At 47.3% G+C, this 71,419-nt stretch overlaps 6 protein-coding genes and 1 non-coding gene across 8 annotated transcripts in view; all 7 read right to left on the bottom strand.

Moving 5' to 3' along the window:
- LOC135805239 (E3 ubiquitin-protein ligase ZNF598-like) overlaps positions 1–3,108 on the bottom strand; it is a 7,933-nt gene extending 4,825 nt beyond the window's left edge. Inside the window, exons 1-2 of the mRNA XM_065319250.1 lie at positions 2,615–3,108; positions 53–873 (exon numbers count right to left, since the gene is read on the bottom strand). Of these exons, the coding sequence (XP_065175322.1) occupies positions 53–873; positions 2,615–2,761 (968 nt within the window). The 5' untranslated portion in view covers positions 2,762–3,108. The remainder of the gene's footprint in view (positions 1–52; positions 874–2,614) is intronic.
- A 2,910-nt stretch (positions 3,109–6,018) lies between these two features.
- LOC135805241 (diacylglycerol lipase-alpha-like) lies at positions 6,019–20,537 on the bottom strand. The gene is made up of 14 exons (XM_065319252.1): positions 20,146–20,537; positions 17,014–17,450; positions 15,146–15,423; positions 14,744–14,827; positions 13,970–14,094; positions 12,586–12,739; positions 12,116–12,199; positions 11,817–11,885; positions 11,338–11,448; positions 10,639–10,766; positions 9,806–9,874; positions 8,681–8,753; positions 7,451–7,812; positions 6,019–7,094 (listed from the first exon to the last, which is right to left on the bottom strand). Exons 1-14 carry the CDS (start codon positions 20,307–20,309, stop codon positions 6,911–6,913), a joined length of 2,322 nt encoding a protein of 773 aa, XP_065175324.1. The 5' UTR covers positions 20,310–20,537; the 3' UTR covers positions 6,019–6,910.
- A 1,527-nt stretch (positions 20,538–22,064) lies between these two features.
- LOC135805242 (diacylglycerol lipase-beta-like) lies at positions 22,065–39,092 on the bottom strand. The gene is made up of 13 exons (XM_065319254.1): positions 38,787–39,092; positions 36,336–36,766; positions 35,552–35,967; positions 34,997–35,080; positions 33,770–33,894; positions 31,447–31,582; positions 31,057–31,140; positions 30,716–30,790; positions 29,446–29,666; positions 28,595–28,663; positions 27,131–27,203; positions 23,569–23,915; positions 22,065–23,325 (listed from the first exon to the last, which is right to left on the bottom strand). Exons 1-13 carry the CDS (start codon positions 38,879–38,881, stop codon positions 23,145–23,147), a joined length of 2,337 nt encoding a protein of 778 aa, XP_065175326.1. The 5' UTR covers positions 38,882–39,092; the 3' UTR covers positions 22,065–23,144.
- Positions 32,675–32,836, bottom strand: LOC135807793 (U1 spliceosomal RNA). The gene has a single exon (XR_010552049.1). It is a non-coding gene; the product is annotated as a U1 spliceosomal RNA (small nuclear RNA).
- Positions 39,093–39,940: 848 nt separating the features above from the next.
- Positions 39,941–45,191, bottom strand: LOC135805243 (ras-related C3 botulinum toxin substrate 1-like). Its single transcript, XM_065319255.1, has 6 exons — positions 44,555–45,191; positions 44,265–44,336; positions 42,341–42,411; positions 41,791–41,837; positions 41,485–41,547; positions 39,941–41,210 (listed from the first exon to the last, which is right to left on the bottom strand). The coding sequence occupies exons 1-6, from the start codon at positions 44,587–44,589 to the stop codon at positions 40,920–40,922; spliced, it is 579 nt and encodes a 192-aa protein (XP_065175327.1). The 5' UTR covers positions 44,590–45,191; the 3' UTR covers positions 39,941–40,919.
- A 4,971-nt stretch (positions 45,192–50,162) lies between these two features.
- On the bottom strand, positions 50,163–60,088 carry LOC135805244 (UBX domain-containing protein 7-like). The gene is made up of 9 exons (XM_065319256.1): positions 59,534–60,088; positions 58,028–58,089; positions 57,757–57,825; positions 56,830–56,945; positions 56,181–56,327; positions 55,497–55,587; positions 53,598–53,794; positions 52,645–53,346; positions 50,163–51,222 (listed from the first exon to the last, which is right to left on the bottom strand). Exons 1-9 carry the CDS (start codon positions 59,812–59,814, stop codon positions 51,061–51,063), a joined length of 1,827 nt encoding a protein of 608 aa, XP_065175328.1. The 5' UTR covers positions 59,815–60,088; the 3' UTR covers positions 50,163–51,060.
- An 11,031-nt stretch (positions 60,089–71,119) lies between these two features.
- LOC135805245 (mitogen-activated protein kinase kinase kinase 7-like) overlaps positions 71,120–71,419 on the bottom strand; it is a 22,578-nt gene continuing 22,278 nt past the window's right edge. For both annotated transcript variants that reach the window (XM_065319258.1, XM_065319257.1), the window contains exon 16: positions 71,120–71,419. This exon is cut by the window's right edge and continues 1,050 nt beyond it. The gene's annotated coding sequence lies outside the window, so the exon portion shown is untranslated.

A 71,419-nucleotide genomic window follows, 5' to 3' on the forward strand; every position in this document is an offset into this window, starting at 1 on the left:
ACACACACACACACATACACACAGACACGCACACACACACAGATGACATTACCTTGCACTGCTTGCAGCAGCATGACGACCATCTTCCCTAGCTTCAGCGGCGTGCCGTCTGTGATTGCCCGGCTGTCGGCGCCCACCGCTACGGCCAGTGGCACCGTCATCGAGGCAATCAGGAGATGCACCACCGCCTGCGGTAGGGTAGGCAAACAGACTGGTCACATCAACTTGCCGCATCTGCCGAGCCTCACTGCGACTCTTTGCGCCGCTGTGCTCCTTGGCATTGTGGGCCTGCAGGTCCAGCTTGTTGGCAAAGACGTTGGTGAATTTAGCACTGGCACAGTGGTCCAAGGTGCACAAGTAATGCGCCTCCGCAAAGTGATCGCGTACACCTTCGTAGTCCGCAAAGTAGAGCTGCTTGTTCTGCCGCTCGCATATGTGGCACCAGAAGTGCTTTCTACGCAAATGCTCGTACAGTGTGTCTTGGTCGAAGTAGCGCTGGCAGCAGAAGCCGCACTCGGGATGTCCACGATGACTCGTACCAGACTCTTCATCATCACCATCACCAACACGCCTGTGGCGGGCTAGGCTTGCGCGACTGTAGAAGCGTCTCTCCTCTGGATACAGCATGAGATTGTCCTCGCAGATGTCGCAGCTGAACTGCTCATGCTCGCGGCGCATGTGATCCTTCAGCACAGCGAACGACGGGTCTGGCTGACGCCTATCACCACACACATTACATCTCGCCTCGAACAGCACACTGAAATTACTACGCAGCGAGCGATCTTCAAACCTGATACCCAGATCACGGTTGCCAGGAAGGGAGTTCAGGTCTTTAAAGCTGGAAAAGTCCCGGCCGCTCTTGGTCGCCACAACCTTAAAAATGAAGGAAAACAGCAAAAAAACCGGCGTAACATCAGCCATTGCCTCAACATGACCAAGCAGAAGTATAAGAATGGGTGGATGGATAAGAAAGATGTGTCCCAGTAGGCCAGTACCAAAAACTGTTCTCCTGTTCACGTGGGTCTACTGCGCTAGCTGCATATCTGTTGCTAGAGGAATACGTAGCTGAAACAAACAGATATGATGCATAGGACTAGAGATGCATCCTCGCAGGATTTTGAAATTGGATATGGCCATTATGGGGAAATGATCGGTCCTGTGGCCGACTTGGGGCCGCACCACCCCTCAAGAGCTGGCTCCGGGACTTTTTTAGGTTGCACATCTAATGTCCCTATGCAGAGACGGGTCTAGCTGCTCATAACACCAATAGAAACCAGGCACCTGACCGAGGTGTTGAACATTCCGAATTTCGAAGTTTCGACAGAAACTGGATTGAAAAGTCAAAACTCTGGGAAAGTTGAACTGAAAACTCCACGAAGTCGAAAAATTATCGCCAACTTGTTAGAAGCCGAACGCGCGCCAGCCTCGACCAGTGCCACCAGTGGGCACATGGGTGCTGTGACACAACACGTCCACGCATGTTCCGCATACAAAGTCACGGCTAGCTCCTTTGAAATTGCACAGTGCTACACCCCGTCAGAAAAGAATAGAGTTTCCACTGTTCTGCTGCAGAAGATTCAACTGCATGAATAGTCGACATGCAGTCAATTTTTTCTTCAGACTTTTCCCGTTTGTGTCTTTCCCTCAAACTAGCAAAGCTTTTTTTTTTAAATTATTTTTTATTTCGCTCCTGCTCTTGTAGCAGTTGAGCACTCTTGCGTGGGGTAGTGCCTTTGCTGTTTGCGTTATGCAGAGCTCACTGACTTGTCAGTTTGAGTACTCTGGCAAGGTACATTCGGGCCTGGTTTAAATCTGGCTTTGGAAAATTTATTTTTCATTGCTACCAGGTTCGGCCTCATTTCCTCTGTGCTACGCTGACGAGTCCACAAAGGACGAAACAGTTCTGTCCGCAGATTGAGTTATATTATATGTCTAAATTTAATTTAGGTTACACCCAAAGGCACTGGAGTATGCGGAGTATTGGAAGGGATACTCCAGTCGTCTAATTCTAATTTAGCTACACTTGAAACCAAGAGTACATAAACCAGAGTGTGCAACTCGGGATGGTTCCTGTGGGAGCGTAATTCGTGCACTACGTCATTTCTGTCAGCATGGTGAGCCATAGGTACGGTGAAAAGTTGCGTAACCAGTCGCGGTGGTGCAGGTCACTGAGTTTGTCCTGATTTCGGTTTTTTGATACGGATAGCCTGGTGACTTTACTTGTCGGTGGATGTACGCAGCGTACACAGTCACACAAAACACCGAAATACTGAAACTGGACGTCTAAAATCAAGCAAACTTGGCTGATTTCCGGGCTATGAAACATGAAAATTTGAGCTGTATGCAAGTCGCGGCTTGGCTGACCTCATCAGGGTGACGTAGTGCACGAACTGCGCTGTTTCAGATCAGATATGCAGAGTTGCACACTCTGGTTTATGTACTCTTGTTGAAACCCTAAGGCTAAGACCTCTGATACCAAAATTTGAGCGCACAAAGTCATTGTACTTATTTGTACCTACCGTATTAAAGGCTATAAGTCATAACGGCTTTATACAAGTAAAACATTTCTCTCATGATAAACAGGCAGGTGAAAAACTGAACGTGGAAATCCTACCTGAGGTAGGTCTTCACGACACACGGGACAGAGAGTCGACTTCGCGAGTTTCCTCAAACGTGCACTGCATCGAAGGCAGACAGGATGGTTGCATGAGCCTACGACGAACACCTCCTGACCAGTTCCACAAATTACGCAGTCCTCCATTTCCGAACAGACTCTCTTGAAAACAAGCTACATGTAGTTACAGCGTGACTTTAGTAATAGTGAACACCACTACAGACACTACACTCGCAGGAAGTTATGGCTGTTGACAGAGAGTTTTAGGGAAATCAAGAGAATATGAGCACATCGAGCAAACACTAAGTCTTATTGAGTGTGAGGTCTCTGCAAAGTTTGGCGTATTATATTATCCCACTGGATCATGGAGATTACTAGAAAAAGCAATGACTGAAACGGGCTGCTTAGGCGTGTTGATAGCAGCTCAACAAGCTCAACACTAATGCTAGCCAATGCCAAGGTCACCACCACAGACGCAAAATGTCAAAGAGACTCCCTGACATGATCTTGACTCGGGTTTGTGCATTTCCATTCCAGTTGTTCAGCGCATCATGACCATGATGACTGAACGGTTGAAAAATTGCGTATGACCTCATTGAGTCATTCTAGCCAAGCCAAAAAAGGTGCGTTCGAAATTTCGTTGAAGGCGAAACCCAAAATGCGATGACATCGACACTGCACTAGCACTAGTGCACTGAGTCTGTGCATGCCGAATACTATTACATGCATGCATGTTGTATGTCGATAATTATGTCGACATGTTACCATGGTTACTGACCTACTTCTACCGACGTAGACCTGTCGTCTGTCGACCAGTGCAGTGTCATACCAGCCTCGGGAATCGTAGATCTACATGTATGCTGCCGAATTGTTGGAGCTGTGTTGGTCGGCTGGCACGGCATGGCATGGGTAAGTGTAAAAATCACCATCTGGTGAATACATGTATACAATCATCATGATCATTATTTTTATGTCACTAAACACTTGAAGAAAAGTCTTCATCGATCAGTCCATGCATTTGCAATGGTTAGAAGAAATGTGCCACTGAACAAGAATTTTCACTTTGGGGATTCATAATGATTTCAGTACAGTCAGTAAAATGTGGGCACAAGTTCTCCTTGTCAGTTTTGTGCTAGATTGTGCACGTCTAGACTGTTCAAAATCTGGTTCAGTTGGTGGACTCGATCGCATAACTTGTACCCCCCCCCCCCATGTCAGAATCAGAACATGCGTTGCACACATATTAAACGGCTATGGTGATAAACGTGGCCGAGCACCATTGTGGTGGATAGATACGATTCGACACGACCTGAATGCAGCTGATCTCTCTGTGGACCCAACGTAGGAAGAGCTTTCCTACGGAAATCCGTAGAGAGATTTAGGTATGCAAGTTGCCCTTGCTCCCCGGCACGTACGACATACGGATTTTCATACGTAATTACGTAGAGCGAAACCTCCCTATTATTAGTGATAAACGCGGAGAGCAGGTGCATGGGCATGCATGTTCACCTGAAAGGCACGACCGTGACTTCCACACGACCACAGTACATTGTGCAATACACTGTCCCCGGGGAAAATCGCGATTCCGCGGCCGCATTTTTTCCGCGTTTTTGTTGCACTACACGTACACACAGTGCACTGTTCGGTCAGCAACGTCTCATCGTGGCGGCTTTGTTCTCAAATATGACGAGTGCTTACACCAGAGACTTGTAACTGATTGATTTCACTACATACTCACTGAAAATTGCCTCATATCAACTGCAAACTTGCCGCATATCAATAATATTCACCGCATATTTACTGCAAATTCACCGCAAATTATGCCATATTATGCCGCGTTTTTCCCCCGCGTTTTTGCGATTTTTTTCCGCGATTTTCCCCGGCGACAGAATACAGTGTCACTTGCATACACACATCTACACACATGACCATGTGGACATGGTCGCTCACGTCATGTATGCATACATGTACAGTCATGTTCATGCGATATCGTTTGTAAGGATGCATCGGATATACGGTCTGTAGTGATAAAAACGCTGAAAACAAAAACAAAAAAGGTATGTACGCTATAACCGATACAGACTACATTGTAAAAACTAAAAGGGTGGCATCGCCCTTTCTCGCAGGGGTTGGGATGTTCAGACCATATTCTGAAACTGCAGCCAGTGATTTTTCTGTCCCAGGGGAAAATCGCGGAAAAAATCCCAGAATTTTCGGTGTAATTTGCGGGTAAATATGGCATTATTTGCGGTGAATTTGCGGTATGAGACGTTGCTGACCGAACAGTGCACTGTGTGTACGTGTAGTGCAACAAAAAAGTTCAAAAACGCGGGGAAAATCGCGGAAAACGCGGTCTTTTAAAAATCGCAAAAAAACACACGGAAAAAACGCGGCCGCGGAATCGCGATTTTCCCCGGGGACAGGTTTTTAAGGATTGAGAGAACTTCAAATTCAAAGTAATCAGTCAGGGAAGAGAGCTGCCTGAAAACAGTGAAAAGCCAAAAAATGGCAACCCTACCAGGGCTCAAACCTGGGACATTGCTTGTCATGAGCAATGGACACACGTGGCATATTGCCACTCTTCGGGCAGTTCACTTACTAGTACCTGACTCTGATCACTTTGAATGGGTGCACTGCATGTTGGTGCCTTGCATGTACGGTGCTAGATATAGTGAAAACAACAACTATGCATTGTGTAACCCCTGCAAATCCTCCTCGTTTGCCATTGCTGAGGCGGGGAAAGTCAAAGGATAGGGAATCAGAAATTCGGCCGGGACAGGCTCTCTGACTCGACAAGTGAATTAAATGGCCTATAGTCACACATAAACATGGTTAAAAAGGAACAAATTGTGAAATGGAGGATGGGAGGGTTGGTCACGTCAGCTTAAATTTGACCACAATCCAGTTTTTCATTAATATTCCGAATTTGGGGCCGGCCCATAAAGCCAAACCATGGGCACACGTTTCACACCCCGAGTTGAGCTGCCGCCTCTCACACCCTGAACCCAGCTGCTCACTGCACACTTCCACCATGGTAGTATCTGTGGCGTAGTTCTCCAACGAGTGTTCGGATTTCACTGGGCACCGACCATGCGGCACAGCGCTATGAAGTGTACGAGTATGGGTTTGTGTCTCTACAAGGCCCACACTACATGTATTTCCACGGCTAGCTGCAGTGCTGATCAACATAGCTAGTCTACATTGTAACTGTTATGGGGGTACTGTTCATCTACAGCACCTGGCAAAATGTGGCAATCGATGCTAGCCACGTACACTGCGTGTGTAGCGGCCAGGAAATGTTTGCTCATTGACGCATACGCATTTTTTTTTTCTCTACAGCCGCAAAATCCGTATCTACATGCCATGCACCGCAACACAACTACACACAGCCGAACAGAGTGGTCTGAGTGGTCTATACATTGATTGTAGTGAGAATAGTTCCTGGGTCAGTGTGGAATGCATTCTTGATAATGTGAAGCTGCACAGATGACCTATGGGAGAGGAGTGTGGAATAATTGGAAACTTCTAGTTCCAATACTGATATAAGTTACTCTCAATTGCTAACCACAAATTGCGAATATGTCATTGAAAAATCCAATCCTAATCGAACGTGTAGTCCAGCGGCGTTTAATTTATGTCTGATGAGATATATCTACAGCACTCTGTTTGCAAAATATTGCTCGTATGAGAGAGAGAGAGAGAGAGAGAGAGAGAGAGAGAGAGAGAGAGAGAGAGAGAGAGAGAGAGAGAGAGAGAGAGAGAGAGAGAGAGAGAGAGAGAGAGAGAGAGACAGCTGTGGAGTGCCACCGTTCCACAAAAGTTACTGTGTGTGCTAACTTAGGTCTGTTTATAGGAGCTCATTGTAGCAATAGACTCATACGCGGAAGTGCAATAGTATGACTGGTTGCGCTGGGCTATTGCCAGCATGCCGGGCTTGGCATGATGCATATCTTATAATGTCCATACCTGAAGGACACAGCACGCTCAACTGTGGCATCTCGTGGCATCGCTCCTGCCGCTTGATATACCACTGCATTGGCAGGTCAGCAGTTTGCAGTGCCATGTACCACATACAGCCCACCATGTGACAGAGTGGCAGATACACGCATGCTGCATTGGCCATGATCAGCAGGGCATTGCCAGTACACCATGGCACTTGCCCGATGATACGATCAAGTTGCACGCTACTCCTCTGCCAGCAAGAAGCCTGGCAGCTCATGTATGGTGGTGAACCAGACAAACACTTTGGCGAGCCCTCCAGCTGCAAGATGTGAGTATTGTGCCGGCAACACACCACTAGTGCACTGCAGCCGTGCGTGTGACTATGAGTGATTTCTGGTACAACTGAAACAGTGCATCGCGCACTCTTTGCGGGACATGATCTTTGATGATTTCGGGGTTGAGAGCAATACTTGACAGGGCATCGAATGGTACCCATCGAGGCAACCAGACCGGATCTTGCTCGCCACAGCAGCAGACGCTAGACAAAGTGATCAACAGGCAACATGGATGCATTGGTAAGTATGGGGTCTATGCCAGTACTGTACTAGCGGTAGTGACCATGCCCCATGGTCATGACAAGCGGCTGTTTGTGTGGTTGTAGCAGCACTGTTACCGGCTGCATGGCCTGGTCGCCCATTCGGTACGGAATGCATAGGTTGTCTGGCCGGCATGACGGCAATGAAATGTGTGGTGCACATTGTGCATGCCCTGCTACAGCACCTGCACTCAAGCCCATCATCCACGCCATCTCTGCTCTGAAGTACTATGGCAATGATCCATACAGTCCACTAATGACTCTCAGAATTGTCCAATGCAGAAATCACATGCACTCACCTCATGTCCTCATCCTGCTGGACAAGATGCATGACACGGCCAGGCGGGTACATTGCGGGGTACTTCTCCCGGGAATATCCCCCCGGTCTTGCCTGTGCTGCCGTGCCCGCTTCTGCTGTGCTACCATAGCCGATGGTTGTTGGACTGGACGGCTGCCTGGTCAGAATGGCGGACATTTGCATGTCACGTTGCAGGACAGGTTCCCTCTCATCACCGTCATCTTCGTCCGCTTGATCGGTGCCCAGCAAGGGCGTGGAGGCGGTTGCACGCAGTGACGAGTCAGCGAAGCCAGTGTCGAATGTTTGGCAACACGGCAGGCAGGGTAATCGTGTGCTGCAGCAGGCGGTGCAGAAGATCTCGGCCTGCAAAGGAGAAAACAAGTTGAAGACGCTATGTTTTTGCTGAGGTTAGACCCTAGCCTGGGAGTTGTTCTGTCAAGTACGGGTAACGGGTATGAGTAGGGACTCAGTGATACATGCACTCTGGCATAGTGTGATTTACTCCACCTAACTGCTACGTGCTTGTTAGAGTGTAAGCAAGTTGCCTATGAATGAATTATGTACATAAAGTGAAGCAAGTTGCCTATGAATGAATTATGTACATAAAGTGAAGCTGTATGAGGCGTCCCTCAGAATTTTAACTACATGAAGTAGAAGATTCCTCTGCAACACCTACATGTATGTTGTGCAGTTACGATTATTTAGAGAAACCGCCAAACTACCCCCCCCCCCCCCGTCCCGTGCCTATGGATACTCTGTGGAAAGAAATTTCCTCGACTAATAAATAGTACATAGCAGACGCCCTGAAACCAACATTATAATTAGAAAACTCGCACAACACTATAGGCATTGAGAACACTATAGGCATTGAGAACACTATAGGCATTGAGAACACTATAGGCATTGAGAACACTATAGGCATTGAGAACACTATAGGCATTGAGAACACTATAGGCATTGAGAACACCATAGGCATTGAGAACACCATAGGCATTGAGAACACCATAGGCATTGAGAACACTATAGGCATTGAGAACACTATAGGCATTGAGAACACTATAGGCATTGAGAACACTATAGGCATTGAGAACACTATAGGCATTGAGAACACTATAGGCATTGAGAACACTATAGGCATTGAGAACACTATAGGCATTGAGCACTTTCGCAGAACCTAAGCCTACTGCCTCTGTACACTATAGTTTGGAAAGCTGCGGCTTGCAGCACCCACCTTGGACTGCTTCGTTTGTGCAAGAACGGTGTGGATTTCCCTTGCCAGGACAGCCAGTGCAGGAACTGTTAGTCTGCCAGAGACGGAGCAACGAAAGAAACACACTAGGGCGATCACTCAACCGCTTGACATGATCATCTACTACTGAAATATATGAAAGGTTTGTTCACTCAAAGCAAGGGCATATAGCCGAGCACATCAATTGGAATTTTACGAGATTCCCTGGGCATCTATGAGCATTGTGCACACACTAGTCACTAGACATGCACAGAACTGTTGCTATTTCTTTGCTGGTTTGTGGCTAGCATGTAAAGAATATCTCCTTCCAGAACGACTCGCGGTTCTGTGCATGTTCTGAGCATGCACAGTGTGACTGGATGCGGAAAGGGATTAAGTACAGTTGCAGGTGAGTTGGCTAGCCACCCGCCAATGCCTAATTGTCACCTGATGAATGCCTGTTGAGTGTGTGTGTGTGTGTGTGTGTGTGCGTGTGTGTGTGTGTGTGTGTGTGTGTGTGTGTGTGTGTGTGTGTGTGTGTGTGTGTGTGCTCTACTCGTGGATTCCAAATCCATAGCTGCCGAAGATGGCTCTCTCGGCGTGCCAATTGAACATGGTCCCTGATCTCTCGGCAGACTGCCGACTTTCTGCCGTCGCTCGTCGTTTCCATGTTGTCGGCCCCGCAAGGGGACACGTGACCGTAATGGCAGTGTTTACCAGGACCAGGACCAGGTGTGTGCATGTGCATGTGCATGGATGTGCGTGCGCGCGCGTGTGTGTGTGTGTGCGTGCGCGCGCGCGTGTGTGTGTGTGTGTGTGTGTGTGTGTGTGCATGTGTGTGTGTGTGTGTGTGTGTGTGTGCATGCGTATCACTGTACTAGTACCACAGTAAATGCATCAGAAGTTCAGAACCTTACAATGAATACCTATCAGAACCTTACAATGAATACCTATCAGAACCTTACAATGAATACCTATCAGAACCTTACAATGAATACCTATCAACACAACCAGCATACAGTGATGAGACTGATAATATCCGTTGGAAAGTCCCTCTTAACGTCTACGGTCGCTCCCCTGTATATGTCCGGCCGCATTGCTATGAGTGCAGCATTGGCTAATGCGTACCTTCCAACAATGTCGTAACCCAGTATGACAGAAATGGTGAACTCGGCGGCAAATCTTGTACAGGCCTCACTGTGGGGAGTAAAATCACAGACACATGTGGCAAGCACATCAGGGAATGCAAGCTGTTCGGCTGAAAATTCACGTTTCCCACAAAGACGTGATCAGCACACAGCTAAAACAGTACCGGATTTGCCTGGCTGTGGGTTTGAACGCTCTCCTGCATGTATATCATGGCTGTACAGTCAGACCTCGCATAACCGCACACATCTGTTTTCCAGAAAAATATCCGGTTAGGCGAGGGAACCGGATAACTGAACACACATACTGGATATATAATATGCATGTGGCATGTCAAAAGCAGTGGCATCGTACATACATGTAGACGGGTCCTATGCAGTGCAACTAGCGTGCACAGTATGTAAAACAAGCGAGAAAAATGACAAGTGCATGCAACTGAGTGCTGTCCACATGCACCCAGCAGGTCAAGGACCTCATTTGCCTGTACAACTCCCTGATTCTAGCTTCTGCAAGGCACATGCAACCGGATACGACAAAGCTTTTTGTACACATTTCAACCAGTTTGTACACAAAATCATGCACCGGTATGCGGATCGCGAGGTCCGGTTATGTTGTATGCATAACATATGCTGCACATCGGTAACCAGCGATTTTCTTCCGGATGGCGAGGGATCCGGATAAACGAGGACCGGATAAGCGAGGTCTGACTGTACATCACAACATTGTACTCAGGTGCATGTACTGTATATGTGTAGGCCATGTACACACACACACACACACACACACACACACACACACACACACTCCATACTAACTTCATCAATGCGCCCGGCGGCGAGTAGGCATAGCAGCGCACGTTTGGGTATTCGTTGCGATAGAGAATGGACAGGAGGGCGGCCACGCCAGCTCCCAAGGAGTGCCCCACTATCACCAACTCGTATCCCTGAACATCAAGACAAGGAGAAACACACTGAAGTTATATCTTGATATGTTTGTGTTCCACTTTCTCTCCATGTGAATAGGTAAGCTAGGCCCAGGTACTCGTACTTTGTATGTGATATACCATAGCCCATAGGCTATAATTAATATGGGGCTATATTACCCTGACGTTCCGGTGGTACAGACTGCATATGGTTACTCTCCGGACATGCTGCGGTTACCACCATGTAATGGCAATGTTGCACAGAGCGTCTACAACGAAGGCAGCACTGACTAATAAAACAGAGATGTACGTGGGTATGAACGGGTGTACTCCATACGTCTTTGTGCTGCCCCTGTTTAGCACAGCACCGCCGAGAACAGCACAGAGGAGCATAGCCAGTGGCCGGCAATGGCAATGAAACAGAGATGCATGTGCGTATGCGGCATGGGTGTACTCTATAGCTTCTATTGACACCACGGCGGTGGACTTGCGCCCAGTATGCCAGACATGCACTGCTACCCTGTGTGCCACCAGTTTGTTTTTAGGCTTCTAGGACAAATGCCAAGGCTGTGGCAAACCCTGCGGGACTCACCGAGCCCTGCTGTGGTGCTCTCTGAAAAGCACGTTTGATCGGGTGCCAGCCTGCATCCAGTTCTATTTGCTGCATTTTCTCCTTGATCGTCCGAGCACTCCTCAGCATTCCCTGAAGGCATACAGGTAGCAAGACCAGATCACCGACTTTAGAAAGAAAGAAATTGAAGTGCATTGCAGGGCAGTTTGAGTCGTAGCGGTTAGCCAAAGACTTTTAAAAAATGCTCAAAATAGTAGTTGAAAGTACTTCAATAAATGAAATACATTGGTACCTCTTGCCTACTCTCCGTATACTGAATACATCATCAGTTCCTCACCAGAAAGCCACATGTACATGCATACACCGAGAGCGCACGAGGTAAATCAACTCAAACCAGGAGGCGTCCACCACATTGCAGCACGGTTCTTCTGCATTGGAGTCCATTCCTGCGCACCTGATAACAATAGTTATGTTCTTTGGGGGGGGGGGGGAGCTTTTACCTTGTGTGCCTTGAGACCAGGGTGACCTTCAATTTCCTCCTGCTGTGCTCGAAGATCCGCAAGGGCATCCTGCAATAACGAAAAGCACAGGGACACACATGACGACAGGTCCCTGGTAAGTAGCAAGTGATGCACCAAGACTTGCCACCGGTACCAAGAAGATCAAACAATGCATGGAATCTCCAGCCATAATGTGAGAGCTGTACACCGTAGGGTATGTATACAAATGTTCTCCATGTATCTCCCGGCAAGAAAGCGCACCAGTTGCTCATCCAGGACTACCCCCAGACAAACCCTACCTCAAGCGATAGTGTTCCACGGATGCTGACAACCACAGCTTGGTGAGAATGGTCAAGAGCCACGAAGAACGGTAAGTCTTCAAACTGTACCGGCACACACAGAGTGGAGAAGGAACCCAGCTTCAGCGTATAACATACCGACAAGAGCACGTAACTTTTTTTCTATGCAGTACCCGGCACAGTGGAGTAAGTCTGGTTTGTGCAACTCTGAGTTCAGGCACCATCAACAATCGCAGCTCTCTGATCATCAGATTAAACATCCTGAGTCATTCTGAGTTTCTGCAAATGCAATTGCGGGTACAGGTACGTGGTATAATTATTCTCATCTGCCCATTCTCTACTTTTAACTCTTAGGATGCATTCTCTGCAGATATCATGTTTATTTTAATGCACCAGCAACTGACCAATCTGTCATAAACTCCCCCCTGTACAAAGCAATAGTAAATATGAAACAAGCACAGCACACTCACCTCTCCTTTATAATCTGCATAGATGATGTCATCATATTCAACTCCAGTCCAGCCGATCACGGCAGCTGTGTTACAGTGTGAGCCGATGCAGTCATGCAAGATGACCGGCCTTGGCTGTCCACCGGGCTGGTCTGACTGGCATTCTATACAGCAACTGTGTGTGTGTGTGTGTGTGTGTGTGTACGCGCGCGCGCGTGCGTGTGTATGTGTGTGTGTGTGCGCGTGTGTATGTGCGGATTTTGTCGCATGAAGGAAAAGAGAAAGAAATAGGAGGAAGAAAAAGGAATTCTACGACGTGAAACTGAACTTTGCCGGCATGCAAGTCTCTTCACCATACACAGCATCGAGCATACACACACTGAATTGTACATTGCACAATTTTGCCAGTGGTGTACACCCCATAGCTTCCTTACATATTAGGCCATCATTTTTTATATCTATGTTTCGCGTCAGTTCAACTTCCAGAATCATATGCGAGAGGTGGAAAAAAATAAAAAGTTGCAAAATAATAAAAAAGGCTCATCAGAGGTGTATGCACTGTACATAGCACAATAGCTCGTGCATGGTGTACATTCGAAAGAAAAATCGTACATCGAAGCACAACATCTGGGTTATCAGCAAGAGTAAATATTCACTTTGGACAGAGGAGGCATCCGTTGGTGCCTATGCTTCGCTGGATTATTGTACTCAGACTTCGGCAGCGGTGCAGCAAAGACCTCCGGAACGACGCATCCTCTCAACTTCAGGCGATCAATGCTGTCTGGTGTTAGCTCATAGAATATTGCTCCCAGATGCCGAACAAACGATTTGCCGACGCTGGCCTAGAGGCCATTTCTGAATCTCAGCTTCGCCGTATGCAACCAGTCCACACTGATGACTCGTACAATCGTACACTCACCGTGCATGTAAGATTTTTTATTTTTTTCTGAAAAAAATCAAAACGTATGCGTGCGGACGACGCGAAACATAGCTATAAAAAATGATGGCCTTAATCTAAAGACAAAACCATTTTATTAATCTAAAGATACAGAGCAGCTAGTATTGATGCCTCCGGTGATACACAGCATATATTCAAGATTCACTTATTGAACACGTTGATCATTACTCACCACAAGGAAAACTGTACTCATACGATACTACAAAACATGTCATGTGCATGTAGTTGGATATGCGGCTCACGGTGCTCCATTATTTGCACAAGATTGCAGTGCGCTGTTTCATTGGCCAGTGTACTGATCAAAGGTTCAGTTTAGCAAACACGATGATCATAAAGCCTTGTAAACCTAAGGAGTATACAATCATGCATTGTACGGTACATGGTAAGAGATCAATTCGACTTGGAACTGAATGAGAGTGAGAGCAACACAGCCGCGCAGACACCTACCGGCAGTTTGGAACAAGCATGCAGCAACCATTGATGGGACCTTCAAATGCCATGAACGGCCAGCCATACGAGGCAAGCGCGAAATTCATGAAATGCGTGACTTGCTCAAAGGCCTCTCGGCTGGTCTGCGGTGCAGCGTAACAGATTATACCAGACAACAGAATGATTTCCATCGCATACATGTACACTACACCAAGTACATAATGGTACATATACCCATGTTGACAGTAGTGGCTGGTAGAGACTGGACATGATGACATCATCGTGACATCAGCACCACATAATGCGCACACAGAAGGCAGGTTACTGGTACATGACCCATTTCCTCCTTTCCCCTTTCCTTCGTCTTTCGAAGCGAACATCAGCAGCGCTGCTGGTGCCCTGCTACTGGCATGGGGTTCCGCCCCGGCCTAGACTGAATGCTGAGCATAAACCCGGCATCCTGGGAGGTAAATCACGTACGCTGTGATGGGGAAGGGCCAGAAATCTGGCATACCATATTATGTTACCTTTATTTTACTTCACCATAGGTACATGTATTGCTGCCTTCTTGCTGTGGATCATGAATGATCTCCTAGGCTATGATTAAATATTTCCACCAAGATTGGAATATTTCCACTAAAACCCAGGCACATGTAGGGGGTCCGGTAGACCTAGGTACCCGTGACTTCGAGGTGCGGGTGAGAGAGAGATATGAGTGTCGTGTGATCCGCGTAAGTCACTACCCCGGCATGCTACTACATGTACATGTAGTCACCATGGTCATTGCCTTACCCTGCTTTCCAACGAGACTGAACCAAATTCACTGCTGGGATAGATGACGCTGCCATCTCTACCGGTGCTCCGCCATGCCTTGCACTGCAAGGACAGTAAGGACAGTAAGGACAGTAAGGACAGTAAGAAGGTTAAAAATACAATCTTAAAAAGCATGTCAACTGCATGGACTGCATGGACTGAACCAAAACTTCTTCTCTTGACAACAGTTAATGACACACATTGACCGAGATAATGTGATGTACTTGTTCACGTTGTAGGTGATAGCGGTCCATTGCGGAAAAGCATTACCATTACGGACTGTTGCACTTTAAAATCTAGTTGTTTAGACAACCATCACAGAGAATGGTGCCATGCCTTATATTATCAATAAGGTTATTACTTTATTATGCATCAGCTTACAGGACCATACTGTGCAGCGGGTAGCATCTCGTCGAACATGTCATCATCCTCGCCACGCAGCCTCTGCAACTCCGCAACCAATGTCAGGCCGGCGAAGATGTCGCTCGGCACAATGGTGTCGTTGAAGAAAGTTGCGAGAAGGCGCGTCACCTCCATCAGCGTTGCGCGGAATTCTGGCTGCGGACGGCGGCACTCAGGTACACACGCGCAGCAGCACAGGCCACAAAGTCGTAGCCATGCCCGCTGCCGAGCCCTGGTTGGAGAGCGCTGTCGCCCCACTTCACACAATCATGATACCGATATGTGGCATAAAATAGCAGTAGAAATATGAGGAGAAAGGACAGCAGGGTGTGGACATTAGTAAGCCTGCAAGCGCAACCTGCTGCCTCCCTCCCTCCCCCCCCCCCCCCCCCCCAATACAACTTGCCGTATTCCTTGGCATGTTATCTGTTTGGCATATGCGAATAATGCCGGCAGAAAATTGGCAGAATTCGGTACTTTTTCTGGTAAGTTTCATGCATGTTTGGTATGTGGATAAAGAAATGGAGCAGAATTCGAGGAATTGCCCGCAATAAGGTTTGTATGGTTCTGCCATTTTCACTGCTTTTTGAGCAAAATCTGCCAGCTTTTCGAGCATTATCCGCACACCCCTACCTTTCATGCACATTATCTTCTTTCCTTCATTCTTTTTTTTTTTTTTTTTTCTTCTCTTGCCATGGCTGGCTAACGCCCCCTCCTTTGCATTGGCTTCTGCCATTGGACGGTGAAATAATAATAATAATAATAATAATAATAATAATAATAATTATTCGATCCGTGAAATGGGGGGGGGGAGCAAAATTCGCCCCTAATTCGACGCTGAAGATCAATCAGTGAATGGCAAATCTCCGACCAGGGAGTAGTAATAATTATTGTATTTTACTACACCCTGGCCTGCTTCCAACTAATGACGGACTAAGTCCTGGATGCTGCTTTCTCCAGAAATATCACATTCTCCATCGAACTTTTAAAGTGGGATTTCTCGAGCCATTTTTCCCCTTCGTCATGTTTGATAGTGCAGTAAGGCATCCTTGATCAAACCTACACTATTCCCCACAAAAACTCAAACCGCACTTCAACGTTACTTTCACTCTTCTACTGCTGTATCCACACTTGCAATGCATGAAAGAAACTTTGCCTTAACACAACGAGACCAATTAACAGCGAGAACTACATTATACAAAACATAGCGAGAACAAACTGCTATGTCTGACGTGTGCTTTCCGGCCATAGACTGCGTTGCTACTTCCTTGCTTCTACCAATGGCGTGTTTGTATGATTCTTTGCTTCTAACAAAACATGTGGAGTGCAATACAAATCATCTGCTGAGCCTGCTGAGGCCTGATGTGACACTTCACAACGCGGAGTTCCCTTGACTAGAAATTTCATTGCAAAATGGCCAATCATGAGACAAAAATTAATAGTCCACTAGCATGTGGATTGGTTTCAGATACATTGTACTTGCAGGTCTGAACCAGTGAGTAGTACCTACTACACTGTAGAAGCCCAATTTAAGTTGCACCTCATACTGGACTAGAAATGACTGTACCGTGTGCACAATATCGATTTGGCAAACCTTGCGCGTATTCGAGGTGCCCAATAAAATGCATGCCTCTCAGGCCCGCCGGAACCAGTCCGGTTGGTCAAGTTATTTATTACCGGACCAACTTGTTGGCCACCAACATGTGTTTAGTGCTGCGGAGGGAAATAGGTATCCAACATTTCCATACCCAAAGTATGAAAGACCACAATACTACCGGACTAATCAAAAACTGCTTCCGGTGGTCCTGCCCCTCATCTTGTCTGTGATTGGTTGCCTACACACTTACCGCCATCAGATGGGTCACTACTGAACAGTCGTGATGAACCTAACCAGTTGATGGCACCCACTCCAATGAGTGTCATGATGACGAAGAACGCCCACGCCATGCCCACCACCACACGGACGAGTTTCAGGTGTGTCTCTTCGCACGGCACGTCACTGAAGCCCTCCCACCAGACCCAGACCGTGCCTACAACGAGCCATGCTGCCTCGGGTACAGCCAGTATCACTCGCACAAGCAGCAACGGTAGCACCGTTTGTCGAGCGGCAACGTCGGACACAGAACCGCTACCACTGGCAACCATGATGACGCCATCCAGCAAGGCAACGAAGCCGGTCATGCCGACTGCAACATACATGTAGAGAGGTAGGTCATTGTCGGGTAGCTGGCAAGAGTCACTGCGATTAATGTAGCGGTATAGGGCAACGGAGGCGGTGGCTACCCTGCACAGACACAGACAGAGAGGCCGGGACAAGCATTCAGACCTTTCTTTTAGTATAGTGTAATCCGTTTGGCAGATTTCCGCTGCATTAGGGAGGGCGCTGGATTAACGAATTTCCAAACATGGGTATCAAATGTCTGCGTTGACATTTGCCACCACCTGATTGCGCTCTGTGGCCGAATGTCAACGCAGAAACTTTCAACGGCCGAATGCTGCTGCTGCTTACCCTCTGGTTAGATATCAAAGTGTGCATTTTTTCTATCAGGGGGCGGGGGTTGCTTTGTTTGCTGTGCAAAGTGTTGTTGCTGTTACTCGGAGTCAAGTTTCATGCGTTCACAATCCGGCGTCAGACAGCACTGACTACAATGACCTAAGGATGTGCTTGACATAGGCTGCAGCAATCATGGGTAATATAGCGTGAGTGCCGAGTGAGGCTGAATGCACGCTATAACAGTGCCGGGGACCCACCAGCTTTGTAGGGGCCGGTCTGAACTTCAGCAGCATGACATAGTGATTGTGATGATTGTCAAACAAGCAGCTGTAAGTGATCTGTGCTAGCCTCAACTACTTGTTAGAAGTGAAGTGTCTTCAGCTACATGTATACTGGACATAGTGTAGCCTGTGGTGAAATCGCCGCCAAGTGTTCGCTGTACTGCGGCAGTGGAGTGATGGCTCCAGGCTGGCCAAGTGTTCGCTGTACTGCGGCAGTGGAATGATGGCTCCAGGCTGGCCTGTATAGCTCAAACGCATGCTGGCGTCACAGGCACTAGGCCAGGATGTGGAAAGAAAGCGAAGACTTAGTACTTGAAGTAGAACCGGACAAAATGTCAGGCGCGAAAAGTGCTGTGGATTTAACGTGCATCCCTGGATCAAGCGGAATTCCGTGATATCAGGACAGTTCTGCTGCACCAAGGGCGTCCGGTTAGGGCAGGTTCTACTGCACATGCACATGCACTGCCTCCTGGCCACCACTGCTACTACATCCATATACAGTGTAGATAGATCATGTGCACCTTCTGAAACGGTCAGAAACACAAGTACTAGTACTTCAAGGAGCAACATGTAAAATAATATGGCAAGTGCCAAAGCCAGTAGTACAATGTCATAATACAATTCTCGGTGTGCCTTTGTGGTACAAGATCAAGAATAGTCTTGAGGATAGTTGCAGTACTTGTGTTACTGTTATCATAATACATCACACATGTAGATACTGACGTGACAATCACAGTTATTGCACTGTGCCGTGTACGACTACAATGTAGTCACCAGTCCGGGACTGCATGTCACCTGCTCTTTGTCGCACAGAGTGTCTGGAAAGCCTTTCGTTTGGGACAGTCACCAGGTCTCAAAGCAAGGGAATATGAAAGTGTCAGTAGCCTGCAGTTTCAATGATGGTGACTTGAATGACCAGATGTCATGCCATCAAGGTAACACCACCAAACTGCACTACAAACTACAAAGCCTCTTCAGTTCAAGTCGGCTTTCCATTTCCCTTACCAGTGTACGTGGTAACCTCGGTGTGTGTGTGTGTGTGTGTGTGTGTGTGTGTGTATGTGTGTGTGTGTGTGTGTGTGTGTGTGTGTGTGTGTGTGTGTGTGTGTGTTTGTGTGTGTGTGCATGGTGCACACATGCAAAACCACACCCAGTCCGTCTTGCGCAATTAATTTAATTAAGCTTGCTTCTGTGTGCCCGCACTGGGTCACATCCACTACACGTGGCACTGGCTCTAGTCTAGGTCAAGAGAAGGTTCAAGATCTCACTGTGTCATCTGTGCCCCCTGCTGCACTGGAGAGAGAGAGAAAGAGTGGACCAAAAGTCCATGGCATGGGCATGGTGGCATGAGCATGGTGGACGGGGATCACAACCGATCACACTCTGATTTACAGTGAGTAACCGCCCTGACAGACTGAGACACTCCATGTCCGATGCCCTCACCAGGTCACTCGACAACTTGAAGACTGCCCCACATAACCGTCACATCAAGATGGACACAGGCGCAGCATGACCAGCCAATCACGGACTACAACGGAAATCTCGAGGTTAGCGGTTACACTGTGACTCTTGGAATCGCCCTCCTACCCCATGGCGAAGCCGGGAGAAAAATGATTGTTGCACAATCTACAAGTAAGTGTTTACTGGAATAGACGGACCGTGGGACCTATCCTACGCATAGATCTACTCCATAGCCGCAGATCTAGAAATGAATGAACAAGCCGATTCCAATCCTATTCCCAATCTCAATATCGAAAACCAAATAACTATGTATTGTTACTTGCCGTAGACAGCATACTGTGTGTTCAAGTGGTGTTGGAAAACACGAGAATCTACAGTTTCTCTGACGGAGCTTATTACAGTGAGCTAGCTCTCAGTCGGCTAACAATATTAGTTAGTTACATCGGGTGACAGCACATGGCCAGACCGATGCCGAATATCTTTCCATTGATCCTGAAGTGCGTGCAACGAGAAGAAAATGTAACCAGTACACGCACGAAATGCCGTTTACTACAACTCTTCGCAAACATAGAGTACCGTGATACGAACTAGATCATTATGCGCTCTGGAACATACGAGAGTCTACATTAATCATTATAGTACAATCATACAAGGGATCAGAAACAGAAACACATGAATCACTCATTGAAATTCGTGTGCGGCAAGAAAGGGCAACAGATGTACCGGTTACTCTAGCCACTTACCACACAAGGCGCAGGAAGACCGAAATCGCTCCGGGAAAGACGAAATCGTCCGTGGCCACATGCAGCGAGCGTCCACATACCTTGATAGCTGCACTGCCAGCACGTCCTTTGCTCGAGTAACAATCTGGGTGACCGTAAAGATCATTGCGCTCTGCGTCGGACATGGTCAAAACTGAACGCTGGGTAGTGATTCTGATGCACTGAGGTAGATCGCCTCAATGCCGAGTTGGTAATCGTGGGTCCGGCTCATACTAATCAATAACGTTTAGTTTACTTACTAAACCAGATCCATCAAACGCCATTGCACTAAGAACCATCGTTTGCAGGCGGAAGGCGCCGTTACACTTAGACTCTTAGTAGTTACAGCAATGAGTTCGACCCCAACTGGCCCAAGTCCAAGGGGACACCAGGTAAGTACTTGCGAACCAACGACTGCTAGTAGATCTACTATGTGACAGCCGACTTTCCGGAGCACGCTCAGCTATGTATCCAGATGCAGCAGTACAGCTGAAGCAGGTGCGACGATTATGGGACGGACCATCATGCAAAAGTCCTGAACGCTAACATACACCATGGCATAGGCATAGAGCCCCAGCTCAGCTCGGTCGCCAACGCACGCACCATGAACACCTGGTCAAGAGCCCTCCTCTCCTGACTCCAGCCAGCCCAGGCATACGTTACTCGTTAGACCTACACTTCTTCCACAGACTTTATCAAACAAGAGTACGTGGTTGGTTATGTACTCTTGATACAAGTCATGTACATATGCTGCATACAACCATTCTGACTCGGCGACACGACCTAGCTTGACGTACAGCTAGCTGCATTCCCATCAATTTTCTCACCATCAATGCCTGGCACCACTACAAAAGCTAAACACGAAACTCTTCTCAATCTGGAGAGAAATGCTGCCAATATGGGCACATCTTTCTCACTACACGAGTTTTATGTTGTACCGGACACGGGTATACAATTACAAGAATGAGCGCCACACCTATCAATAATACAGCCATGTAAAGAGATATGGCAGGAGGGGGTTCTACTCAGTTCTTGACCGAAGTACAGTTTGCCTAGAGAGGTGCGCACCGTATCCAGATTGCAAGATTTTAAGCTAGCCTGCCTTCCTTATGTATGCCTGAAATAGGTTGGGTTTCGTCAGGTTTGACATGTTTCTTTCGTCTCAGTATTCTCGCTCGCATAGTACTCCACTTCTATGATAATATTGCCTATGCTGTTGCTCATTAGGATTTTGGCAAATTCTATCCTTCGCTTTCATATAACTGGGCCAGGAACCCGTTTGAACTTGCGAAGTAAAATAAAATCAATCAATCAATCAATCAATCAAGTCGACCTGGGCTGGAACTGACCTTCAACCCGGAAGGCATTTTCAAGTGGTTTTGATTGTTTTGTTTTCGAGTCTTCCAATCCTAACCTAACCCAAACCCTAGCCCTGACCCCAACATTGTGGCCCTAGTCCTAACCCTAACCCTAGCCCTGACCCCTTTGGCTCAGCATAGCAGGCCAGCCTCATCAACAACGGATGCGGGGAACTGCAGCATAGCCACGCAGGAAGACCAAGCACACAACACCTGGTCAGACTCACATCAACATTCCAACTCGAGTAGTAATGGAAATTTAGCTATGACAGCTAATCATCAGGCAACAGCAACAGCAATAACAACAACACCAACACCACCCCCAACACACAACAACAACAACAACACGTGAGAATAAAGATTTGAAACAACAACAACAACAACAACAACAACAACAACAACAACAACAACAACAACAACAACAACAACAACAACAACAACGACAGCAACAACAAAAAAACCAAAACAACAACAACAAAAACAGCACTAAACTGCTCTAGTGGCGGCGTCTGATGACTAGCCGAACAACCATGACACACTGAGTAACAATGACAATTTTGCAAACTTGTGAAAATGTGAATATGTTCTCGTGTCTGCAAAAAGATTGAAACTTTTACGTAAGAATGTGCAACAAACGGGCCAGCATCTGAAGCAAAAACAAGCCTTGAAAAGAAGAAGAAGAAGAAGACGACAACGCAGCATCGACGTTTCATGGACCTTGCCAGGCCAGGGAAGACTACACAGAGGATACTTTGAACATATGGTTTCCTATGGTTCCTAAGGTTTCCTATGGTTCCTAAGGTTTCCTATGGTTTCCAAAACACTAAGTATGTGTAAGTGCATAATGGCTGCAATGGAGTCGGTGAGGACTTCAATAAAAAGAGAATAAACATGACAGAAACACTAGACACATGCAGCAGTGCAGCAGTGCAGCAGTGCACCAAGTCAAGTGAAATACAACGGGGTGCCTGAGGTGCACAGAGTTGAATAGAAAAAAAAGAAAAGAAAAATTATCACATGTTCATGCACCTAGAAATCCAAGATAGCTCAAGGACAGGATAGGACAATGGTACAGCGAGTAGTCATTCTCCTGCAACACCGCCACCACCAGCAACAGTAAAAGAAATAAAAACCGGCAAAGTAAGCCCAGGGAAAGGAAGGCTTGCAAGACACTTGAACAGCAGCAGCAGCAATGGGGCCTACAAATATAAAATTGACTTTCAGGATAAACCAGACAGGCTGTGTGACCAACAACCTGAGATCCCAAGTAGGCCTATCAAGAACGGTAAAATAGTGTTCAGAATCTGTGAATTTGAGTTCTGGCGCCTTGCCCAAAACAATTAATTTGGTTTTGACGAAATAGTGTAAATAGAATTCTTCTGTTCGTAGCCACAAGAAGAACGTGAATAAGGAGGGTGGTGTGGAAAACAACCATACCTAGAGATAGTGTGTGAATAAGGGTGTAGTGTAGAAAGCAGCCACAGTGACAAGTAAAATCCCAGAGCCTCTAACAAGGATGCTAGCTGGGGGGGGGGGGGGGGGGTGGAAGAGCAAATGAGAGAACTCATCGCAAGCGCCACAAACACAACACGCGGCTGCAGCACATTGGCAGCGAGGCAAACTTCAGACGGCCTCCTGGCGCAGGTGCCGGCGCTGATAAAAGCTACCGTCGTACACCTGCTCCAGTGCAGCGTTGACATGGTTGGGCAGGTGATCTTTGATCATCTTGGAGCTAACGCGGACATTCTGGAGGCTGTTGAAGGGAATCCAGCGTAATGATCTGGACGGCTCACCAGAACAACAGCTATGAGCCAATAACAGCACACACACAAAAAAGGAGAAAAAACGTAGGTTAAACTGAACCCCACATATGAATGTCAGAAGGTACATGACTGTACACACACACACATACACACACACACACACACACACACACATACACACACACACACACACACACATACACACACACACACACACACACACACACACACACCACAGATAGGTATCAATATCTACAGTCATGTACATGTACATACAGACGTACCTGTTCTTAGCATCGCTATCCTCCACAACATGCAGCAGACGACCTGGTGGGTACATGGTATAGCGCGTGTAGAAGATTTCACGTCCACGGCGGGGACCCGTGCTTGCAACAGCACGACCACCATCTGCATCACTACTCGGCATTGGTGGTATGGTTGCTGCGACAAGACTCGCGCCAGGCTGACCTAACACAGGCTCAGGGCTTTCATCTTGGTCCCTGTAACTGCTCGATTCGAGACATGCGCTAGGGTAGGATGACGATGCTGCTTCGATGTCCACATCCAAGTGTTGACAACAGCAGAAGCAAGGTAGGAACGTTGAGCAGCATACCACACAGAGTATGTGAGGCTGAGCAAGCAAAGAAAGCAGAAACACCCAGCAATCTTTACGTACGGTACACCATGTCCTTAAACAACACACCAGTCGCACGTTGAACATCAACTTGATCAAGTCTTACATCACTCTGCATACTATCAAGAGTACATAACCAAGAGTGTGCAACTACTATCGTGAGCCGTGACAAGCTCGCTCATGGCTGAATTTTTTTATGATGTAATGTTTTTGGGAAAATTGCGACGAAGACATCCGAACTATGATGAAGTGCGTAGATGTTTTTCACAGTTGTACATGCGTAGTTCCGGGGTCAACGTAAAGTTGTGCCGTTTCGGCTCGTGTGAGTATACCGTAGACGGGTTTGAAGTTTTTTACATCTACGGTGAAAAGGTCAGTTATTTCGTTACTTTAATACTGAAACAAGAACATTTCCCTCCTTGTGTTATCATTGTTGTGTGCCATTAGTGGAGTAGTTTTTCCTGGTATTGTTCCCTTTTTCTAGTTATGGCCAGGTAAGCAAACATGAGGTGTTGGTTCTGAGTTTATTGAAAGTGCTCAAATATCAACAGACCTTTTGAGACGATGCCTAGTCAGTCGCGGACAGTGATTTTCTTCCCTAGAGTGCAGAAGTTTATCAGTTATCCCGGGAGCAGAATTCACGGAGATCGTTTCGCCAACCAGTGTAGCTCTGACATCGAACAGAACCCCGGTGTAAATCAGCAGACTAGTTGCAAAAAATGACAGTGACTTCTCCTTCGAGTGTCTACTGTAAAAGCCATTATTCTAACGGGGCGCATATATAACGATTTCCTAAAATTCACTGGTTTATGTGTACCAAAGGTAACGATTCTCACTCATTCTCAACGCTCAATAGCAACAGCATTGTATCGTTTTCTGTATAGCGATTTCTATTTTAACGACAGATTTCTCCTCGTTAACTCGTTAGAATTAGCACTTCGTTATAAATATGGCTTTTACAGTATCCGGTGGAACAGCGTACAATGGCAACTGCTATAGAAATTTGCAGCTGTTGGACACGCACATCGAGGATATGTTGCCAGAGTCAGGCCTGGAATTCTGCCCAGGGATTAAGGACCAGAAGACTACTCTACTTTCAGAAATTTTCGGTGCTCAATATTTTCGGTATGAGGGCAAAAGGCCAGGTTAGGTGAACAGAAATTTTCGGTGCAGAGAAGCAGTTCCCCATTGTATTATGTGCGTAAGTGTTTGTTCGGTGTATTGAAATTTTAGGTATGAAACAGATGCACCGAAAGTACCGAAAATAAAAGTACACCGAAAATTTGTGAAATTACAGTATTTTCTCCTCTGTGAGATTTGACTCCGGGCAGTTGAGACGCTGGATTTTCCCCTTTCAGCAAGTGGAATCTAAGGGTTGCACGATCATGCACAGAGTTCAGCGTGGCACTATGGGAGAAACGGCCTTGCCTATTGTCGCGTGTAACAGCTGCAAGCTTTTGAGGCGGCAGTTGCTTGTCCTCAAGAGCCGTGCTGAAAGGCGATCTGAAGCGGATAGAAAGGTACGAGTCAGCGCAGATTCAAATATACCAATAAAATTCCTGTCTCCAGCGAGCAATATAAAGCGACTAACCAGCATTCCTGAGCGAACTCGTCAACTCCATGATCGCATCGAAAGCCTAGAAAACCTGATGGTCGAGCTGAGTGAGCAACAATCTAAAGATATGTCCAAAATATGCAAATATGTGGACAAGAACCATCGCGAGGAGCTTGAGTTAGCAATTGCAGAAGCTGACCCAGACACGGATCAGGTCCTCATCAATACTTGGAAGGAGGACATTGCCCGAATATCGTTCTACAGCGATCAAGACAAGAACACCTGTGGCATTAAAGGCAATCGCTGGAGCTTGCTAACTTACAGGATGCCATTGGCTGTGTATTCGAGATCACCTGCTGCTGGGAATGAAGCCCTAAAAAGCTTCAAAGTACTGCAATTGCTGAGTGTGAGGTCGTTAAAGCACTTTACGTCTGGCCACCTAGACAAGCCTGGACGGTCGGAAGACACTGTTGCCTCCCAAATGGAAAGATACGAGCACTTCCAAAAGGAGCGAGTTGCTTCAGGGCACAAGAAGCCTCTCGGTGAGGGTGTGATGATCTTCGATGCGGTCAAAGTCATAGCCCGCGTCATGTGGAACTCGTCCAGTGAGGAAACTTATGGTCTGGCCATGACAGCGGATACGCTAACCAGCCTCCATGACATCTACAACATCTACACTTCAGACTGCACAGCCCGCACGGAGTATGTACTCCAGTTTGTTTGGAGGGATCTGACGCCACCATTTGACGTCATGGGCCAGTACTATTCTTTGCCCAGATCACTAGAAGGAAAGTTCACGTTGTCCTGTGTACTGGATACGATGCGGCTCTTCCATTCGTATGCATTTCACACCAATGCGTTGGTCTGTGACGGTGGGTCCACGACTATATCGTTCATCAAGGGAATGCTTAGCTGCCGCGGTGCCTTTGCTACATCTGTAGTAGATGGCACCAATAGCCACAACATCCCGCACTGCATCGACCACCCGTTGCGGCTTCGCCACGAACAATACTTCGTGATTTGCCCATCTCACATGCTGAAGAACATGATCAATGCGTTGTTTTCGTCGTCAGTCAAGGGCACCAATTCATCCATCGACAGGATGGGTACTCCTTTGGGCTGGTTATGTACTCTTGATAGTGCCTGTTACAACACATCAAGTGCTTTGGGAACAAAGCAGCTTCCTGGCATGATCCACAACACCCAGAACACTTCTGAAGAGGAGCGGTACCACAAATCACAGCTGCAGCCAAACTAGTGAGTCATGTACCAATCAATTTCCGGACAGGTCGCCATTTCGCCCTACTTACGCTCCATCAGCAGAGTTCAGAGGGACTGGACGAAGCGGAAAAGATGTATGCTTGCAGTAAATGTAGACAGCACATGCACACTGAGTTACACTGTACTTGCGTACCACCGTCATGATTAGAGCGTGACTTTTGTCTTTGGCTCATGTCCATAAAAAAATAGAGTGTGGCCTATAGAGCTGCCGCTCATCTATCACATTTCCACAAGGGGGAGACGTGTTGGTTCCAACACCACTCAACACCAATCAGCATCTGTACATGGTATCATGCTGCACGTTGCACATGCTATGCTGGTACTCACTGTACACCTATGGCACACAGTCATGCTGCCTGAACACTTCAAATCTCACCTTGGAGTGCGTCGTCTTCGTAAGGGCATCGATAATATCTACTCGCAAGTCTTCCAGTGCGGGGATACTCAGTCTGAGTTCAAGAAAGAAAAAGCACAAACACACATAGATTGACATTGAGGATTGGGATATTCTCAGATCGCTTCTGGTTGATCAAAATGCAGAATTTTAGACACAGTCTACTACTTGCATGAATGCCTATTAAAGACCTTACACAAGTTGTTATGTAGATAGGTTTCTACAATTGCACATCATGTAAGGTCTTGAATGCTGTACAGTAAGTCAACCCCGTTCAGCACGGTCAAACACACAGTATGGAAATGATTTTTGGCCAATGAACACACCATTTTGCATGTTGCTCTATTTTCCTCCGATCAAAAAGTTGTGGGGTCAGTTTCCCAAGACAACAGTCACAAACAGCTTTCTGCTTTGTCTCATTCTCCTAGCTCTTCTGCTTTGACTCATTCTCCTAGCTCTTCTGCTTTGTCTCATTCTCCTAGCTCTTCTGCTTTGTCTCATTCTCCTAGCTCTTCTGCTTTGTCTCATTCTCCTAGCTCTTCTGCTTTGTCTCATTCTCCTAGCTCTTCTGCTTTGTCTCATTCTCCTAGCTCTTCTGCTTTGTCTCATTCTCCTAGCTCTTCTGCTTTGTCTCATTCTCCTAGCTCTTCTGCTTTGTCTCATTCTCCTAGCTCTTCTGCTTTGTCTCATTCTCCTAGCTCTTCTGCTTTGTCTCATTCTCCTAGCTCTTCTGCTTTGTCTCATTCTCCTAGCTCTTCTGCTTTGTCTCATTCTCCTAGCTCTTCGTTTAGTCTACTAGGTACAGTATTTACAAACAGCTAAAGTCACACACACACACACATACACACGTGCACACACACACACACACACACACACACACACACACACACACATGTGCACAGACACACGTGCACACACACGCGCACACACACACACACACACACGTGCACACACACACACACGTGCACAGACACACGTGCACAGACACCTTTGACCTTGACGCCCATCGCTGGAGGCGATGATAGCAATGCAACGGCAGAAGCCATAGCAACTTGTGCTGGGATTGCACCATTCAACAGCTTGCACGGCTGAAGAATTGACCGTCACTATTCAGCCTGGTCTACACCATACGGCTATTTGAAGTGATTTTTTTCTGGCCAGTGAATCCCTATTTTTGGTCTTTTCATTTTTTTTCCCGCACACACATCACACCACATACTCCGGCATGCACTGGCTGTTGGTAACCACCCAGGAGAATGAAAGAAAAGTCAGGAAGAGTCTGAGAAAGAGAAGAAAGACGTGTGTGACCAAAATCGTCGGGAATCGAACCCGCAACCTATCGATTGGAAATCGCTGCACATACCACTGCACCATATGGGACACACACCATCATCGACACGTGCACACACACATACACACACATACACACATGCAGATTGTACCCACCGAGGCACCACATCGTCACCAAGAATCACCGACACGGTGAACTCGCTCGAGAAGAGCGAACACTCCTTGCTGCAAACACACACAAAATGTAATAATATAACAACACAGGCGGCTAACACACGGACACGAGGCATACGTCACACTGCAACACTAGCAGTTTGCATTCAGCAAGAAAAGAAAAATAGATGCAAGATACAAACTCCACCTGTAATAAGTGCGTGTGCATGTAGTACGCTTTCAGAGAGCTGCACTACTCGTAGTTGCCTTACACAAGACCTCCTGGAAGATTTGGGCAACATATACACCACATTTTTCGCTGATACTTTGATTCCCTGTAGGGAAAAGTAAAGTACAGCGAGAGTGCCCACCAGCTGGGCAGGGCTTCTTTGTGCTTCCAGGTTGTATATTTGGAGGTGGGGCGGATGAGCAAGTCTGTAGGCCATGCGATATGTACATTGTAAACATGGCATGGCGTGCAGTCAATTCACACTCACTTCACCTTTCGAGTGACAATGAGGTCCGCACAAACAGTGAGGTGGTCCTGGGCCATGCGTGACCCTAGTACACCCGGGTTTTTACATCGTAACTTTTCGCAAGAACCTAGACACACCCGGCCATACGATTTTCCGTTCACAGGCTGTAAATCAAGATGGGACGCTCCCGTGAGACGGAGCGCTCCTGTTAACGGTACACGTATGCTAGACAGCATGTACTACGAAGTATGTGTAGTGCAACGACTCATAACAAGTGCCTTGCCGGTCTGTGATAAGTATACATGTACATGGCTGCAGCGGCTGGCTTGTGTGACAGTGTGCACTAAGTGCTGCATGGTAGAGAGGCGCTACACGTACTTGAGAAGGGCGCCGGGAGGTGAGTATGCATAACAGCGAAGAGATGGGTATTCGGCCCGGTACAGCACGGAAAGGACGGATGCCACGCCGGCACCCAGGGAGTGACCGACGAAGACCAGATCGTAGTTCATCCCGCGACGCGACGCCCGCTGAAAGGCAGTTTCGAGCAAGCGCATCTGCTGCATCCGCCTGCGGATCCGCATGGCGCTTTCCAGCATTCCCTGCAAGATGTAGGCATATACACAGCACACAGAATATCTAGTATGACGGAACTTTGTCATCCTTGCCACGTGAAAACGACGGACACACGCACATACCCCCCCCCCCTACATACACATACACTTACTTGTACTAACTTGCTCACTGCCATGACTGGTCACATGAGTGTCACCCGAAGAGGGGTGAGAGATTCAAAAGGAATCTTGGAAAGATGACTCAATTGGCTATTGAACCGCCCAACGCACACACGCACACATACACACGCACACATACACACACACACACACACACACACACACACACACACACACACACACACACACACACACACACACACACACACACACACACTAGACCCTAGACACACATCGCGAGGCACAGGCGATGATAGCGACGTTACAGTAGAAGCCATCACAACTTGTGCCGCGATTACACCATTCAAAAGCACGCAAGGCCGAAGATTTGATTGCCACAATTTAGTATGGTAGTGCTCATCTCCTGTCCATCGCCACCTTTGCCTCCGCAACCCAAGCCAAGTATACAACTCAGGTCAGGTACTCAACCCAGGTAAGGTACCCTAACCAAGTGAAGTATCCAACTCAGGTAAGGTACCCAACCCAAGTATCAAACTCAGGTCAGGTACCCAACCCCGATGGGTTGGTCTACTGGGAGTGGTAATAAATTGCTAGTAATAATCTTCACCCAAACTTGGAATCAAACCCGTAACCTAATCTTTGGAAGGCCAATGTGCACACATGTTGAACAAGGAAATATAAACATCCATTGGTTTGAGGGAAAGAAGCAACCAAAACAATAGTCACATACAAAAAATGATGCTTGTAGCTACATCCAAAGACAGAGCAAGAGCGTGTGAATGTGGGGAGCTTGTACAGACATATCTAATGAAGAAACTCAACAAGTATGGATGTAGCTGGATTGATGGTAGTCTTTGTCAGTAGATAATTAGCCACAGTCAGGTTTGAGAGGCATACAGAGCAGCAGTGCAACAAACACAATTCTGCTGCTGCCAGAGATACCAACAAGAACTTACATCGTGCGCCATAAACTCAGGGTGACCATCCACACCCATTGCCCGGGGTGCGGCACGCATGTCAGCCAGGGCATCCTGTAAGGAAGAAAGCAGCAACACGGGATGGCCATCATGCGCGACCACATTGTTGTTTAACCACCGCTAGTTCAACAGGACTCCAGCACAATGCAGACAGGCCGGCAGCAAGCAAATACACACGCACAAAAGATGGCCTATGTGTGCTGACATTTAGTACTGGCATTTCACAGCTCTATATGGAAGTATATGCTCTGAGACGAATACACACACACCGTACACTGCTGACAACACCATGCCCGTGCTGCATGCATACATGTACATACCTTGAGAGACATTGTGCCACGAATACTGACCACAACAGCATCGTGAGAATGATCAACAGCAACGAAGAAGGGCAGCTGCATCAGCTGCACAAGGTTCACAAGATGAAAAAGGCAAGGTCAGTCATTCTGCTGTGCATAATGTGCTCTGACATTAGGGTTGACATCGAGACAGAAATGTAGCCTGTACCCCATCACACTACCAAGCAGTGCTCGTGTGGCTGAACAATGCATGCATGCTCTGAATCACTGTCTCTATGTTCACCTCCTAACAACACAAACAACAACTTAGTGCGGACTCTTACTCGGAATAATGATTCTAGGTAAAGAATTCCCTTGAGAAGAAAATCAACTGCATTTCAGTACACATATCCACTGGGCACAGAACCGTACCTCAGCATCAAATGTAGCATAGATGATGTCATCATACTGAATGCCTGTCCAGCTAAGTATAGCAGCAGTGTTACAGTGAGAGCCAGGACAATCCTTGTCCACAATGGCCTCGCGTGACTGACACTCCACGCAGCATCTGCCAAATCCACACACACACACACACGCACACACACACACACACACACACACACACACACACACACACACACACACGCACGCACACACACGCACACACACACACACACACACACACACACACACACACACGCGCACACTGCGTTGAATAATGACCAATAGGCAATAGAGACAGTGGGAAATTCTAAACATAGTACAAGTAGTGTATTTGTGCAATCCTGTCATAACTTTGCTAGTCATGAAATTTAGGTTACACCAAAGCTAAACCACCGGTATATACCTTATGCACGTTGTACAGATGTACGAAGTTCTGTACTAAGACCGTATGTTTGTACAGACCCGGTTGGGTGTTCATTGTGTGCTATGCATGCGCATTTGACCAATTTTAGCCTCATAAATTCATAATTAATGGCAAACAATCGCTTTTCCAGCTTCTTCACTTTGGTTAGAACTATTGACTAGCTAGATCTTTGTCAGAAAAAAGTTTTCGTATAAAATGCCTTCAGGGCCCATTTCTTAGTGGAAATAGTAGAAAACACAATAGAGTCCTGCACATTCAACACACAACTCGTGCATCTGTACAACGTGCATAAGGCTTATTAGCTTCCTGCAGTCATAGACTGCCACGACGAGAGAAGGTACTGTGTCTGAATGTGAAGTGGCTGCAATGGTGCATCTGAGTCTGAAGAAAGTGTTTACCGGTATCTTGTTTTGCACTGATAAGTGCTTCTGATCTGACGATGTTGGTGATAGATGACAAGACCAGACAGATTCTTTTTCTGAAAACCTCCGGGTTACAACGTTGAAGAGCTAGTAGAACAAGAAGTTCATTATTTTTATCGAGGCCAGAGCAAGCAGAACATGTTCTATTCGGGCCGACCCAGAACAGGTTGAGTCCCAACCAAACGCATCCTTGGTTAGAAATATAGACAATGCCTGGGGCCTGGCATGGGCGATCACCGGCAAGCACAGTTCATATACCACTTTTGCTCAAAATTGTAAGAGGAGGCACACCTGGACCCAACATGTGGGGACATGCAAACCAACCCTAACTTACAACTGCAGCTGGATTCCCTTCTTTTTTTTAATTATTCAGGGGCTGCGCGAACGCAAACCCCTCTACCAGAAATTGCGCACCCGACTTTCCCACGTTTGGGGAAATCGCAGGCTTCAGCCCCAACTGACTGCAATGGAGGGGCCTCGACCTGAGGGAGCCGCCTGGTTGATCACGGCGTCCCCTGTACAAGGTAAGTATGAAGTTAACAATTGCAGTACAAGGGTATTCATACAGAAACTGCTGTAAGTGGAGATAGTGGCTAAACACGTTTCCATGGGAACAGGTATCGGTGCAGGGATACTAAATCTGAAATCAAATTTAGTACCACACACCTTATGGAACCCAATGAATTCATTGACAATATGGCGCTACATTAGAATCTCAAAAATTGTTCGGGATGACTGAGCGTTGCCATGTCAACACAAGAGCCGGGATACCCACAATACCAAAAAAACAGAGCTAAAACGAAGCCGTTTTACATTGAAAAATTGAACTTATCTGAATCTCACGAAAAACTCGTCCACAAAATCCAATACAATTTACATCATGCAATCAATACACAATTACTACTGTCGCCACTTGTTTCCATGGTAACAGTGATGAAGATGGGCCTGGAAAACTTCAAGATCTTCGAAAAGCTGATGCAATCGCAAATTTGCAGCACGCAGCACCAGTACACGTAATTGATTTCACCAAGGGTCGATAATCTCGATATACTAGGATTGGTTTGCCAATCAATACTTCGTGCCCATAAGTGAATCCGCTGACTCACCACCATGAGTCATGACACCATTTTACAAAACCTCTATGCGCCCCAGAGAATGCAACTCTGATCGGCAAGCTATAGGTGCTGGTACTGATATACATGACATGAATCTTTAGTCTTCACCCCCAATAGCTCCACATAGAGCTACCTACATGTACACTATTAGAATACCCAATAGCTACGCGTACACTTAGACACTTAGATACATGTACAGTGCTGCTCAATGAAATCCAGTCGCGGCATCACTCAAGTTTCCACCTTGCATCATTTCGCAGCCCAGTGTTCGCAGGTCTATGGCTGCGCAACGCCCGGCGTGTACTTGAGTGACGCGACTGGATTTCATTGAGCAACACTGTATATCTTACTGGCAGTATGGCAATAGTCTGCAGCAGCCCGTCAGAAGTCTCTCATATATAAACAATGGCCAGCCGTAAGGACCCATGGCAAACTTCATGAAGTGGACCACCGGTTCATAGGCCTCTCTGTTGGCCTGCCAACAGCAACAACAACAAAGATCTCTTAGTCTTATAGGCCACCATCGGAAACAATAGCAATATAGAATTTGCGAAAAGAATCGGGAGTCCTTGCAACAGAGAAAAAAAAGAGTGGGAAGAACTAAGAGTTGGGTTGCCTGAGAGGGTTTTCTGAAGCCGAGGATGGCACAACACGCCCACTGTATGGAACATAAAAATACAGGCATGTACTAGTAACATTAATCATTCCTCGGAGACTGAAAGGAATAGGCAATGGAGAATGGAGTTTCCATTGTTCTTCTTCATTTGATTTCACCTGTATTTCACCTGATGATAAGGCTTGAAAGCATACTAGTGAAAACTATCAAGATGTTGTTGAAGAGCCTGAAGGGTGTCCTCCTTCTTAGTACTATAGTAATCAAAAACGATTCACCCACTATAGTAATCATTCAGTATAAGTAATTTAGTAATCATTCAGTATACTGTATAGCAGGAAATTTTCGGACGGAAATATTTTCGGACAACGCCGAATTTCGACCTTTCGTACGGATTTTATTTTCGTACAGTGCTGCATGCTAAATGCACATGTTCGCAAGCAGTACCTATGTACAGTGTACATAAAGTCACATGAACAAATTTTAGTACGGAATTAATTTTAGTACAAAAAGGCCGTGTACGAAATCGTACGAAAATATATTCCGTCGGAAAAATTCCTGCTATACAGTAAGTAATTTAGTAATCATTCAGTGTTAGTAATCATTCCAGCTACATTACCACCTGATGACTAATTACAGTGATGCTCAATGAAATCCAACCAAGCCAGTCAATGCCATGCCGGGCGCTGTGCAGCCCCATAGACCTGTGGACACTGGAATGGAGAGCTGGTGCAGAGCCCATACTTGACTCACACGATCGGATTCCATTGAGCGGCACTGTAGTACGCATAGAGTGGAGTCTGTGTGCTCTGAAAAAGGAACTTGTATACATGTACATAGGTAGGCTGAGTCAATCCCAGCACATGGGTGGTGATCATGCGTAGCACATGCACAGCCATCATCCACGGGAGAGAAACAAAACGAAACAAAGCAGCGCAGCGTGGGGCAAGATGAAACTACTGACCTGTTCGCTCAGTGACACGATACCCATGGTGCTGGCTGAAAACGTCTTTGCACCATCATTGCCTATGTGACCCCAGGCAAGGCACTGATAGAACACAGGAGCACACAGCCAACAGAAAAAGACAAACACATGAACATAAGCAAACAAGCATGCACATATAATAGGAGATCAGGCCACCTGCCTGCTGCACTGCTCTATTCTCTACCGAAACTCAACACAAGTTGAAGAAAAATTCCCCGCGAAGTCCAAAACTTGAATAGTATGCACACGTTAGCACCAAGCCTACACCGTGTACCATGTAATGCTGCTGCGTGCATGGTTCTAGGCCGAATCCATGTGCAAATAGGGACAAGATCAGAGAAACCACTCCAGCAAGCACGTACACATTGGCCATTTAAAATGCTATTGCCTTGGCAATGGAACAGCTGGCTAACTGATCACGTACTGGTATAACACAAGCAGGTATTGCACACACAAGACAATGTCAATTTCAAATCCAACACGGTTACACTACAGCACTACTGTACAATGGTTTTACATTCACAAAGCACATACCGGTCCATACTCAGTGACACATTGCTGCTCCTGTCCAATTGGCACTACGCGCGTGTCTCCATTATCATCAACACCCGCTGCACCCGTCGCAGCAGCAGAAGGGGGTACTGAGACAGCACTAGCCAGGCAGGTCTCATTACTTTGCCAGTCTCTGCGTAGCCTCAGCTGCTGCACCTCAGCAACGAGCAGCATGCCCGCCGCTATGTCCGTGGGAACAATGTCCACTTGGGAGCTGAAGAATGATGCAAAGATCTGGGATACTTCCAGCAAGGTCGTGCGGTACTCCGGATCAGATTTCTTACTGCCGCGAAAGCACATGCAACAGCACAGGTCGCAGCGTCTTTCCCACATCTCCTCATGCCTATGCCTAGCTGAACCTGTTAACTGACAGTCTTCGTCGAAGCTATGACCAGCATCTAAGAGGCAAGAACAGATACGCATGTTCGCACACGTACACACACTGACTGCATGTATTAGGATATTCAACCGATACGCGATTAAAGAGCATACCAGTACCCTTGCGAGCATACACACTCTTTTTCCATCAACCACCACACCACAACTGCGCTCTCCAATCGCTCTCTGCACTCTCCAGCCGAATGCTGCTGCTGCTGACCCTGGTTGAATGCATACTACACATTCACGGTAGAAAAGCACAACATGGAGTATGATTACAGAGTAAACTAGGTCTCTGAAGGAGCATGGCAGAGAAGAGAGCAGGCAGTAGCTGTAAATCGTAATCCATGCAGTGAGAGATAGCACACAGAGCACAACATCCACCTACCGCTGACATCCGCGGACGGCACTTTGGACGATCCCAGCCAGTCGATCACGCCCAGGCCCAGGAAGGCGAGGACGGAGAACAGTACCCAGGCGGAGGTGACGGCCACTCGCACCATGGTCAGGTCTCGCTCGGGACACGGCGCCCCGTGCAGGTCCGGCCGCCACGCCCAGATCGTGCCCAGCACCAGCCAGGCGAGCTCGGGAAACGCCATGACAATGCGCGCCACCAGCAGGCCGGGGACGGCGCGCCTCGCCGCCGTGTTGGAGATGGAGCCGCGACTACTGTGGTACGCTATCGCCATATCCAGCAGTCCCACCACGCTGGTAAGCACCAACGCACCATACAGGTAAACGTCGAGGATGTGTCCCGAGTTCGCACAATCATCCTTCTCTTTCTGATAGAAGTTAATAACCACTGCCGTCAGTATCAGCCTGATGAGTTTTAAAACACCAGAAACAACAACGCCATGAGAAACAATAAAATAATCACTTCAAAAAGTAGCAAATAAGTGGCGTGCTCCGCTGTGTGAGGAGTGCTACAATTAAATATAGTATTTAATGCATGTATATGTGTTGTGGGGTGCCTTTCAAGAGTATAGACCTCTATCAAATAATTCAAATTCGGTTTGAGCTTTTTGAGAAATTTCTTCGGGATATTGCTCAGGCAAATTCACCAATTATTCTCATATTGATTTCTAGGCGATTAGATAACAAACGCCGAATTTCAGAAATTTTACGCACAAAATGATAACAGATTTTAAGTGGTGTATAAACATGACATTGTAGATGCTGGCTTAACGTTTCTTTGAAACCAGAGGTTCACACTTTTGAAACGCACTAAAACACTCCATGTTTGTTAGTTGGTTCCCGTAGTCAGGTTGCCGGAAGCAGAAGTCGGGCTTTTGTTCCTCTAGTCGAGGTAGTTCAGTGGTGACTCTTATGTCAAAGTCGAAGGCAGCCACGTAAAGTTAGCCTCTTTCACCACTGGTCAGAAAGAGAACACCAACACCGAACCACCCAACTTGTACTTTACTTGAGAGTGCGAATGTGGCAGAGAAGTCGGTCACAACATACCGGTATGCATGCAGTAGAGTGGCAATAGACATCTCTCTCTCTCTCTCTCTCTCTCTCTCTCTCTCTCTCTCTCTCTCTCTCTCTCTCTCTCCCTCTCTCTCTCTCTCTCTCTCTCTCTCTCTCTCTCTCCCCCTCCCTACTGCTGCATGCCAGCAAGTACCCATGAGCACACATTACTTTATTCCTTCGTATTGTCAGTGCAGAGTACGCAATCAATCGATTTTCGTGTACACTTCTATCTCTCCTATCCCAAAGTCACACACGCTATGCGCATTTCAATTTATCGGGCCAGGCAGCATTTCATTCTCTGTTGTCATGCAAAGGGGGAGAAATGAGAAAGAGAGAACAGTGGAGAAAGTCGCATTCTTTAACGAAAATCAGGCCAAAATTGCTCTCTGCCGCCCATACCCCTCCCCGAAAATTCACCATTCATAAACTGAAATATGACATTATGATTGTCTGTCTCTGAAAGAGGGTTTACAAGACTTGCAGCTTACAATCTCCATACATGGCAACCGTCCAGGGTTTCCCGGGACAGTCCAGGGAACAGGGTGTTTGTCCCGGGGTCCAGGGATGTCCTGTGAAAGTCCCGGGATTGAGATGGAACATTTGAAATCGATGTTTTTCTCATTTTTAAGACGATTTTTCAGTGTTTCCTCAAATTAGATCCGTTGTAAGTACGTAGTAGACACAGGGCGAGTGCTCGTGCCCACAAGTGGAACTCGTTCGAGAGTAGAAATCTACTTGCAGCTTGGCATTGGACTCCAGAGTTCGTCCTCATGTTTCTCCTACATGTACGTGTAGTCGAAAGAGGAAGTTGTCAATTGTGACCTAGACGGTACCGGTTGTCAATTTTTTTACTTGCTCAATGCAATAACATCCTTTTTTCTTGAGCAGCAGTCATGAAAAATACATCTGCTTATGATGATGGATGCGCTACAAAAATTGGTGTCCAGGGAAAACGGTTAAAATCAAAGGAATTCAGCCTCGTTGTCCAGGGAACTCAAGCCTCCAGATTGGCATGTATGAGTCTCACTGGTGCAAGTTTGACCCAGAAGGATCAGTGCGCCAAGTGACCAGAACATCGGCTATGTTACAAGCTTTGCTGTGAATGATGGTCACTTGGCCCTCAGCAAAAGTGCAATCTACTCGATCAAGCCAATCAAGACTGCTTTGCAGAACGAACAGCACACCGCATGCCTGTACCTGTGTGTACTAATTATTCAGCACGAAATGCCTGAAAATGGTACAAATATGTTATCAATTTCGATTCTCCTTACTCGGAACATGTTCAATCACGGGCCAATTTCTCTTAGTAAATCATGCCATTTACACCACTGACATGCCGCCAAAAGCCATTATAAGTGGACATACGTACCAGACAAGTCTCAAGAACACTGAGAACACTCCTGGAAAGAAGAAATCATCTGTCGACACATGCAATCGGCGTCCACACGCCTTGATGGCAGGCATGGTCGTGCTCCAGGCGCCACACTGACCCTGCTACGGCGAGGTCACATCTCTTCTGTTTCTGATGCCTTGCAAGAGGTTATGAAAGGGGAACCATGATGCCGTGACGGAATTTATTACACGGAAGGTACTAAAGTAAAGGCAAGACTGGCCGGCGATGGCCGGATTGCATGGATATCATCGAGGAACAACAGCCTGAACAGGGTTTGAAAAATGAAAATCCTGAATGCGAACAGCAAAACTGTTACTTGCCAAAAGGGGACTTCCCATGGGCCAGTGCTGTATGTGATGCATGCATGCCTCTCATGTTTCATGATTCTACGTCATCACATTTTTTAGGGAGGCGGTGCTAGCTGCTGCGCTGTGCCTGTGGACGTGGCATGTTGCAGTTGCTGCGCTAGCCGCTAAAACCAGGCCTTGTACATGTACATGTATTTGCAAAAACCGGCAACAACCCAAGCCCAAGGTCAGGGTAAAACATCCATTCCTACTATTGACTATTGTCTTTTGTAAATTGTAGTGAGTGACTCAGATCTTGCTTCCAGGCTGTTCCAGCCCTATATTCTAAATCAGTCCCCGGCAATTACGGCCGCCGGCCGGTCAATGATTATGTTATCGCGCCTTCATCGGTTTGAAGCAGATCGTTGATTGATTTGTGGGCCATCCAGCATTATTGATATTTTTTCACACACTGTGACACAGCTACAGCTGAAACTGGTTTGGACCCACCCACAAATGGAAACATGTTAGTTTCACGGAAACGCCTACCGGCATGTATACGGACTACACACGGCATGTACATGTAGGTATACAGGCAATGAGTGCAACAAGTATTTGCCGGGTTATCAAGTCAAAGGGTCCCTCCCGCCTTCCCTCACCAGAATACTGTAGTTTCGAGAAAAACAAACGTGCATGGTTTGAAGGAACAAGGCGAGGCTTGAATGCAGTCGGTACTGTGCCAGCAAATTGCGTCTCAACAGACTGACAATGATCATCACTGTTTGCAACGACCAGCATTACTGCATACGGATGTGCCGGACTACAACAAATTCTACCGCCGCATGTAAAGCACAGTATGTGCAAATACCTCAGACACAAAGTACAATGTGCAGCCATTCAACTATAAGTAGCACACAAGGAAAGAAAGCCGTTGAAGAACCAAGTGCATGGGGAACAGAAAGAACTGATGTGCCGCAAGTTTCAAAGTTTGATAATCCGTTGTCCAGATCGGAATGCAGGAAAAATGCAATACACAGGAGTAACGGGGAGTGTTTCAGATATGATCATGCACTACACGTACTAGTATGCAGACATGACGTGCAGACGCAAAGTCAAATGGCATGCCAACAAAGCGGCAATTGATGACTACCGTATGATGCAGCAGCAGCAACAACCGTGTGGCCAGGTCGAGGACTGAGCTTCCCAGCAAAGTACTCACCCAGCGGCTCACAAGAGTACAGCTCATAAGGGGACCAAACTGTGGGAAATAATTACTTGGGAACAGTTTGCCTGGCAAGCGTGCAACGCCGACTGAACTACAGCGGAAGCTATGTATATTAGATTATAGTCACCATTACTACACAAATTGAAAAATCGGAACAGCAGCAGTACTAGCCAGTAGCAACAGCAGCAGCAGCGGATCAAATAATGTTAGGCAATATACAGGAACGACGATGGCCGCTGGTAGGACCAACCGACACATAGGCATAAGCATACGCACTCGTACAGCTCAATTGCGGCTACTGGCATACAGGTTCGGCAAAATGTGTTGGCACCTCTCAGGGACTAACAGTTCTCCATGCTCGCCGGGATGGAGCAACGGCGGCGGCTACCACAGCAGTCACACACGCACTCGGACGGAAACAACAGAAGAAGATGAGCAATTGATACTATGATACTGTCCTTTTTTTCCCAGTAGCAAGGTGGCACATGATGGCGTCAGTGCAGAAGTCATTGCACCACGTCAAATTAATGTTCAGATCGGATTGCGGGCCCATTGTGACCGGTACACGGAACCACAGCTGACAAGCATAATGTCTCCTTAGAGAATCATGCACCCCTTCTTCTTCTTTGGCTTCTGCTGAGGATGCAATACAGCCCGGATTGCCTCGTCAAACACTTGCTTCAGTCCCTTCTGCGTCAGCGCAGAGCATTCGAGATACTTGACTGCATGGATCTCTTTCTGCATCTGCAGACCATTTGTGAAAGAGATCGGTGCAAGCCGCTTCTCCTTGAGCTTCTCCACGGTATCCTTGTCATCACGCAAATCCAGCTTAGTTCCGACCAGAATGATTGGGGTGTTCGGACAGTGATGCGATACTTCCGGAAACCACTGCAAACACATTTCCACACACGCAAGCAGACACAGCAATTACTACAGTACTCCCAGGACCGTCATCTTCCAGCACAGACAAGATGGACCATGATGTGTAACTTACAGGTGACACTTGATCACCAAATACTCTTTTTCTACACATTGAGTACTGTAGAGCTGGTTGCACTATCGTGGGACACCTAAAATACATGGGTAGTACATTTGTCACCAGGGTATTCTGAATATTCTCTCCCATAGACGTGCATGCCTACTTATTCAGGCTGCAACTAACCTTTGCACGGACGTTCTCAAAAGATGCCGGGCTAATGGTGCTGAAGCAGATGAGGAAAACATCCTGCAGGAGTACACAAAACATGCGGCCATACATCCATTAACAGTTTATTAAAAGTTGTTTTTTAATAGGCCTAGATACGAGTGCATACCAGTACACATGTATGGTCAGTGTCAACTCTAAAGCAGTTCCAGCTGCATGGTGCCATTTCCAATACAGGCATAGTGCCCGGCAGGCAAATCTGTACAAGGCCAACTCGACTGTCACGCACGTAGATTCCTACTATATGTAGCTTGACCTACTCACCGTCTGTGGGTAGGAGAGAGGTCTCAGGCGATCATAATCTTCTTGACCTGAAAATGGTTGGAGCAACACAAGCAACAACATGTTCAGAAAAGAACCATTCGGTTATATGCTTCAAGCTTGTCCCATATTCAAACAATCACAGCTTCAGTTTATGGCAAGCGATTGTACACTTGCGTAAAAGATATACTTCGAAATGCAAACATTTCGCACATTGCCTCTCTAGTCTACTATGTACATGTTATAATAGAATACATAACAAAAGCAGACACGCTCAGATGACATTCGTGCCACAAAGCAATGATACAGCTGAAATGTACCAATGTTATAGCTGCTGTATGTGTACTAGCAAGTTGTGCCAGCGTATCACATGTTCGACTGTGACATGATGCTGAACTCAGCCAAGATACATAGATGGGCATCTGTTAGTACATGCATCAACGTTCAGAGAGTGCTGGATCCACGACACGTGCACGTGCACACACACACACACACACACACACACACACACACTCTCTCTCTCTCTCTCTCTCTCTCTCTCTCTCTCTCTTACCCGCAGTATCCCACAGACCCAGGTTGATCGGCTTGCCATCTACCATCACATTGGCAGAATAGTTATCGAACCTGCAGACACGGAGAAAGAGCAAGATGCGGATTGACCCACAGCCCGAGGTGAACACACATGCTACCCAACTCCCAAACACACCAAACTAACCCTTGCTGCGTCGGTAAAAAATAACAAAGGGATTGCGGTATCTTGTCTACCTAATCTAGGCTTTGTCGCTGGGGTGTTTTGGAATGCTTCAAAAGTCACTACATGCCAGTGCAGTTAAGACCAGCTGCATTCTTTTTTCTTTTTCCTAAAGGCCCGTTAACTTGAAACACACAAATGATGCCAGTATAGGGTTGAATGCCAAAGATAAAGTAACAAAGAGAGACTCGGAGACAGACACACACACATACACACACACACACAGACGGTGTGTGAGAGAGAGAGAGAGAGTGAGAGAGAGAGAGAGAGAGAGAGAGAGAGAGAGAGAGAGAGAGAGAGAGAGAGAGAGAGAGAGAGAGAAAGAGAGCCTGTGTGAGATAAAGAGTGTGAGAGAGAGTGTGTGTGTGTGTGAGAGAGAGAGAGAGAGAGAGAGAGAGAGAGAGAGAGAGAGAGAGAGAGAGAGAGAGAGAGAGAGAGAGAGAGACTGACGTCATCTCGCAACAACAACGCAAACACAGTTTCCAACATGATAACCACCTCCCATGGACACGAGTGCATCATGTCGCGTACCGCAAGCGTGGCCGATATCTCCAATTCCGGTTCAAACATTTCATACTTTTGCTATGGCGTTGCTCACTTTCCTGAGCCACGCATGAATTTCTTGACAAATATTGTCTAACGAGTTACGTACTTCCGTGGGATAAGGTGACAGAACTTGAGATAGGCTAAGTTTGAGAAACGTCTATTTCGTGACTGATGTCACGCAGAGAGCTTCAATTCCAGTATCAGCATGTACAGCCGCTTACTGCTAGGGAAAAGTAGAAATGCAAGCCACTTCTTACTCTTAGAAGCTTCTTCTGCTTGCAGCAGCTCCGGAAAAACCTCTCAAGCCACTCTGACAACATCTCCAATCAGCTCTGATCATGGGCATGCATACTCAAATTTCAGTATTGCTACTTCTGCTAGCCAGTACCAGTGATGAGCCCCCTCATGTGACTTTTCATGGTTAGGAGCGGAAAGTGAGAGGTTCGGCCTAGTTCTTTTCAGCACCTGCCAGCATCTGCGACGCCAACATATATTCGGATGAGATTATCGTACTGAACTAGGCTGAATTTGCTGCGACCCCGAGCGAAAAATCACATCACAAGATCACGTTTAGCTAGTACTCGCTGAAAGGTAAAAACAATGTACATGTACACAGTGCCCAGCGCAGGCTGACGCACAGAGATGTTCGCAACTTTCGCACCTACAAAGCCACAGTAACACAGTGCTGTTGAACATTCGGATGAAAACCGATCGACTGCAATGACCTTTTGTCTCAATCGAATCAATACCCAAATGCTAGATGCCAAACAATTGTGTCCAACTCCTCGCCCAAATACACCGCCCAGTGTCCTTCCTGCATCGCTCCGACCCTCTCTTTCCGGACAAATCCTCTCCGTGCAAGTAGAACGTGCGCCATTCCAGTCTGCAGCAGCTGGCACGAGATGTGCCGTAGTTTACCATCAGCCAGTCAGTTACCTTCCACCGTGGGCAAGGCTACTCTTCGCTGTCCGTCCTTGGGCCCATGATGAGAGTGTACTGCAGAGGACGGACCGCTGTAGCGTAATTTCCCAAAAATACAACACAACCTACATGCATATGCGCATGTAACAATTACTACAACTATATTTACTTGTAGAAGCGGCAGCTTTGCCGTGATTGTTTGCATTCCGAGCTGCAGCAGCAAGCAGACTTTCAGATGATGGCCAAAGCCAGTACTTACACAGTTGGGATGTATTCACCGGGGAAAGCATTAGTGGTGTAGCTGATTAGCAAGCATGTTTTACCCACGGCTCTGTAAGGACAAAGACACGCGCACACACAGAAGACCCGAGAAGAACACTCAACAACAGAGCACGAACATGATGTGCCCCAACATGCTACACTGTACTTTAGCTTCCGCGCTACATACGCATTCCGAAGTTCTTTCCTATGCTCTCCGCAAAAGGGCTAGCAAGGACGTACACCAACAAGGCCATTCAAGCAGAAGAAAACACATATCCATCGACTTACCCGTCTCCTACCACGACACACTTGATGGCCTGCATCTTGGCAAATCACTTGTAACGTACCACGAAACTGCGAGCACGACTAATCCCAACACGCGAAAGCAGCACTGCAGTAGTGGCGACCTCGAGCTGGTGTTAGCGATGAGGCGTCGTCCGTACAGGTCACTGACTTGCTCCACACGACTAGCACTTGCTCAGGTCGATTCTCACCGACTGTGGATTAGCAGCTGGAGCTGACGGAACACTATCGGATCACGGGGCGCAAACCAATCGATAGTCACCACGACCAAATGAGCTCGAAAATCGCAACAAATCACGGTCAGTCCAAGTAGTGAAGGCTCAACGGCGGAAGAACAAAATGGGAGTTACTCTGATGGGATATCGATAGGAAGGCTGCACTGCATGCACAGATTGTGGCTCCGAAATAGATTCACCCCACTGACTCAGTGTAGTGACTGCGCGTACACGTATGCGGCCAGCGGAGTGAAAAATAAAATTTTGCGTTGCTGCTGCAGTACTGACTACTGCCGTACCGGGGATGCAGGGTGCACTTGGCGATTCGATACCGGCTGTCACCACTGATACTGATACCACTGGATACTGTTGAGTACGTCTGAGCTATGCATACGCTTCGCTACAGACAAAATCTGAAGATAAAGCCTAGACTGCGCTAGAGTTGCTTCAACCTAGTTCAAGATCAACCAACCAAGCAGGACGTCTGTATGATCTGATGAGCGGAGTTGGTACGCCTATGTGCTTTTATAGAAATGGCGATGGTGGGAACTAGCCATGCTAACACTAACAGAGAGGAGCGCACTCACTGACTGTGTGACCACTGCCACTGGTGACGGGGATATGCTTGACAGTCCGGGCAGGGCTTGGCGAATGCTCTCTACTCGTCCTAAAACTGTCAATCGTGTCAGGCACGGAATGCCATTGGCATCATTGATGATGTGCAGTTTTGCTGACATGTCATTGTGCCGTGAGATGGCTATTTGCCATACTTCAATGGTCGGTGCCATCATGGACAAAAAGAGAAAGAAAGGTAAAGCCAAGGCGTAAACCATGGTAAACGGTAAGCCAAGCTTGCAAGGCGAGCTAGCTAGCTCTACAGTCATATCGAGCATACACCTACATGACTGTACAAGTGTCCTACTACTACCTGTACTGAGTAGTACTACAATGAATGACTGTACTGCCTCGACTTGCCCAAGTTTGACCTGGGTAACCATCGGTAACCCGCGGGTTGAGGATAAAGAATCAAGGTAGGTGCACGATTTGTGGGTTTTAGCATCATAAACTCGGGATTTCGCTTGTGTCTGAGTGAGTTTACAATCATGACGATTGTGTGTCTCCTGACTAGCGACAGTAGCGTAGTAGCGAGATGAAGAAGCGATGCATCCGCGATTCCGAGTGCGGGGCATGCAGGGCGTGAGTGCGGCGCGGAAAATAGAGGTTGATGTCATTTGAGGCACATCGCTGATCTTGGAGTGGTGACTCAAACAGCTCCGAGTATAAAACAGGCAGTGGTACGCTAAAATGGCTATTTTCTACCGTGCAGTTCGGAGATGATGTTTCTTACGTCGTGTAGAAAGGCGATAAATTATGTAGTCGCTAGGCTGTGCTACAAGAAGAAGTGACGAATGTTTCTGAGGGGATGGAGAGTCAATGGCACTTTTGATCCGAATGTGCAACCGGTTAGGAGATCATGAATCTGAAAATTGTCACCACGTAATGTTCATGTACTGCCAGTAAATCACTACTACTACTACTACTACTACTACTACTAGTACTAGTCTAGTAGTCGACACTATGACTGTGCCGTATGCGCACAAACTACATGATTGTACAACTACATAATTATTCATTACTGATACTATCACACAAGGCAGAACAACAGAGACCAAAAGCTTTCTTGTTACTCCGAGTTAAAAAAACACTCATCAGACGTGTTTTTTAACACGAAACACGGAGTAACTTGAATGCTTTTGGTCTCTGTTGTTCTGCCTTGTGTAGTACGCTCTGCCCTTGTTAGGGTATTGAGCACTATTTGCAGCAAGGCCTTCAGACACTTAATCTTTGTGTAGTATTAGATACTATTAGGCCACCCAGAATTAATTCGTTGTTTCGGGTCACCCGACCGTCTTTTTTCACCCGACCGCAAAATGTTTTTTTTTATAGTGCATGCAAATGTACATGACTAGACTATGTACTGTACTAACATGTACACACGCGCCTAATAATAGCTAGCAAGTAGCATGCAGTCCAGACATCGACCTCAGAAGCAGCCAAATAAAATAACAGGATGAAGCGCTTGGTGACGATGTTGTCTTCCGGCGATCCGCGGTCGTTCCGATCGGACAGCATCAGCTCCGCCACCGCGTTGCTCTTTGACAGACGTTTTCAAGGTGAGAGCTGCTCCCGGTCAGACTCGTTTGCCAGCGAGGTCTGGTCCTGGAGGGGACCTGGGTCTGATGGGACAATGACTGCGCTGGATCGTCTACAGTCATGATTTGATCGGCTGGCTTGATGGACAAAAGCTATTCGATATCCACAACTGTACATGTATGCACATAATACATGTACATGGCAGTAACCAAAATAAAAAATAAAATAAAAAATAAACCCGACTGACCGACCCTGGTACGGTTGAGTGAAGTGACCCGAAACAACGAATTAATTCTAGGTGGCCTTATGTCATATTAAATGACACTGTACTAATACAAGCCGCTACCATGACCACCATTACATAACATACTAAGGTACAATAATGTTATAATATCGCTCAGAGTTTGCTCAATTGTCACGGTCAATCATTCATAGGCGGTTCCCTGTAATAAGAGTTAGACGACACCGTCTGTAGGGTTCCCCTATTAAAATAATAAAATGTACTACTACTACCGGTATGCGTAATTAAATCTACTGACCTATGCCTGGTACGTGGTCCATACTAGGCCAATTGTACGAAAAATAGTCAAGATTGGCGCAAAAATTGCCTGGTGTGAACGGTGTTGTCGTACAGACTGTACTAGTTTTCGGCCAAGTATCGACTGGTCGATATTCGGCCGAAAAGTTGGCTGATTTTTGTGCTTGCACTTGGTGGAGCGGGACTCCAACCAATCACTGACGGATTTTCACCATCAAAATGCATGTGATTCGGAGTTACGGACATTTCGAAGTTACAGGCAGTGCCCAGTCCTGAACCGCCCAGATAAACGAGATATGAGTGTACATGTACCTGAAAAAGCACTAGAACTAAGTATTTGCGAGTCACAGAGTATCATGTCTCTGGTTTGTTGTAAGTTGTAACTAATACTTCGAAGTAGTGGTTCATGCCAGATGCCAGATGGCAATCTTCAGACAACTGTTAGTTACAACAAACCAGATAAGACGCGTGGCACTCTGTGACCGTCGTGTGATACAGCTCCCGCGGGCATCGAGTACTCTATCGAACAAGAGGACTCTGCTCTTTGAACTAAGTACACGCAGGGTTCTAGCCAGGTAAAACATTACTAAAAATAGTAGGGGGGGGGGGGACAGTTACTGGTGACCCATTTTCCCCTTTTCCAAAATTGCCCTGCCACACAAAATGCAACGTATGCGGGCAAAGCCCCCGTACCCCCCATTTCACTCCCGACAATCATGTCTTTATGATCGGTGACTGCATGCATTTTCGTAATGTGGCCTGAAAAAACACCCCCGCCCCCTTTGGTTAGAAACCTGACATGTACATGCATATGTATACTGTCCGCATGCACTTGAAGGGAAATGCTAACGGCTTCAACAAAAAAAGGTGCCACCAGTGACCTCATTCTATGCTACCAAGAGTACATAACCCCAAGAGTGTGCAACTCCAGCTATGGGGTCTGCGACGGCAGAACTTCACATCACGTGATGAACCCGTGCACTCTGTGCATGATAGATACTGGGTTGTACGCAGCCCAGCTTTGGGTACAACTCTCTTGTGGTCACTTTGCACTGTTTGCCAGCATAACCTTTTGAACCATGTCACGTGATGTGATGTTCTGCCGTCGCAGCACAGCATAGAGGTTGTGCAGGCAGTTGCACACTCTTGGCGTTATGTACTCTTGATGCTACTGAAATACCTTATTTTGAAACCCTTCGCCTCAGGGCTGCGGGCCAACACCTAAGCTCTGGTTAGTCCATACTCATTCCAGTGCTAGTAGATCTATACGAACTTTACGAATGACAACCCGCGACCAGGCTTTGCCTTTTTCTTTCTAGAACTTTGAGTTGAAGTTTTTTGGAACACTTGGGAAAAAATATTCGTTGTGTTTATTTTGCCCGTGAAAGCGGCTGTATACCAGGCGGGCATTAGTAAGACAAGTTGTTATTCACGAGGTTGAAAGTAAGCAGTCAACTGGTTACTATACTGGGTTTGAACATGGTGTTATTCAACAGTTGTTGCTATACGTTATAGACCCAATATTTTGTACTGATAGTCTAGTAATACTGTGGGTGCATAGCACAGCAACCTAGTGTAATGTATGTGTTGCATGTGGTTTTCGACTGCATGGGCCGCGACACTATGGCCATTTTATTATCGTAGGCCTTGCATCCCGGTAGTAAAGCAAGACAAGATGGATGCACAGCGCGGTCAACTACTGGTACTTGCAGTCATTAGTCTCAGAGTCCGATCAGTGTGGAATTACCCCTTGCCTGTACTGCTGCACATGCTACTGTCGACTCCTGATAGAACGAACACCGCTATGCAGGAGAATTAATTCTTCATATCTGAAATTCTTTACAACAGCAATGCATTCACACCATGACTGGCATGTGGCACTTGGTTTACATGCGGCTAGCTCTACAATTATGGTTCGTTCAAAACGACTCTGAAACGGTTCGCTACAAAGGGTCAATTTTGTATGGGTTCAAACAGGGATATGAACACTATGATCACGAAATTCGCTACTGGGTGTATGAGAGTTCATTTCCAAACAAGCATTATTCTAGCAAGACACTGATAGTGATAGCATGAGTGTAACTCCTTACACTTGTTGAGAGTATGTGTGTACGCGTAGTGCATGATGGATGTGTATCGGATACCGTCGACATGGCCTTGCAAGCTCTACAGCTGCATGCATGTACCGCCAGTAGTGCCCATAGTGACATGGCCTCTATCATAATAACTATACTTGATGCACAGCCATGATATACAATGTAACTATTACCGGTACTTGCACGAATTCCATTCCCTTTGCACAGCATTATGCATCTATCAGCAGGACAAACCATACTCATGAGTGGCAATGCTCTGCGATGCACCATCCATGCACTCAGCTCAGATACAGTGCAGTTTGGGAAACCGTAGCTGCATTGACTAGCCCCAGTTGATTGTGTGCTGCGTTAGAGCCACGGGCCAGCTCTACTGGATCTAAAGTGGGCGACCATTGAGTCACATTATAGGCTGAACAGGTAACAACACAAGGTAAGTCTGGCAGCCTTCCATGATGCCAATCTATAAAAACACCAACCCCAGTGGCGGGCACATCGCAGTCCTGCAATGACTACTAATGGTACCGGAAACGACAATTTATCACTTTAGCCAGTAAAAAAAAAAAGTGAAAATAGGACAACAGCTAGAGAGATTGACAGGTCATGATAACACAGACAAGGTAATAAAAAAAGAAGAAGAAGAAAGCAGCACTTCTTGCAATCATGGCTAGCGGATAGTAATTAGAACAGCAACAGCACAGAAGATTGCAAGGGTAAGTTTGTGATAGGGGTAGATGAAGTCTTATTGAAAAGCTAGAGTTATAATATAGACACCATGATTGTGCTACGAAATCAGCACAGAGTGTGTGGAGTATAATCTATGTCGGGTGGGTAAAAAAGCCCCTGAGTAAAAGCAGTTGCTTGTAGTGGCTGCTATCCAATTGTGCGTAAATCCAGAACACAGGCATAAGCTGGCAGGAAGGCTAGACACGCATAATTGAAAGAAAAAAAACCGGCTACGTCATGCAATGCAGTTCTTACCAAGAGCACAGACCCACTAACTGGTTCTCACAACGAATAATACGACGCAAGCAGCCAAAACGAAACCAGAACAATGCTTGGTCACTGGCAGCTTTGCAGTGTGCCAGACTGCCCCGCAGAGACTAGGAGTAAAACACTATAGCTGACAGGTAGGCTATGAGAGCATAGGACCGATGATACCTGGCAAACTCATCGACTTGGGACAATTCAGCAAAGAAGTAAATATACCATTGAATGATTCATTCCCATCGCCGACAAAGTGCAGCTGTTGGTCACCGCCGCGTTTCAACACAACACAAAGAAGGAATCCAAACAGACACGTGCTGGCAATCAAACAAACGAACCAACACCAGAACAGGGAGGAAGAGAAAAGGGAGAAGGGACTGTTTTGTTTTCGGAAAGAGAGAAAGAGGGGCGTATGTGCAAAGACAACACCTGCAACACTTTACAGAGCCAACACCACAGCGGCAGAGAACAAGCAATGAAGTGCAAATGTCCGAATAAACCATCTTAGTCCAACTCCTCGACACAGAGGGTTGCAGTGGGAAAGAAGCCGAGGCTTTCTAAAGTGCTGTCTTGCTCAAAGTCGGTGAGCTGTCTTCGCGGAAAGGGGGTCATAAGAGAATGGCGTGACGCAGGGAAACCCAGGTGGGCCATGTACTGAACTAAACCCTGTACGCACACATTAAAAACACAACACACGGGAAGGAGGAATTAATGCGGCGATACACATTGCTTTCTTCCATACTCCGAGGCTCCGCTGCAGTGGAGGAAATTTTGGTTGGGAAGGTGCAGTGGAGAGATGATACACATTGCCACTGCACTATGGGTAGCTTGAAAGTATGAAAAATACAACCTTCTGAACTTCAAGGCCCCAAAAGTAGAGTGAAACTTCAGTACTAAGAAAGCACTCTGGATGGCACATATATGCACGATTGTATATCTCTTATCCGGACCTTGAAGTTACGGCCACCTCGTACCTCGGTCTACCGGGCCTCCTGTGGATGGCTTTTAGTGGAAATATTACAACTCTTTTTGCCAATTTTCGTGGAAATAGTGACATCATACACCAGCTCTTTGGCCCTTCCCCATTGAAACGTATGAGATTTAGAGCTGCGCGCGCGCATGCGCGGACATTGCAAAGGTACGGGCAGTACCCGGTCCGGGACCGCCCGGGTAAGAGAAATATGAGTGTACTATGCATATGCTGTAAAGTACTATATTTGACAGTCACTTGACCTCCTTGGAAAGTTGCACATACATGTACCTGGGCTGCAAAGTACAGATTCTGCATGGCCCTGGCCTTGGCGGCGCGGTGCATTACAGTACACAGTACTGAAGTTCCACTGTACTCCAAACATGCATGAGGGAATAAGTATCCCCTTACGAACATCATTTCTGGGACCTATGCAGACCAGAGGACAGCTTTTTAATACGTCAAAAACAAATAAACAGAGAACATTCATTGGTTTGAGGGGAAAGGTGCAAACGGGAAAAGTCTGAAGAAAAAAATGACTGCCACCACCAGAACTCGAACCAGGGACCTTCGCTTGAGTTGAGGCCAGCGATGCTCTAACCACTGAGCTATGGTATAGCTGTCATCTTAGCAGAGACCGTTCAATATTTTCTTCAGACTTCGAAACTCACGCTTCCCGCAAATCCACACAGGCGGGCGGGACACAGTCCTCACTGCAACCCACACACTCCATGCACAAACCAGCACGCGGGGAGCCCCAAGCCACAAACCATTCATCGGTTTGACGTGAAAGATACAAACGGGACAACAGAGAACACAGCTCTTCTTTTGTAAACGCTTCCCCATGTCCAAAGCAACAACATGCTACATGTACTAGAGTCTTGCGTGCATGGCACCTGGAGATGGTCTGCTTTGTTATCGAATGGGTGAGCTAGAGAAAACGATTACTAGTACTCGGTCTTAACACTCCTACTGCACGGTCTTTCAAGTTTCTACCATCACCAACTACTTTGAGAAGCAATAAAACTAAAGTTGAGAACGTGTGCAATTGGCAGCGTTGGTGTGTGCGAATTACCTCTAGACTGAAACACGCAGCACAAATCTCAGCCAGATCTTACCGCGAGAGTAGATGACGAAGGTGGTTCACAGTAGTGCCGGCTGCCGTCTGGCAATCGCATGAGAAGACGAATAGACTTTTCACCGGGTTGACACACCCAGTCAGGAGGTGGCGGCGGCGGTGGCTGAATATCATCCGGGACGGAGTTTGACATGGTGTCGATGGACTCATCCTGAGCACTTGCCGCCAGTTGGGAATCAGACAGCGTAGCGTCCAGGCTGGGTGCAGTGGTCGCAGCAGTTGCCCGGTTGCCGCCGTGAGCCTCCTGAACGGACGCCGCTGCTAACGCCTTGGTGGCGCTGCTGACGCTGGAATCCAACTGGACCTTCTTTAGCTTCTTGGCTCTGCCAACTGTGCTGGGTATGTTTGATGGCGCTGCACTGCTCGGTGAGCCGGGCGGAGAAGGAGATTGCGCCCTTCGTTTACCGCGTGTTCTAGGTCTACTAGACACAACACTACTGCTGTCCTCTTCATCACTGGAGATACGAAGAGCCCGTGACCGTTTAGAGCGGCTGCTTCGCAGAGAAGCTCTGGTTGTGGCAACGCACTGAGCGCGATGATTGGTATCTTCATCAGCAGACGACTCCATACTGGACGTTGCTGGCGATGAGCGGTCGTTTTCACACTTCTCGCCCGACGACGCAACTATGGAAGCGGCAATGGCAGAAGCCATCTCTGCTGCCTCCTCCACGTCGCCAACACGCTGCAAGAATACACACCCATGCGTGTGCACGCACACACACACACACACACACCCATACACACCCATGCACACGTACACACATGCACGCACACACACACACACAGCACTTTAGCACAACACTGCAGACAGCCGGGCAGGTGTTTGGCTTCTCGCCAAAACAAAACATCCAGAAACTCACATCCAGTACAAATTCTCACCAACAACATGTATCCAGAGACAGTGAAACATGTCACCAAACACCACTCGGTTACCTTTGGACGCCTTGAGCTTGAGCGTTGCTGAGTACTGCATGCTGCGCTGGATTGACCTACTGTTGAGCCACGGGCAACGGTAGTCCGTGCCTCAGGCTCTAGCCCATAGATAGGAAGAGCATGGCGCGAGAGGAAGTCCTCTGCTCGCCTACAAAACTCGGCGTGCTCCATAAAGCCAAAATGCTCCAGTCTTTCTCCTGCCACCGGTGAAGAGAAAACAGATTGCACATACCAGCTAGATCTTAGCACAATGTTACGCAAACCAACAAGATTTAGGATGGCCCAGATGGAACGCAATCCTGCACTTATTACTACAAACTGGGAGGGTGCTATTCCAATAAGAAAGTGATCTCACTCACTTTCCTGGAACCTGGAACATGACAGGTTCTGTATGTGTGCGTGCGTGCGTGTGTATGTGAATGTACATATTATCTGTCGCAAGAGCACACGATGTAAAGGGACAATGCACAAAAAGAGGAACAGCACAAAACAGTAATAATAATTTCTGTTTTGAAGGGTTTGACCAGTTTGTTTCGGATTTTTGCTCCTGCTGAGCTATGAGACAGTGCTGCGCCCGGACCATCGCGGGTGCATTTTTGTACTGGTCCTGGTAGCTTCGTGGTTTCGATCCATGATTTCCAGTACAAGTGTGGGGCATTCGAATCCCATCACGCCTCCTGCCTTTTTTTTCTCTTCTTTTCTGCATGTTTAGGATCTTGTTGGGTGAAATACAGTAGAGATGATAATCAATCTGCGGACAGAACTGTTTCGTCCTTTGTGGACTCGTCAGCGCAGCACAGAGGAAATGAGGCCGAACCTGATAGCAATGGAAATAAAAAATTCCAATCAGGTCCGAACGTACCTTGCCAGAGTGCTCAAACTGACAAGTCAGTGAGCTCTGCATAACGCAAACAGCAAAGGCACTAGGTAGAGATGATAATTATATTTTCTCTTTTTGATTTGATTTGAGCCTCCCTGTTCCCTTCGCCTGACACAACGAGTGACAGTGGTTTCACTCAAGCCAGTTGCAAGGTGAGTTCGACAACGAGGATTTCGGATACTCAAGCGTCAATCAAAATCCAGCTCTTGTTCGAAGAAACAATGAACACGACTAATCATATCTTTCTCGGCATCACTGAGATTCTTACGGGCCTTGGAAGCCATTACAGTCAGGCATTCAGAAAATGCAAACAAGAAGAAGATTCATTTGAGACTTTCATTTCTTTCGAGACTTTCCTCACACCTTTTCATTTGCGACTTTGCGTGTTTTGCATCTTTTGTATTTCCCGCGGCGACGAAGAAAAACCTGAAAACACATCTGAAAACCAGAAAACATTCATGCAAAACTCACGGCTGTCGTGCGCTACAGTACGTACGGCTCGTACGTATGAGTTCACGCGCCTATAGTTTTGAAATGGACTGTAAGAGAGCGCAAGTGGCATGGGCTACACCAGTTAAACCAGCAGTACACAGCATAACACCATGATCATGCAATCATGCATGGGGACTACGGTACAGTCACCGTACTGCAGTGTCAATGCAGTGACAACTAATACTGTACTTCAACTTGTGCACATGCAGTAAAACTTCCCCACATCCGGACTCCCCAGATCTGGGCACCTTTCTGACCCATCTAGGGGTCACAAAAACCGGCACCGAGAAAATAATATTGATTGGCGTAAAAAGTGTTCACTCGCATGCAATCAGTATGACACTGTTTGTTCCGAGTCGTGGGCAATTCCTAGTCATGGGCAGTGATCGGTCCCAAAAGTGCCCGGATAAGGGGAGTTCCACTGAACTTCTTCTGTGCACACCGTTCAGGTTTCAGGTTGGCAATGTACACCACCTCCATGCATAGGCAGGAGCCAAATGAGCAGACAGATTCATCGCACAACATACCTGTCCGCGGGTCCAGAAAAGCAATTTGCGGGCATTCTCCAAAGGTGTAGAACTGCTGGAAGCGGCGACCATCAATGCTATCAGCTTGCACCTAGCCACCGACCAAAGCAGATCAAAGACAAGAAAATAAGCCGTTGCACACAAATAGGGCTTTCTGGAACAGAATCTGCCCATATAAAGAATGACAGCTGCACCATAGCTCAGTGGTTGGAGCATCGCTGGCCTCAAGCGAAGGTCCCTGGTTCGAATCCTGGTGGTGACAGTCAATTTTTCGTCAGACCTTTTTCCTTTTCCATTCCCTCAATTAGTGAATTCAAAGAACAGTCATACTTCGAAGTAGCAATTGTAGGGCCTGAAAGTAATGATGCACCACACGAAGTAGAAATTTCATGCAAGATAATTACTTCGGATACACTCTTCGGTAGCTTTCACACAGCGCTACAGTAGTGGGTGTAGCACCGGCCCCTCGTGTCACATGCTGGTGTGGGGGTTTTCCCTTTTTTTTCTAGCAACAGTGGCCACCCCCAGGGCCTAGTCAAGTCCAGCCCGGTTGATGTGTTACATCCCTGGAGACCCGTCGGGCAGGCTATGTACATGTACACACATAATTATAACAGTTACATCCCTGGGGACCCGTCAGTCAGTGCACAAAACAGCAGCACGGCTCATACACATACACCGTACCTGCCAGAAGACAAAGCTATCTTCCAGGATGCACCGCACGTCCTTGTGTCGCCACAGGTCCCGGTTGAGCTTCTGGCACTCGAAGACCTGTGGATCGTGGATATCGACGAGAATCCACTTGCCAGCTGCTGAGCCAGCTTCTCTAGCCTAAGACAGTAAAGTAGACATCATGGACAAACAACCAACGCAAAACATAGCAGGGTTACATGTAACAGAAAATTGCAGGGTAAAGAGCACAGGCTATTAAAACTAGTGGCAACGCATCCAAAGTGCATAACACTGTCGGGAAAATACAGTACATGTTCTGAAGGACACGCACGTGCGAGACATTTCTGCCGAGCAGAGGCCACACAACAATATCCTTGAAGAACAGGTACCAGCAGGGTAACTGCATTGTACCGTATACATGCGCACAAAAGGGCACGCACTTATCTTCGAATACAAGGGCACCTCCGCATATAAAGGCATGGAAAAAAACTCAAGATCCAAGAGTGTATTTCGAAGACTTGAATACTCGTATTGAAAGACATGCCCTTGTATCCGGAACATTTGTTTCCTGGCGAAATGAAAACCCCCCACATGTTTTCGCATATAAGGGCGTGCACCTGTATGTGAGTGAATACGGTATGAGCACAAGAAAGGGACTTACCGCCTCCAGTGAACCGCGGAACATGATATCAACCGGCGGCCGGAACAGATGTGACAGGTTACCAATCCCGCTATCGGTGCCGTTGCCTCTTGGTCCTACGCCATCAACGTTCAACACTGCGTGCAGCACACAATAACACCGTGCAGTCAACCTCATGAATAACGACCTCGGGTATAACAACAACTCGCGAATACCGACACAATCATCAGACTGTGTGACCAGTTCCGACTGCATACTCTCAATGTCGCGAATAACGACACTGTTCTCATGCATGATCAAGAGCCGCTACTAGTATTCACAAGGTTGACTGTACATACAAGTCAGCTCTTGTACAGTGCTGCTCAATGAAATCCAGTCGTGTAACTCAAGAACGTGCCGGGCGTTGTGCAGCCCCAGACCTGCGAACACTGGGCCAGGAAATGGTGCAAGGCGCAAACCTTGAGTGACATGACTGGATTTCATTGAGCAGCAGCACTTGTAGTTCCGGGTGTCTGCTGTGCCACAATACAAGCAATGCCCATTTTTTTCATGCTCCAACTGTTTAAATACACGCTGATCTGTCCAGGGCGACCAAGTGCCGTGTGCACCAGCGGCAGTGCTTCATGCACTGAGGCTGCTTGCCAACCTGTTGTGAGTCAAGTGATTACGAGTCTTCGGACCAAGGGCTTAGTTTCTAAGCAGTGTAGCACCGCAATTAGTTGCACGCAAGCCAGGCCCAACCAGACCAGCGAGGTGTGAAAATGCACTGGTTTACAAGCTCCATAGGCACCCAACCTCGTCATGAAATCCGTACGCAATACGAGCAGGTGTGTACATCTTGTCTGAGTCCTTGCTACTGTTGAATGATTTTCACCGAATCAGAATTCCACAAGTAATTCAAAGTACATTGTCTTTGGACACATCACCACTTCTGCTGCTGATACTTACATCCCTCTGCTTGGAAATCTCGCATGTGATTGAACGGGTTGTTGGCATTCACCCTCGTCCTGCGTCGAGCTACACGTCACCAAACAGAGAAAGATACAGCAGTAAAATCGTGAGGCCTGGTTTTCGAAATTTCAAAAAGCACACCACGAGCATAATAGTGATAACATGCTCGTTGAAAATCTAGTGAACTGCAACCAAACTCTCTCTCTCTCTCTCTCTCCATCGTCAAAAATAAGTATACTGCTCCACTACTAATCTTCCTCTATCTCACCAGGTAGAAGACCAGGATTGCCGACCAGCACTTCTCGTCTGGCTGGGATAGGAGCGCGGATCCTGAAAAGTAATAAGTAACACACACACACACACACACACACACACACACACACACACACACACACACACACACATGCACACACATGCACACACATGCACACACATGCACACACATGCACACACACACACATGTGCAAAACAACCCAAATCTTCACCATAGGTACGGTAGAATTAGGATACATTGGATGTCATTCTTTCTAACACTGCTGTTACCCAATGCTGTTAGATACAAGATAGGCTGTGCATACTTGTATAGTGCTGACTGTCTGCACAAGATCCATGTAGATGTTCGTGAGTACTCTTGGTACGGGGGCTCCTCTTCGGACTATTGATGTTTTAAATTAAAGTTATTCCGGGCTCATGCATTCAAATAGTACAGGCATACTGTGCATGTAGTGTTACATGAAAAACACACTGGGGTTCTCAAATCTTGGTGACTTTCTAGTCTGGATGTTCAATCTGCGGGCAGAACTGTTTCGTCCTTTGTGGACTCATCAGCGCAGCACAGAGAAATTGAGGTCGAACCTGATAGCAATGAAAAATAAATTTTCCAAAGCCAGATTTAAACCAGGCCTGGACGTGCCTTGCCAGAGTGCTCAAACTGACAAGTCAGTGAGCTCTGCCGAACGCAAATAGCAAAGGCACTACCCCATACTCTGGATGTTCTTCGGTTGCCAGTTCTTCGGCACCCAATGTTGCTGTATATCATGGTGTGACACCTTTCATGTGTCGGATCCAGCCTTCGGTATTAAAGACATGACAAAGAAGACTTGTCACTCCGCAGTGTGGGGCTTTGGGATTGAGAAAACGGTCAATGGTATTGCCACGTACACTCCGTGTATTCTGTGCAATCCAGCAAAAGATGTGGCTGACCGGGGTGGAACTACGAGCTTGCAAACCCACCTTAGACCCACTCACATGCTGATTTATAAAACGATATAGGTAAAGTGGCAGAGAATAATTCGAAACAAGAGGGGGTTAGCTGCCTGCTTCAAGACGACAGCATGCAGTGCAGTACATACAGACCGATCCTCTGGGCACCATGACTACCTGGTGGACCTTGTATGCAGAGATCCTCAACCCGTGAGTGCTGTTCCTGCATTAACTTTTTTATCACACTATGCCCGATTTAAAACGATATCAGCAAATAATTCATCCAGCTAGGGATCCTAGAGGGTGGTGGCGTTCCCACGGCGGATGCGGAAAACGTGGAAGCCGAGTCTCACGCGAACCGTGAATTTTTTTAAATTTTTTTAGGGATGTAAAGCTGGCGCCAAGGGTATATACGTGTTGTCATGTGGTGCTACACCTGATTCTAACAGAAGTGTTCATTGTACTAGTGCTTTATACGAAAGTTTCATTGTAGACGAGGTATGGATAGATAGATGGTTGGAAGAAAGCATAATATTATAAGGAAAGGAAGACAGCAAGCATCAGTGCCTACCCATCCTCGTCCAAATCAGCAGCCGGTTGTGTAGAAGCAGTTGCTTGAGCATGAGATCTGCCACTGCTGCTACTACTGCTGCTCGCTGACTGCGCGGAGCGTGAGGCAGTGCCATTGCTAGCACTGGGATCATTTCCACCTGAGTCCAATTGCAACTGAATAGCTAATTCCACGTTTCCATTGCATGCCTCCAGCATCAAGACTGCAGCATCGCGTTTAACTCCAGTCACTGCTATAAACTGTTTTATGTCCTTGGTGGACGGTTTGTATGATCCAGGCATTCTTTCAGCAAACAATTTGCACGGTGCACTGCTCAACAATGTTCAGACTCCAGTAGAAATGTAGAAAGAAACGTTCGTGCATCCCATAAGGGACTGTCAGCGTTCTGAATAGATAAATCCAATCAAACCTTCCACTTGCTTACTGCACAAACAAATCATAAGGCTTGCCGTCGGCTTCTACTAGTTCTAGACAATACTAATAGCTGTTCAAAAAAAACCATCCCTCCAGCGCTCTCAAACGAAGCAAATCGAAATCGAAATGTGACACTTGAATTGACTGATCACTACGAACTGAACGAACTGATTCACTGATTGATATCAGTGATTGACAGTGCACTACACTGTACACACAGTGGAGTTGCGTGGCACTGGTCATGTGGTTGTTCGAGTCGAGCATCGTGTAGTATGCACTGTGCAAGAGTTCATAACTCCCAGCATGCTATAATTATGCGCTAGCGCTAGCAGTCCTTTCCCAAACGACCAATATTGCAATCCCGATATACTACAGATTTCGAGGGTTTTTTTGCCGGGAAACGTTCTCAAGCTTGAGAAATTTCGAATTTGTCTAGTTTTGGGGTATGTATGAAATACTAGTACTAGTAGTAGGGTTATCGGCCTGGTCGAGCAGTGAAGGCTTCTTCCACATCCCTTGAATTATTTCATATGAAAGGTTATCAGTTTGGCAATGCCCTGCCGCCAGGAGAATGCAAACAACGCGATAGAGTGCGTCCCGGGTGGTAGGGATCATTTTTCTAAGTGCTGAAAATAGCCGACATCGATGCGAAAGTCGGCCTCAAAGTCGACATGGACATCTTGAACAGGTGAGATCTTTCAATATATCAATGGAGAACACCCTAAAGAATTATAGTGTTTCTAAGCTTCTAACCCTTGTGTGCTCAAGTGAAAATTGACCATATTTGGACGTGAATATATCACCACACAAAACCTGATACTGTACATGTAGTACACTGTACATTTATCATTCAATGGGTATACAGTATACAACCACCATACAAACACGAGCAGGAGAATGAATGGACAGGAGAAGAGTTGGTTACCCATTGCTGTTCAACAAAGAGAAGCACATACTAAAAGTTGAATAGGATTAAATTGGATTGTTTTAGCTGATCGCGGCCCACATAATAAATTTTATTATGATGACTGTGCATGTGATGCAGGGAGTCGAGTCGTCAAATACCATAGGGCTTGAAAGTGCTACGTCACAGCATAGCAACAATTTCAAAAATTCAAAAACTGGATCCACTTGGATCCAGTTTTTGTATGGATCCAATCGTGACATTTCAAGCGGTCTTACCCACAGCATGGTGATGTAGCCAGTGAAACTGACTGATTTGGCTACTGGGGCGGGGTTACAACTGGTGGCGAAATAAAAGTCACACCTGCATGCGACATGAGTGGGTTGCTATGCACCCACATACTTAGGCAATAGCAAAGTCACACCTTAGTGGATCCAAAAATAGAAATCTGATGTCAACTTACTACTCCCTGGCCATTTTGACGTCATCACTTTCAAGCCCTATTACAGTGGCGGATCCAGGGGGGGTTCCGGGGGTTCCATGGAACCCCCTAAATTTTGCAAAGTGTGCGGCTGAGAATCGTAAATTCCGCTAGGACCCTAAAGGTCTGACGTGGAATTAAGGTTGCATAAGGAGGTGAGGCTGAGAATGTGACAGTGTGTTAGGCCCAAAATCGCTCCGTTTTCATATAATTCATAGCGTTTTAAAGACAAACACATTCCACCTCGTTTCCCGCCAAAACCAACCCTTCCCAGAATCTCTTTGGCCTTTCTGAGCCGTTTCTTGAATGGATTACTGTGACAGTGTTCTGGGGTATCACTGCACTGGGAGGGTGGGACACTGTCACATTCTCAGCCTCACCTCCTTATGCAACCTTAATTCCACGTCAGACCTTTAGGGTCCTAGCGGAATTTACGATTGCATTTCGGAGGCTCGGCCTTCGAATGTGACAGTGTGATTTTCAAAGACAAGGCTGAGACCAAATCCCAATACTTGCTCAAACATGTATTCTCCACAGTGATAGAGCTGGAAACTTGAAGCAATAGTATAGCATAACAACCGTTGAACGTCATCCAGTGCAAACATGGACAACAGCACTCACTCCTCAGGGTAAATAGCCTGACAAGAGAAAACCTCCACACAGTTTACGGCACCCTAAGTGATGCACAGACAGTGACACTCATCCAGACTACATATACATTGTACATGAATGCAATGTTCGGATATTCCCACAAATACTCAATACTGCAGTTGGGTTACTACCACGGATTGCACTATCAGTAGGTGAAACATAGGCACCCTCAGTCCGGAGAGGCAGCAGCTGAGTAGGGACAATGGAAGGATGATTATGAATGGCTGAGCTATTGAGCACATCTTGTGACCATTATAGTGGGATACAAATGTATCAGGCTGGCTCCAATTGGTTGCCAGCTAGGCATCTGACATACAGATGACAGCCTGGAAAGCGGCTGCAGCTGAGGCGCCGCGAGTAGGTGTAATGAGCCTGGAAGGAGGGATCAATTCCCAAACAGAGACAAGATACCCTTCAGCCACTGTGCCAGAGTGGATGAGCCCACTGGTATGTGAGGCGCTGGGATTGCCAAGCCAGTGGTAGAATGCTGATTGCTCTGGTTTCAATCGAAACTTGGCTGTGCGGGCTCTAAATTCTCGAGCATAATCAACTACATTTGTAGGCTAGCCAGACTACCTAGTACTAGTAGTAGCTTGGGAACGAAGAATGAGTTTGGACTTCCGGACCTCTGAGACTTTGTCGGCGAGGTAAGCTGAAACATCAAGTAGCACCTGCATTTAGTTGATATCCAATGAGGTCAGCTCAAATGATCGAGCTGACTTTGCAAACGCAAGTAGCATAATGCTAGCATTACACACTAAGTCTTCCTGGACAGAAGGGGCACCCGAAGTTGAGCTTTTAGACCCAGAGCACTACTCTTATCCTACATCATCTTCACGTCCCATGTGTTACCACACTATGGCTGTGGTGGTCGCTAGTGGTGATAGATACCACGCAGGACACAGCACCCATGCAAGTCTTGGCTAGGGGGGAAACCGGATGGGTTAGGCAAGGGGGACGGCAGAGCTGACCGACACATGTTGATAGTGCGGTACTGCTTACCTTCGGAAACCTGATCAGCTAAGAAGTTAGCTAGTGAGGCAGCCATGTGATCTTCCGACCGTGCACCCAATCAGCTGTTCTATAATCGGAAGGCTGACTCGTATGAGACAGTAGGTCCGTCGCGCCTCCGTGTGGAGGCGTCTGCTGAAAGTCCCAGCTGAGCTGTAGTATGCCTGAGATGGTCCAAATGGCTAGTCGGAGGCCCTGCAGTGGATGTAGATTCTTCCCATGGATCAAGGAGCATAGGGTCGTGCTGTGGCAGCTGCCAAGAGCACTAGATCAACATCTGCAGCGAAGGGATAGAACCCTTGTACCAGCTAAACTAGAGCTACTAGAATTGCTCGCTGGATCCGATGTTCTCGGATGCAGCGTAGACACGCGTCCACCAAAGCAAATGGTGGAAACAGGTAGCCGTTCCGCCACATGGCCGGCGGTGCCGTCAGGGCATCGGACCACTCTGCCACTTGGTCTTGGCCGTGGCTAGCTGATGTACACCGGCAGCTGGCAATTGTGCCGCGTCACGAACAGATCTCGGACAATTGGATGGCAACTCTCCCTGGTCAGCTGAACCAGCCCTGTATAATTGGATTGAGCTGCCAATCGCCGCTCTCTTCAATGTTCCATGATAGAAAACCGGCCTCAGTGTTCAGGCGACCGGCACATGGAGGGCTTTGAGGTGTAGCACGCGCTGCTCGACTCAGGCCCAAATGTCCTTGGCTAGTTGGCATAGCTGATGAGAATATGAGTCTCGTATGTCCCGCCTTGGTGATCAACATAATTATGCAACTGCTGTTGTGTTGTCCATCTCTAGCACAGCAATACTGTTATCAGTGACTGGCAAGAGCAAACGTCTGCAGGCCCAGGAAAACAGCTTGAAGATCCTTCCAGTTGATGCGGAAGTAAGTAGTTGTCCAGATGTGTCCATGGCCCTCCCGTGGCCCGGTTCTGGCACACTGCGCCCCGACCGTAGTCGGATGCATCCGATATGATTAGAACTGGCGGGGCTGGCACTACTGCCATGGCATTGTGTGCTGCCGACTGGTGTGACCACCACTGCAAGGAAGCCGTCCTGAGGCTCGAGCGTCAGACATATTCTTGTCCAAGGCCGCTCCAGAGCCCGGTGTAACTGGAATTGGAGATTCCGAAATCAAAGCAACGCTACAAGTAGGCAAATATTAATTGCTATCCGGGATGCTACCATCCTGCCAATGAGGCTTCGCAGCTCTCAACAGCAAGCTTCACCACACCTAGGCTATAAAGTAAGACCCGTACCCATGGCATGGGGCACAGCAGATCTCTTTCCCAGTTAGCTAGGAACGGGTATTGTACATAACATAAGCGATCCACCGCAAACATGTCCATACTAATAATAATAATGCACTCCACAGCTTGGCGTAGTGACAAAGGAGTCTGCGGGGTCTTGGTGCGTATGTCGGGCCAGAGCTGGACTGCCCCTGAGAGCCTTCTCGCCAGGCTGTCCGATACACCGGGGAGTGTTTCCACTTCTGTGCTGATGACCACTGGGGATGCCACGACCGATTGGTCTGGTATGGGGCCCCGGTCGGTAGCCTCCGAATGGCAAGGGGCCCCTGCGCCAAAAGGGGCGACCGGCCGCTAAACGGGCAGGTGTCACAGCAGAACGGAGGGGACTGTGGAATGCCGCATAGTTTGAAGGCGGGATTAGTGGTGACGCTGTACTCGCAATGGGTGCGATGCATCCACCAGGGCATTGCCTGATTTGACCTTTTTCATGGCCTTGGCGGAAAACATTTTGCCACTGAGATTTCCAGTCTCCGACAGCTCTTAGCTAAGACAGTAAGACCTTGTGCTTGGCTTCTATCAACCAGTTCCGCCTCATTTTGGATAAGGACGCATTGGCATACACAGCACCCAACCACATCATCAGCCCTTGGCATCAGTAACGTGTCTGTACTGTGTGCGGGGTCTCGCATGTGCCTCCGCTATTATTGTTGCATAGCAGCTACACCTTACGCAGTTATCTGGTTATGGCTGGGTCGGGCAAAGTACGTGGACTGTTTTGTCAACATACATGTAAGTATCCTGCATCATGGCAGGAGCCTCAATCGAACACGATCATAATTAAATCTACTGGCCGCGGCCAGCGTCTCTGGATCGAATACCGCTTCCAGCAGCTGTCATTCAGGCTTTCTCCCTGGCCCTTGCTGACATGTAGATTAAAAAGTATAATAAGGCTTTGGAAAATATATTTTCCATTGGTATCAGGTTCGGCCTCATTTTCTCAATGCAATGCTGATGATCATATCAGTCCACAGTCATGAAGGATGAAACGGCATGCTGTTCCAGTGTCCGCAGAGATTGTAGATTAAAATTAAAAAAAAAATGTTTTGTACTTTTTTTTGTAATTAATTTTTATTTACCGGTATTAATTTTAATTTCAGACTGATCTGAATCAATCATAGGCCTATTCTGTATACAAGGCATGGCCATCGTGGAAATAAACAATATTAGTATCACTATCTAATATTCTACTGACGGATTTCCGCCCGTCAAATTGGACCGCGCTGAGTTTCCGCTCAGCCACGGCCGTTCCAGTTCCCAACTCAGCAGCTGGATTTCCGTCCAGCTCCGAGTGATCGGAATACATAATAATCTACTGGCAGCCGCCAGTGCTTGCGGATCGAATACAGCTTCAGGAGCTGACGATCGGCTAATTCTACTGACAGATTTCCGTCCGTCAAATCGAACCGTGCTGAGTTTCCGCTCAGCCACGGCCGGTCAAGCTCCTGTTGAGCACATCGTCCAACTCAGTAACTGGATTTCCGTCCAGCTCCGAGTGATCGAAATAATCTACTGGCAGCCGCCAGTGCCTGCGGATCGAATACAGCTTTTAGTAGCTGACGATCGGGCAAATTCTACTGACGGATTTCCGTCCGTCAAATCGAACCGTGCTGAGTTTCCGCTCAGCGACGGCCGTTCAAGCTCCTGTTGAGCAAATCGTTCAACTCAGTAAACTGGATTTCCGTCCAGCTCCGAGTCACGATTGGAATGTAGTGACGACGGGCTTTATTGCTATGAAAGCTAAAGAAAAATAATAAGGCACCCATTTTGATCCAGGGGATGGCCCACGCCTGGTAAAAAACGAAAAAGAAATTAAGAGAATTGCAAAGCGGAGCTGGAGTGCAGCCGCCCAATAGCGGACTGAAAACTACTAGTAGTAGGATGAAAAGAGCACAGACGAAGCCAATACAGACAAAACCAGAGGCAAATGGTATCAAATGCGAATGCCCGCCTCAGCAACCGCCAAGGTGGGAGGTGAGTCCAACTGCACCGGCCGAAGATTCCGGGATCCGCGCAAACACATCACGCTGGACCGGAGTAGGGCAAAACTCAATTTGCATCGAACCCAAGACATAACACAGCTGTATGCTTCTCCAGTCTTCGCGGCTTGAAGAGAAGCTATCCGCTTGTAGAGCGACTCCGCGTGTTTGCCCAAACCACCAGTGGTAGAGAATATGGCCGGAACAAACGACGAATGCTCTATGTCGCGGACACGTTGCTCGTAGCAGCGCCGCTTCTCCTTCTCGTGCTTGGTGTAGCAGGAAGCAATGGAGGTGGCGCGGTTTGAGGTCGCATGAGGATTGAAAACCCTCACATCGATGAAGGTGCGCTCAAACCGGCCACCCCAGATGCCACTTGCCGCAACGTCGAGACGGGCCTGCTCAGTCTGGATAGCGGTGCGATACCGGAACTGCTCCCCAGTGACCGGCTGCAGGTGGGGCTCCACGGAGACATTGTGAGCCACTCGTTTCAGCATATGGGCAGTGAGGTCACGCACCTCATTGTGCCGCACCGACGGAAACCCCCCTGTGGAGCAAGACAAAGCGTGAGCGACTGAAAATGTGGCTCCACAGCTGCAAGATGATGGCAGTCGCTGTGGAAGCCAGCCGTAGCGCAAGTGGATTCCGTCGCGGAACTCACCCTTGGTGAGGGTCATGCCATGCCGCTTCAAGGGTCGACAGGTCAGCCAGGAAGAAGCTCCCTTCTCCGACGCTAGCGCAATGACCCGCTGCAACTCAGTATCCACAGATGAGGAAAGAAGCACAGCATCAGCCCGAACCGAGGCGTCAACTGTGTTCTTCGCTTGCTTCTTGGCAGCGCGTACATCGTCAATGGCGGTGCCTAATTCCATATCTTGGACCAAGATACGGCTTGTCAGGGGCGCGGTGATGTCTCGAGAAGACTGATGTTGGGAGGCTCGCGACGATGGGTGGGGCAGCCCGAGACCGCCGAAGCGACACGGAAGAGCAAGGAGGCTGCGCTCCTGGGATCCGGGTCGCGACCCGATGCCACTGAGTTTCCGCTCAGCAAGGCATGCACACTGCTCCGATATGAGCATGTGGCGTTGCTTACGAGGCCATGGTTGTGACAAGAATGTCAGAGAGAAGTAAAATGAAACGTTCACAAAACGGAGCGAAGAAAAAGGCCAAAGAGATTCTGGGAAGGGTTGGTTTTGGCGGGAAACGAGGTGGAATGTGTTTGTCTTTAAAACGCTATGAATTATATGAAAACGGAGCGATTTTGGGCCTAACACACTGTCACATTCGAAGGCCGAGCCTCCGAAAAATATCATGTGTGCACAAAAGGACGTTTTTTTTTTTTTTATTTACTTGAAAAAGCACATAACCACCAGGAAAGCTGACAAAGAAAAAGAGTAAGAAAAGACAGATAAAAAGAGAGCTGAGAGAGAGAGAGAGTTGGGGTACGGTTAGGGGAGGACGAGACATTGAATGGTGGTCGCCACAGTCACAGATAGTAGCAGTGCTGGTGAGGCTACAGGCACTCCACTGACCATTAGGTCTCAGTATCGCCATGCCGGTAACGTCCGTCCGATCACAGTCAGTGCAGTCACTGACTCACTGAGTCAAGGAGCACAGACTGTCAGTCAGTGCACTGCATGCGCGTGCGGTAGATCGATGCTGTACGGATAGTAGTCTGTACCGGTGTTCACGTCCGTGATTTACAAACGGACACTGTCTGTAGACAACATTGGGTGGTTGTTTCCTTTTTGATCTTTCGAAACGATCCAAACTTACCTCCATTGGCGCTGTCATTCACTGCTGCTCAGGACGGGTGTGGTGTGGTCAGTATTCCTTGGACAAGTTTTTTGCAGAAGAGAAAGGATGTTTCGAGTACTGACACTCTTCAACGAACTTCGAACCGTACACGTAGAGTTCAAGCTCCTCAGAAGATGAGGGCTCCGACATCCAAGCAAAGTCAGTAATCTCTACCTGCTGCAGCATGCAGTAGTGACTAGTTGTTCCTCCGCAGGAACGGAGTGCTGCGCCAGCGATGTGTTTTAGATGACATTGGCAGGATTATACCCCGTCGATACTGTTTCGCTGTTGTTGTTTCTGTCACTGAAGTGAAGACGATGCTCTTGTCCTGTGACTATAGAGCATTTCGCATCGTAAAAATGCCAAAATTTTCCGAAAGTACAAATGGACAAGGAAAGTAACTTAGTTGTCATTTCGGCATTCCTGGCTCTCAACGTACCCATGACTTGCATATTCAATCTTTACAAGAAGTTGAAAGGGTCTTCAAGCCCTCACTGAACCTATGTGTCAGTCGATTGCATACATGTATACTATGATTATGTGTCCGTACTAAAAAATAATATACAATGTAGGGTAAGCAGCAGCATTTGGCCCTGTATACAGGTTTTCAATCGCCCACCACACCACAACTGCGCTCCGACTCAGTCTCCAGCGATGGTGGTGTGCTGTGGGCGAATGTGTCGAGGACGGCTGGAGAGCGGTGTGGTCGATGATGGAAAAATGTGATAAATAATTATTATGTCCGTAGTCAGTTTCCTCTGAGACAAAAATGCGATAATACTCATAAAAAGGACACACTTCAGGCTCATTACAAACATCTTGAAAGTTTTCGTCTTCACAAGTATACTTTCAAGCCTTCTCATCAGGTGAAATACAAGCAAGGGAAAAGGAACAGGAACAGTGGATTAAATACAGTAAGAAGGTGGTAAAACAGCGCAAAAAGAAAGAAAGAAAGAAAGAAAGAAAGAAGATAGCTAAAGTAAACAGCGAAAATTGCAATAATGACACAAAGGTGCAAATGCGAGAAAACTCAATAAGCGCGACATGTAGTGCGACAACAAGAGACAACCACTGGACATACATGTAACTAACGAGGTTTTGACGACCTACCTAACAGCCTAAGTGTGAATTTGATTTGTTTCTGCTTGCAAAGGTTGGGTTTCCTTGTGTGGATGTATACAGCTTCCAAAACATTCAGCAATCTAGCACTGCGTACACGTGACACAATCGAAAAACAATCATCCGAATACACAGCACGACAATCAGGATGCTCAAACAAATGACTAGCAATGGACGACTCATACTTATCAGAACTAACATCAGAACAATCAGCATGTGCGGTGGACACATCCGATTTCACATGGCTAGTCGAGTGGACCCTAGCCGTTGCCTCTGTCTGTGCTTTAGTCGCTGCCATCGCCGCCGTTGCCGATCTTGTTATTCTTCTGGTTGATGCGGTTCCTGTCACTGCCACGCACGTAGGTGTCTTGTCCGGTTGTTTTTCTGGTGGTCTAGTTAATTGTGAGGTGACGTTCCTTGGTGTTGATGCCGCTGCGTTGGACCATCTTGTACCAGGATGATTCTTTGCTGGACGTCCCCTCCGTGGTCGAGTGGATCGTGCGTGTTGTGGAATAAGGTGTAGCGGTGCGTGTTGTCGGATGCGTGCGTCCAGATGTTGAAGAGTCCTACCTACATATCGGCTCTCACATTGCCGACACTCGAAGTGATAAATCAACATCATCAATATGTCCGTAGTGTGTTATAGCTATCCTCTTTAGCGCGAGCGTCGTACTAGTACGACGCACATGAGTTGCATGCCCCACGGCCGTCGTACTAGTAGTACGACGCGCACTGTACACTGTACAGTGAACCTGCATCTCATAGTCGTGGGGTCCGTGTTGAGTCCATAGTGACTTGTTCAAACTATCGCAACTCACTCAATACTTGGTCGATTCTCACAATCGAAACATGTATCTGCAAGAGAAAACTCTCAGCTGGCGATAGAAACAATCGCCGAAGCGATGCGACTACCGGTTGTTGAGATATGCGACTCGACACGGCAAATTTCAACTCGATTTTTTTGCGCAGTCTGCAGAACGCGTATTTTCCATCATGGATCCTTTTTGCGCTACCTGCTGCCATGGAAACAAGATTCAAATGATGGTAGTGGATCCCGTGAGTCCTCACAAAATATTTGAGCTCGATACGAGCAAGGAGACCGAAATGGCAGCTGAATATTTGAGCTTGATTAGTTTTGGCCGTGCTCAAGTCTGTCGAGCGCGTGGATGAAGTTTGCCAGACTGTAGCACGGGGTTTTGGTTTCGCTCCGAGCTGGGTTTGATACTAGTTTGTCCCTCGTCTCACGACCTTTCCAGGAAGCTCAAGATCGTGGAATTCGTCCAAGGGAAGGTAAAGTTATCGATCCTTGAGCAGCTAGTACTTTCATGGGAAAATGCGACTTTTACAGGTGTTGACGTGGGGCGCGCTCAGGTAGCGTCGTGCTAAAGAGGTAACTTAAAAGCATGCGATTCCCACTAACACAATCGGATTGTCGTAATTTTACAAGTGTCAACCGCACAACTTCAAAACAATCTGATTCTATAATATTTTGGCTGTTCAATTTTGGCTCAACCGGAACCCCCCTGTAGAGATCTCTGGATGCGCCCCTGCATTAATTTTGACGACTCCTCTGCTCTGCTGTGATGCCATGACGTCGGGTAGGCCCGGGCCAGCTAGCTCAGCTGCCAGGTCTTCCTGCCCTCACCCTGGTCCCCGAATATGTACATGCATGTAAAAATAGCATCACTACTCCCTTGTACGTGTACTTTGGAATAAAGAAGCCTTGCTTGGTAAAATAATATTAATAATGAGTGTTTCAAAGAGTACAGAACCCCCATGGGTTATGCACTCTTGATGTTTCCCATATCTCTTCAGTCCAGGCAGGTCTAGGCCATGGGAAACAAGTTGTCATTATCACTACGCACGTACTGGCCACCGCAACAAAATCAATGAACTCACGACTCACAGAGCACCAGTAATCCAGTAATGGCTGTGTAACGAATGGCACTACATGTATAATCAATGAAAAACAAAACACACGCTGCAACCTAACAAGTCCTTAGGTGCAGCAGCATGTACAAGCTTGTAACAAAGTCTCGAAAAGCAGGCACACTGGCTACCGGAGACCCGGTGGAAATCGAGTGAACTATGTATCTAGTGGCAGCAGCATAAGCAATGAATAACGACTAGTAAGTTAGTTCAGCAAGCATGCCAGCTGGTCTGAGAACAGTCCGCGAGCAGCTCGAGACCGACTATATACAATGCCCACGGCTTGTGAA

The sequence above is a fragment of the Sycon ciliatum genome, chromosome 1 (assembly GCF_964019385.1).
Source record: "Sycon ciliatum chromosome 1, ocSycCili1.1, whole genome shotgun sequence".
Taxonomy (NCBI): Eukaryota; Metazoa; Porifera; class Calcarea; order Leucosolenida; family Sycettidae; genus Sycon; species Sycon ciliatum.

Coding starts and splice junctions, on each gene's coding strand:
- LOC135805243 (XM_065319255.1), bottom strand. CDS start 44,589: ATGCAGGCCATCAAGTGTGTCGTGGTAGGAGACGG. Junction 42,412..44,264: donor GGTGAATACATCCCAACTGT/GTAAGTACTGGC, acceptor CCGTGTCTGCAG/GTTCGATAACTATTCTGCCA. Junction 41,211..41,484: donor TTGAGAACGTCCGTGCAAAG/GTTAGTTGCAGC, acceptor ATGTGTTTGCAG/TGGTTTCCGGAAGTATCGCA.
- LOC135805241 (XM_065319252.1), bottom strand. CDS start 20,309: ATGTCCGACGCAGAGCGCAATGATCTTTACGGTCACCCAGATTGTTAC. Junction 10,767..11,337: donor GAGCACCACAGCAGGGCTCG/GTGAGTCCCGCA, acceptor CTTGATGTTCAG/GGATACGAGTTGGTGATAGT. Junction 9,875..10,638: donor CCGCCGGGCGCATTGATGAA/GTTAGTATGGAG, acceptor TACTCCCCACAG/TGAGGCCTGTACAAGATTTG.
- LOC135805242 (XM_065319254.1), bottom strand. CDS start 38,881: ATGCCTGCCATCAAGGCGTGTGGACGCCGATTGCATGTGTCGACAGAT. Junction 31,141..31,446: donor ATGCTACATTTGATGCTGAG/GTACGGTTCTGT, acceptor AACCTTGTGCAG/CTGATGCAGCTGCCCTTCTT. Junction 27,204..28,594: donor GGTGACGATGTGGTGCCTCG/GTGGGTACAATC, acceptor TCTTGAACTCAG/ACTGAGTATCCCCGCACTGG.
- LOC135805244 (XM_065319256.1), bottom strand. CDS start 59,814: ATGCCTGGATCATACAAACCGTCCACCAAGGACATAAAACAGTTTATA. Junction 57,826..58,027: donor CAATCCTGGTCTTCTACCTG/GTGAGATAGAGG, acceptor GGTGACGTGTAG/CTCGACGCAGGACGAGGGTG. Junction 55,588..56,180: donor ATAGCTTTGTCTTCTGGCAG/GTACGGTGTATG, acceptor GTCGGTGGCTAG/GTGCAAGCTGATAGCATTGA.